The 72,089-nt window shown below is 39.0% G+C and overlaps 1 protein-coding gene and 4 non-coding genes across 5 annotated transcripts; 4 read left to right on the top strand and 1 right to left on the bottom strand.

The window, feature by feature from the left end:
* Positions 1–3,596: 3,596 nt before the first annotated feature.
* On the bottom strand, positions 3,597–5,247 carry LOC130972936 (uncharacterized). Its single transcript, XM_057897282.1, has 2 exons — positions 4,451–5,247; positions 3,597–3,924 (listed from the first exon to the last, which is right to left on the bottom strand). Exons 1-2 carry the CDS (start codon positions 5,157–5,159, stop codon positions 3,644–3,646), a joined length of 990 nt encoding a protein of 329 aa, XP_057753265.1. The 5' UTR covers positions 5,160–5,247; the 3' UTR covers positions 3,597–3,643.
* Positions 5,248–19,827: 14,580 nt separating this feature from the next.
* Positions 19,828–19,934, top strand: LOC130977717 (small nucleolar RNA R71). Its single transcript, XR_009085397.1, has one exon. It is a non-coding gene; the product is annotated as a small nucleolar RNA R71 (small nucleolar RNA).
* A 15,695-nt stretch (positions 19,935–35,629) lies between these two features.
* On the top strand, positions 35,630–35,737 carry LOC130977609 (small nucleolar RNA R71). Its single transcript, XR_009085295.1, has one exon. It is a non-coding gene; the product is annotated as a small nucleolar RNA R71 (small nucleolar RNA).
* A 20,462-nt stretch (positions 35,738–56,199) lies between these two features.
* Positions 56,200–56,303, top strand: LOC130978065 (small nucleolar RNA R71). Its single transcript, XR_009085729.1, has one exon. It is a non-coding gene; the product is annotated as a small nucleolar RNA R71 (small nucleolar RNA).
* Positions 56,304–66,161: 9,858 nt separating this feature from the next.
* LOC130978874 (small nucleolar RNA R71) lies at positions 66,162–66,269 on the top strand. The gene has a single exon (XR_009086482.1). It is a non-coding gene; the product is annotated as a small nucleolar RNA R71 (small nucleolar RNA).
* Positions 66,270–72,089: the final 5,820 nt, after the last annotated feature.

Consider the following 72,089-nt stretch of genomic DNA (forward strand, 5'->3'; position numbering starts at 1 on the left):
AACTGTGCCTCAACATTTATGGGCCAAGAAAGTGCCTCAACAACCCAATTGGCCTATTATAAAAACAGATTAACCCACCTCATTAAATTTAAAACAATGTCAATTAACTTGAATTGGTTGAATATTCAGCTCATTTGTTCAATTAAATAAGTTTGAATTTTATTGTGTATATAATAATTTAGAAAAGTGTTAGGGCCAACAACTTTTATAATTTGTAGTCATCAAATAGCTATCAATGATTTAATAGTGTAAGATTTTATTTAATGATGTGAAATTACTGATTTTTTTTTACTGATTATATATTGGCCAAAAAATATTTTTAATAATTTATTAATCAATAACAAACATTTAAATAAAAATCAGATCCATAATAAAATAATCTTTAATCTGTTGAACTGAGAAATATCACGGACAACTAAAAAAAATGAAAACAATATCGCTACTCAAAGGCAGGTTGCAATATTCGTTTTACATGCTCTTATGACTTCTGCGTGCTCTTTGGAATGTTAGTAAAAGGGTCTTTCCAACGTCACTAGAAGGATCGATAAGCGTGTTTAGTTACTTGTCATTTATAAAAATGTATATATAATTTACAATGTGGGGAAGATGGAACTAAAGTATCCACTAATAGCAAATGTAGTTTTCATTTGTTTTAAGTCAATCTCACAAGGGTGACACATAATGTGGATATAAAATCGAATGATGATTACATTCAGTTGCAAAATACTTGTGCAATACTCATATATATATATATATATTGGTGCAAGAGTTACAATTCAACGCACTAATGCAAAATTATATCTGGTTATCTAAGCTATAATATGAATGAAATGATATTTTTGCTGTTTTATTGTGTTGGATACTCTGCTGCTTGTTGGAGACCTTTTTCTTTGGGCATTATGAGATTATATTCCCATAAGTTTAAGGATTTTTTGATGAATATCTCGTTTTCGGTGGTATTTTAAACTAACTTATATGAGTTTTTTAGCTTCTTTTATTTTGGAAAGGTGAAGCCTATTTTCTTGTGTTTTTTTAGTTGGATTGATTGTTTGATTGGTTGGTTTTTTTTTTTTATAAAAGAGAATTTTCTTTTTTTTTAATAAAATTATTTTGAGATAATATAATCTCTCTGTTAAAAAATTTATTGAATAGTAATGAAAATTAATATTGTGAGATTTTATTTATAATTTGTAAGAGTTTTAAATTTTAAAAAATTCTTTTCAATAATAGAACCAATTTTCATTATTATTGCCACCATCTTCTTTATCATCATTGTTATAACTTTTACTTCTAATACTTCAATTTGCAATAATAGAACTCTTTGGGGTTTTAAACCCTACAAAATTATTTTTCTGTCATTATTTAGCAAAATTTTTAATAAAAGATCGTCTTGTCCCAAAATAATTTTGTTAGAGGCGAAATATCTCCTTTTTTTTTTTACAGAATTTCTTTAAAGAAATAGACAAGAATTGAATTAGGTATTTACTCTGCGTGGATCATAATCATCATCAATATATAAAGAAAAAAATCGATTTTTTGGACAAAAATATAAAAAGTTTTTGAAAGTTGATGTTGACAAAAATTAACTATTGAAATTACTGATGCCTAGGCATCTTTAGTTTTTTAAGTTTTTTTTTGAATAGTTTTCTTAAGTTTAAATCAAAATTCTTATATTTTTAGTAAAATTTTTATGACTAATCATATGTTTGGAGTTATTCTAGAATGATTATGTTTTCAGGACATGTTTAAATAAATCATGATATAATTTATAAGAAAACACAAGTGCACTTACAGAAAAGAAGCAAAAGGTTGGCGCCAAACTTCAAACTGCCAAGCCTAGCACCAGCATAGAGAAGTCTAGCGCCAGAAACGGGCGCCCAACTTCAGGCCTCCAAGCCTAGCGCCTTTGCCGACGCTCTAGATCCCAAGCCCAGCGCCCAAATGGGCACCCAACTCCTTGCCTTCCAAACCTAGCGCCTTTGTGTATGGGAGGACCCAAAATGGGTTGGCGCCCAACCATCAGGGGGTAGCACCCAGGACCACCCAACTCCAACATTCTGGGCGCCTAGCGCCCAAATTCGGAGTCCGACTTCAAAGTGAATTTCCAACTATCAGTGGCCTAAAATTCCTCAAAGCCCAGCGCCAGTGGACCAAGCCCAGCGCCAAGATCATAGTCCACTCTTAGGAAGTTCTAAATTCAACCGAAGATTTAAGATTTAAATGATTAATTAGCATTAACTTATTATATAAAGATAAGATTTGGTTGTTAGCATTTAGTTTAGATTGATTTGAATTATTATTTTGAATTTGAATAAGTTGTTATCTTATTCTTTGGAGATTAAAAAGATAGGATTAATTTTTGAATTTCAATATTTAGGAAGCTAGAATATTAATAAGTGAAAAAAGTTCATAGAGAGGAATCATCAACGGATCATCAAACAATAACTGAATCCATCCAACATCTCATTAGTCTTGGGTTACTTTCTTTTCTAGCATGAGTAACTAAATTTTCTCTTGTCAAAGGTTAGGAGCTCTATTTGATTTTATGGTTTAGTAATGTAAGTATTTTTTTATTTTGATTTATGTTTTTTTTTTTTTACTTTTTCAAGATTAGGTCTCGTTCTTCATCTTTAATAGTTAGAAGTATTAGAAAATATTCTAATTCTGTCTTGAACTCTGTTATTTTAAAAAATTTTATATTGGAATTAGCTTGAGACTCTTTCTTATAATTTTCAACTTGACTAGAAATAGTATTTTAAAAGTTGTGTGTCTTTAAATCGAAACCGTGATTAACCTATTCTCTTAATTAGTTGATCAAGAAATTGACGATTAATTAAGTTAAGAAAAATTAAATTGTCAAAGAATTGGAATTTGACTATAAATGATTTGCTGTAAAAAAAATTTTGCATAAGTCAAAATAGGAAAACATAAGCATTACTTTTTCTAAAAGTTAAACATTTCCGAATCCTTTAATATCTCACTCATTAATTACTTTTCCAAATCCATAAGCTTTCTCTCGTTTAATTTCAGCACACTTTTTCACTGTTCTTTGCTTCTACTTCAAGATTCACAATTCCCTTACCAAGATTTGATTGATTTAATTAGAAATTCAATTAGACATTGTTTGATTTAATTCGTTAATCTATGTGAAAACGATATTCACTTATTGTGATATTTCTTAGAGTGATTTGATGCACTTACCGATATACAAATGTATCAATTTTGGTTCATCAATTGCCATGAGACTATGAGAGTCTAATGAAGATTTTGAAAGTTGGTGGGATAGTTGTCTATTATAACACATTAACACTCTCCGGAGAATGCATGAAAACAAGGTTCCAGAATCTTATAGACCGGGCGGGCAGTAGACGAGTCGTGGCCGATTCTTGAGTCCAGATTTCGCCTGCTCCGTTATGGGACGGCATCACCATATGCAAGTGTATCATGTGAAAAAGTCTAGTGATGCCAAAATTTAAATGTGTGGTTTGGTTCAGTTTGTGGTAATAAAAATAAAATAAAGAAGGCAGACTGTTATTAGTAAAATTCTAAATCTTAAATTCTAAATTGTAGTCCTGTCTTTCATCATGTTAAAGTAATTAAATTTATCTTTTTTTGTTACACATTATCTGATTAGAATTCTCAACTAGAATGTTTCTACAAGTTCATTCACAATTTCATGCAGCAAAGAGTTAAAAATGTGATGCTCATACACCAAACAAATCTCCTCAAACCTTTTAGTCTCACATATACCCTTTTGTGTGAAATGTAACTCTTTCATATCATTTTCAATTAAGTTGCAAATCTTCATCTCTAATTCTGAGGAGTAGCCTTTGTTCTTCATTGCTCTATCTTCAATTTCATCAGCCAACACCTTTTTCTCTGAAGATTCCCACATTGTTGGTGACATTAAGGGGTTTGAATAATCTACAAAAATTATTATTTGTTTGAGTAACATGGAGTAATGTAAACAGCAATAAAATTTGAAGTATTGTTAAGGAAGTAAAGGGTTTTTTTTATTTCCCTTTTTTAATTTTTGAAAAATCCATAATTAATTTTTATCACAAACAATTTGACAAACTATAATTTTTTAGGTCAGAATAGCATTTTTTTTATTGAATAATGGTAAAATAAATGTTTAAAATAAGAGTTTTACTAAAATTTAAATATGATAAAAATGAGTTTTGACACGAAATACGATAATATAAGTATTCAAAATTTTTTATATTTATAAATAAATAAAACTTAAATTCGCTACAAATCTAGACAAAAATATAAAACTATTACTTAGATCTAGATCTAAATTTAAATTACCTAAACTAAATAACAAAGTTACCACTTACCACACAACATATAATAAACCCTGAATCCATACTAACACAAATCAATTACAAAAGCAGAGGAAATGTCAATCAAATCAGAACTACAAAAACAGATTTAATTTTAAACATACCTAGAAAATCAGGTCCATAGAGGTATTTATAGTCATTGATGTCTAGGATTGAAACTGGAATATAGTCACTCTCTATCTTCTTTTGTGACCATTGCTTTCTCATATTTTTCATTTGCTTTAATTCAAAGAGTTCTTCAATCTGCTTATTTTTCAATTTAGTGCTTGACCATGACCCACAATCACTCTTTCTGTAAATGCAATTAGCATCTTTGTAACTTCTTCTAACCTTTGAAGAACAACCATTTTTTACAATTCTAGGCTCATTTTTCAGCTTGCAAAATTTCCTGCTCTTCTTTTCATCATTACTATCTCCTCTTCCACTATCCCAACACAGCACAAGAACTTCGCGGCGGTTCTTGTGCCGAAATAATTCAGAAACCTCCCTGAATGACGCCGAGATTTTTGCTCGGCGATGGTTGGATTGGCTTGCATTATCAAACTCCAACATGTAATCCACAAATTCAGAATCTGGGATGGTTTTTTTAAATTCCAAGTTGGAATTACTTGGCATTGAATCTAACCCCATCAACCTTGCTATCACTCCTGGTGTAGAAGCTGCATTAGCCATTGCACTCTTATTTTTTGGATGCACTTTTTGTGTTTCATATGATTCTATGATTTGATCAGAAAAGTTTCCATTTCCATCACAAAGAAGGGTGTGTAACAAACCAGAGAAACAACAATGTTTTGCATTTGATGGTTGAGACATAATAATTAAATCTTATTGAAAGTGTAGTGGCAATGTGGAGTGTGGAGAAGACTCAATTGTCACTGAAAATGGTTGGGAAAAAAAAGTATAAATAGGAACATAGGTATGAAAAGGGTGGTTGAGTTCACATTAAATTTAAGCTTGAACTTGGTGTATGATACATAATCTATTTTAGAACTTAGAAGTGATTATTTTATTTTATTACTCTAAATTAATTGTGTTACCGAAAATGATAACGTTTCTAGATATGACATACAGTCATATATCGTGGAAGAATAAAATAGACATTGTAATGATTTATTCCTACGTATATGTATTTTACAAAGCAAGAAGAACAAGAATTGAACTTCATGTATTAAATTAAAATGTGCTACTAATTCTATGTACCAATACATGTATGTATATGAATGATGTTTAATTTCTGCTTTGGCATCTTGAGACAGTTGCCGAAGTTGCTGACTTTTCTAAACACAAAGATGAAAGCGTATGTTGTGTTCCTAAAAGAATATAAATGGTTCTATTCATCTCAAGAACTGCACCGACTTTGTTGACTCATCATGGAAATTTCTAAGCCTAACCTTGCATTATTATTATTTATTAATTAAGATGATGGGTCCTAGAAATTGGAAACTGGATAGTTGATTCATAAATCATGTATTGACTAAGAACTAATTACTTTATCAAAACATTATTCATAAATCTGCAGCAATTTTATACTTTTTTTGGAAAGAAAAATTACAATAGTTATTAGGAAAATTAAGAATTTAGTAATTCTAAGTTTAAAGTTTAAACAAAAATGAAATAGAGAAAGATTAAAGAAATGTTTGACCATTATCCTGATTCGGTTATACACGGTTCTATAATAAAAATCTTAACAATTCTAAGTTTGTTTAAAAAAATAATAATTTCCACAATCTAAAGTAAAAAAAGAAAATTCAAAGGAAAGAGACTATTATAACTTATAAGGACGACAATATGACATTACAATTTGCCTTTTCTCTTGATCATTTCAAAATCCTTGACATTTTTGTAGAAGAGACCCACTCAAATACTAAAAAGATGGTTTGTTAACAACTATTTATTCTTGTTTAGTAATAAGTCTTTGATCCAACAAGTGATATAATAATAAAGTAAAAATGAGATAGAGAAATTGTTGGTTTTACTTTCAATTTTCAACGACCATGTTTTGAATATTATATTATAATAGGATTGGGATAAGTATTTTAAAGGAGAAAAGTGATTGAAAATGGCTCCACCGGAAAATTGGTGATGATCATTGGTCAACCTATGTACCTTAACAAGTTAACATACCATACGACATGTACGGTTAGGTGAAAGAGGTTTGCGCGCACCAAAAAAGGAACAAAAGAAAACAAAAACAAAAGAAAAAAAAAACAGAGTATAATTCATAAATGGGCTTTGAGAGAGTGCTGTAGTTTTTGGACCTCGTGGTTTCTCAATTCTAGTTGGATGGTCTTGTGTTGGAGTGATGCTATACTTTTTCGGGCGCACATTTGGTGAGCCCAAACCTCTTTGGCTAACCGGTAAGCATAAAAAATCATTTGGCTCATCAGTGTTCTTCGTACTATAATCCAAAAACAAAGTTAGATCTAATAAGAATAAAAAGCCCATCCAATAATGGTGGCTTCTTCTCCATGTCCGACTTTTGAAGAGGCCAGATGTACAAAAAGATTCAACCTTATTTATTTGAATGAGTAATTACCTTCCTAAATTTCTTCTGATATCTTTATCTTATCTAAAAGATAGATCCAACAAACTCTCAAGATAAAGAGAACGATTGTCCACCAACAAAGGTGATGAAATAACTCTAAAAAGATAGTTATCTATTCTACTATAAATATATTAACACCCCTTAGATATATTCAAATCTCAATTTACTAAAAATTTTGCTTAAAACCCTTGCTAACTTAAACATAAGAGTCTCTTACAGATACCACTCCCCACTTCTTCACAAGGAACTCGGATGGTGGTACCTCGGCATTAGAATAAGTCTGACACTGCCTCATAAGGAGTCTAGACCTCACGTTCAGGCCCAAATCACCGTTTCAGATAACCTTCGGAACATTGGTGCCGTTGTTAGGGATCTGGAAGGTTACATCCGGATATGGTGGACAATCACTACGAAGACAGCCACACGGCGTTTGCGTTAGAACCAGAAAACCACCACGATGACTTAACACTAGCATTACCTCCTTCTCGAGAAAGAACAAATGCCCCATGGGGAAGGAACATCAAAAAACCCTCAACCACGACGGATCCATTCAGAGGTCCACCTACCCTAAGATGAAAATCCTCCCCATCTAACGGAAATACTGAAATTAGTTTACGGTCACTGTGGGCGACTAGAACAACTCGAACTGGAAGCTAAGCGACAACGAGAAATAGAATGGGAATTAGGAAGGGATGTACAACGACGAAAGGAGCTAGAGGAAAAGCTCTCGAGGTTGGAAGTCGACCTCCAAAGATGGAGCAATCGGGTAGAGCAGGAAGAAAGCCCTCTGAAAGGAGAAGATCCGTTTGTTGAAGAGATCATGCGGGTTAGGGTTCCTAGAAATTTAAAACCCCCGACATGGATATCTATGATGGAACAACTAATCTAAGGCACCACCTTAGCAATTTCAAGAGTTGGATGTACCTAGCTGGTGCCTCTGATGCAACTTGTTGCAACACATTCTTGGCAACTTTGACCAAAGCCGTAATGAAGTGGTTTGATAACTCACCTCCCAGATCAGTAATTTGCTTTGATGACCTGGCAAAGAAGTTCATTACCAGATTTTCAATTCTGAAAGATAAAGTAAACATGCTCCAAGCTTACTAGGGATCAAACAAGAAGTCGAAAAAACACTCCAAGACTATATGAAAAGATACAATAAAGCCTGCTTGAAAATACAAAAACTTGCCTACTGATGTAGTGATAATGGGATTAGTTAATGGCCATAAAGAAGGGCGTTCTCTTAATCCATATCTAAGCGACACCCGACTTCCTTGTACGAAGTACAAGAGCGGGCAGAGAAGTATATCAATATAGAGAAAAATTTCTGACTAAGAAAACCTCTCCCGAGGCCCAACCTGCCCTACTCACCTCAGGAAAAAGAGAAAGAAGCTAAGAAAAAGGAGGAATATAAGCCGAAAAAATCTTGAAGGTATCATAATTACAATCCACTTCAAGTCTCTCTTGTAGATGTCTACAGGGAGATATGCCATACTGAGAAGCTTTCACCTCTTCGCCCCATCAAACAAAAAAGGCAGGAAGTCTGACAGAATACTATAAGTACTACAAGCTTTACGTGTATTCTACCAACGATTGCTATGCTTTAAAGAATGTCATCGAAAAGCTGGCCAGAAAAGGTAGGCTAGATAGGTAATTGGATGAGAGGTTGGACGATCAAAGGAAAATGAAGAGAGACGAAGACGGAGGTCGGCAAGAACGTCCCCCACAAACTATTGAACGGCACATACACATGATTAACGTAGGGTTTGTGGGAGGACGAATCTCAAAATCCTCATAAAAAGGAATCTTAAAGAGGTATACCAAGTCAGAAAAGATAACCAAACTTTCAACTTACCAACCATCTCGCTCACCAAAGAAGATGCTCAAGGAGTAACACCTGGCCACGACGACCCAGTGGTAATAACAATAGTCCTCGCCAATACAAAAATTTTCACAGAACCCTAGTGGATCAAGGGAGTTCGGCGGACATACTATTTAAGCCCGCCTTTGACAAACTCAGGCTAGATGGAAAGGATCTGAAGGTGTACCCAGATAATCTCTTCGAGCTAGGGGACACGCCAATCTAACCTCTCGGATTTATCTCCCTGTACACCACCTTTGGGAAGGGCATAAGGTCAAGAACGTTAAGCGTCAATTATATTGTGGTCGATGGCATGTCGGCTTACAATGCCCTGATAGGTTAGACCACTTTAAATCAACTAGCAGCAGCCGTCTCTACACCTCACTTGTGTATGAAGTTTTCTACTGTAGAAAAAATTACCACCATAAAGGGAGATCAAAATTTGGCACGAAAGTGTTACAACGAAAGCCTCAAGCTAAAAGGCAGCCCCAGTGTAAAAGAAGTCAACACTATCGAACTCGGTAGTGTTCGAACTCAGGAAGAACAACGCCTTCAACCTGGAAGAAAGGTAGAAGTGCAAATTATAGATTATAGTGAAAAGACAACTAGTATAGGGGCCAACCTAGAAGAAGGTCTGAAAGTACAGCTCATTGACCTACTACGAAGAAATTTTGACCTCTTCGCCTGGAAATCCTTCGACATGCCTGGTATAGATCCTGACTTGATGTATCAAAAGTTCCCTGTTTACCCGGGTAATAGGCCTATTCAGCAAATACATCAAAAACTTGGGCCCGAAAGGACACAGGTTGTGGAAGAATAGAAGCAAGCGTTATTGGAAGCTTGATTCATAAGAGAGGTAAAGTATCCATTGTGGCTGGCTAACGTGGTTCTGGTAAAGAAGCATAATGAAAAGTGGAGGATGTGTGTCAACTACATTGACCTCAACAAGGCTTGCCCTAAAGATCCATATTCTCTCCCGAGCATCGATGCTCTGGTTGACTCGGTCTCAGGTTATCAGTATTTGTCTTTCATAGATGCATACTTGGGTTATAACCAAATTTCAATGTATAAGCCGGACCAAGAAAAGATCTCCTTTATCACTCCAAAGACTAACTATTGTTATGTAGTAATGCCTTTTGGATTAAAGAATGTCAGAGCCACATAACAGCGATTAATGAATAAGGTATTTTCCCCCAGCTTAGGAAAACTCATGGAAGTATATGTGGACGACATGCTTGTCAAAACTAAGGACGACTTAACCCTCTTGTCTGACCTCTCTAAGGTATTCTCCACAATAAGGAAGCATGAGATGAGATTAAACCTCTCAAAATGCACCTTCGTAGTAGAGGCCAAGAAGTTCTTAGCTTTTATGCTCACTCAAAGAGGCATAGAGGCTAACCTGGACAAGTGCGCAGCCATATTAGAGATGAAGAGCCCGACTTGTCTAAAAGAAGTCCAACAACTAAATAAAAGATTGGCAGCACTATCCAGGTTCTTGGCAGTATCAATGTTGAAATCTCTGCTATTATACTAAATACTCAAAAAGGAGAGTCAATTTAAATGGATCCAAGAATGCGAACAAGCCTTTCAATGTTTTGAAGCATTTCTGGGCCAACCCCTTATACTCACCCGACCTAGTGCAGAGGAAGAGGTAGTTCTCTATTTGGCAGTGGCAAGTCGAGCTATAGCTTCTGTCCTAATCTGAGAAGATGAGAACGGGTAACAACCTATCTACTTTGTCAGCAAAGCCTTACAAGGAGCAGAGTTGAACTATTAGAAAATAGAAAAGTTTGCGTATGCTCCTATCCTTACCTCCCAAGGGCTTAGACCTTACTTCCAAGCTTACACTATAAAGGTCCAAACTAATCAACCTATGAAGCACATTCTACAAAAGACGGACCTAGCAGGAAGGATGTTACAATAGGTTATGGAACTATCTAAGTTTGATTTACAATATGAAGATCGGGACAACAATCAAGTCATAGTGCATCACCAATTTCGTAGCTGAATACACTGAAAGTCAGGGAAGCTTGACAACTTGGAGCTTGTACGTAGATGGATCATCCAATAAAGTCGGCATGGGAGTAGGTGTCATCCTAAAAAGTGAAAAAAGAACTCGAATAGAACTCTCGCTAAGGTTTGAGTTTCCTGCTTCTAACAACCAAGCAGAATATAAAGCCTTACTTGCTGGCTTGAAGCTGACTAAAGAAATAGGGACAGAAAGGTTGATAGTGTTTAGTGACTCCCAAGTGGTAACTTCACAAGTTAACAGCACATATCAAGACAAAGATCCCAACATGAAGAAGTACCTATATAAAGCTCGGAAAGAACTGTCACAGTTCTCGGAAAGAGAGATTCAGCATATAACTCGGGAGTCAAATGCCCGAGCAGATGCCCTCTCCAAGCTAGCCAGCACCAAGCCAGAGGGCAACAATAGAAGCTTCATCCAAGAAAATCTGCACGCACCATCAGTATCAAAGAGAGATGACAACTCAGATGTAATGACCATATCCAACCAAAATTTAGGATGGATGACCCCCATAGTCAACTATCTTAAATTTTATATCCTTCTTGAAGATAAAAAAGAGGCTCGAAGACTCGTAAGGGAAGCACAAAATTACACATTGGTCCACAATATTTTATACAAAAGAGGGATATCAACACCCCTCTTAAAGTGCTTCCCGACCTCCAATACGAAGGAAGTCCTAGAGGAAGTACACAATAACATATGTGGAAACCATTTAGGAGCCCAGTTACTAGCCAAGAAGGTGATCCGAGCTAGCTGCTTTTGGCCGACCTAGCAAAGAGAAGTGGCCGAGTTTGTCAAAAGGTGCCCGCCTTGCCAGAAGCATGCCAACTTTCACGTTGCACCTCCCGAAGAGCTTATCAGTGTCACCTCACCATGGCCATTTACAAAATGGGGTCTCGATCTCCTCGGACCATTCCTATAGTAAAATACCTCATAGTAGGGATTGATTATTTTACTAAGTAGATTAAGGCAGAACCATTAGTAACCATCACGGCCTAGCAAAGTCGGAAGTTTCTCTACAAGAACATTGTCACAAGTTTTAGAGTTTCCCATTCCATCATCACTAACAATGAAACTCAATTTACCAACTCGACCTTTAGAAACTTTGTGGTCGGTCTCAAGATGAAGCACCAATTCAAATCGGTAAAGTACCCTCAGGCTAATGGTCAAGCTGAAGCTGCAAAAAAAAGTCATATTGGCCGAGTTGAAGCATCGACTACAAGACAAAAAGGGAGCATGGGCAAACGAGCTTCCTCAAGTCTCATGGGCATATCGGACAACTCCTAATTCCACAACAGAAGAGTCACCTTTCCAGCTTACTTATGGAGTGGAAGACATGATTTCTATAGAGATTGCTGAAGAATCTCCATGGGTTATCTTCTACAATGACGGGGTCAATACCCAAGTACAAAAGGAAGAGCTCAACCTCCTTCCTGAAGTCCAAGAATAAGCTCAAATCAAAGAGGAAGCACTAAAGGAAAGGATGGCTCTAAGATGCAATCAGAAGGTAATCAAAACACGATTTGTAACTAAACGACTGTTTAGGCTAAGATCTAACTCAACAAGAAGAAATTAATTAAATCCTATAATCATTATCAAAATGAAGAAATGTTTTTTGATAAAAAAGTAAAGTTGTCTAAAAATTACAACTAAAAAAGTGTTCAAAGCTATAAGCTATTACAAATAAATATTGTTCATAAAAGACCCACACATCGGGCCATTCAAACTGCTACAGGTGAAGGAAATTACAAAGAAGTGAGCTGCTCTTCTGTGACAGCATCCTCGGCTCGAATGGAAGGGGTCGGGTCATAATCAGAAATCGGCACAACTGGAATAGGACCAGTCGGAGAAGGAGGGAGCTCGCCACTAACGATCTCATTCTTAGAGGGAACCTAGGAATTCTGGGAAGTCTAACCAACTTCCGGCCCCTAAAGTTTCGGGTCAGGAAAAGGAACCTCCTTCTCATCCTCAGGGGCAGGGACGATCTTCCAATCTACCACAATATTGTCCTAGCTGATCAGGGAAAGGTCGCCTTGGGAGCAATAACTTGGAACTGGGCCTTTAAATTTACAAACATTTCATCCATTCCCTTAGACACAGATTGCACAAGTTCTGCATATTTGTCCTGAGCCTTAGTCAACTCATCCATGAGGTCGAGCCTCTCCCCGAAGACACGGTGTATCTCTCCTTTTCCTTCTTCCTCAAACCCTCCGACATAGCCAAGGCCACCTCTGCCTATTTTGTCTTGGCCTGAGCTTTTTCCAAGTCGGATAGCAATGCATCCTTTACCTCCTCAAGCTCCTTTTTCGTCACCTTCAGAGAAGCCACCAATGAACTGTCAGTGGCGCTAAGAGGAGTCTTCTACAATTCCCTGGCCAAAGCTGTACATACACCGGCCGTCTGAATTCCACCTTGTACCAGGAGCTGATGATAGATTTTGATGGACACGTCATCCATACTAATGTGGCTATGAGAAAAAGTATGCTTCTCACTCCAAGCAAGACCCTCAAAGCCCTTGTTGTATATGCTTTCAAACTCAGTAATCTTTCGTTTTTTAGGATTTGGCTTGGATGAAGGAGGACGGGCTGCGGTACTGTCCGAGGTGGAAAAGAGAGGAATTGGCCGAGATGGGGGATGGGTATAACCTTTTGAGAGGCTGACGTACCCAAGTCTGACTTTGAGGGTTAAGGCTGGGCACCAGTGTCACCGGCCTCCTTTAATTGTATACCCCGAGCCATGACGTTCTTTCTGGTGGCCTGAAGTGTCTTCATGGCAGCTGACTTAGGAGCCATTCTTACTGTAACATGAAAATAAAGGCACATTAGTCGTCAACTGGTGTGCGAAATTGTGATCACTACTTTTCACAACTCAAATAATCCCTAGTAATGGCCCCAAAAACTTGGTGCTCAATACCATGGCATAAACACAACTTTGCACAACTAACCAGCAAGTTCACAGGGTCGTCCAAGTAATAAACCTTACGCGAGTAAGGGTCGATCCCACGGAGATTGTTGGTATGAAGCAAGCTATGGTCACCTTGTAAATCTTAGTCAGGCAGACTCAAATGGGTATAGTGGTATACGAATAAAGTATAAAGATAAGGATAGAGGTACTTATGTAATTCATTGGTAGGAACTTCAGATAAGCGTATGAAGATGCCTTCCCTTCCGTCTCTTTGCTTTCCTACTGTCTTCATCCAATCCTTCTTACTCCTTTCCATGGCAAGCTTATGCAAGGGTTTCACCGTTGTCAGTGGCTACCTCCCATCCTCTCAGTGGAAATGTTCAACGCACCCTGTCACGGCACGGCTATCCATCTGTCGGTTCTCAATCAGGCCGGAATAGAATCCAGTGATTCTTTTGCGTCTGTCACTAACGCTCCGCCTTCAGGAGTTTGAAGCACGTCACAGTCATTCAATCATTGAATCCTACTCAGAATACCACAGACAAGGTTAGACCTTCTGGATTCTCTTGAATGCCGCCATCAGTTCTTGCCTATACCACGAAGACTCTGATCTCACGGAATGGCTGGCTCGTTTGTCAGGCGAGCACTCGGTTGTCAGGCGATCAACCATGCATCGTGTATCAGGAATCCAAGAGATATTCACCCAATCTAAGGTAGAACGGAGGTGGTTGTCAGTCACACGTTTATAGGTGAGAATGATGATGAGTGTCACGGATCATCACATTCATCAAGTTGAAGAACAAGTGATATCTTGGACAAAGAACAAGCGGAATTGAATAGAAGAACAATAGTAATTGCATTAATACTCGAGGTACAGCAGAGCTCCACACCTTAATCTATGGTGTGTAGAAACTCCACCGTTAAAAATACATAAGAACAAGGTCTAGGCATGGCCGAATGGCCAGCCTCCCCAAAGAGGGTTCAATCATCAAAGCATGATCAAAAGATATCAAATACAATAGTAAAAGGTCCTACTTATAGAAAACTAGTAGCCTAAGGTTTACAGAGATGAATAAATGACATAAAAATCCACTTCCGGGCCCACTTGGTGTGTGCTTGGGCTGAGCAATGAAGCAATTTCGTGTAGAGACTCTTCTTGGAGTTAAACGCCAGCTTTTATGCCAGTTTGGGCGTTTAACTCCCATTTAGGTGCCAGTTCCGGCGTTTAACGCTGGAATTCCTGAGGGTGACTTTGAACGCCGGTTTGGGCCATCAAATCTTGGGCAAAGTATGGACTATCATATATTGCTGGAAAGCCCAGGATGTCTACTTTCCAACGCCGTTGAGAGCGCGCCAATTGGGCTTCTGTAGCTCCAGAAAATCCACTTCGAGTGCAGGGAGGTTAGAATCCAACAGCATCTGCAGTCCTTTTCAGTCTCTGAATCAGATTTTTGCTCAGGTCCCTCAATTTCAGCCAGAAAATACCTGAAATCACAGAAAAACACACAAACTCATAGTAAAGTCCAGAAAAGTGAATTTTAACTAAAAACTAATAAAAATATACTAAAAACTAACTAGATCATACTAAAAACATACTAAAAACTATGCCAAAAAGCGTACAAATTATCCGCTCATCACAACACCAAACTTAAATTGTTGCTTGTCCCCAAGCAACTGAAAATCAAAATAGAATAAAAAGAAGAGAATATGCAATGAATTCCAAAAATATCTATGAAGATCAGTATTAATTAGATGAGCGGGGCTTTTAGCTTTTTGCCTCTGAACAGTTTTGGCATCTCACTCTATCCTTTGAAACTCAGAATGATTGGCTTCTTTAGGAACTCAGAATCCAGATAGTGTTATTGATTCTCCTAGCTAAGTATGATGATTCTTGAACACAGCTACTTTATGAGTCTTGGCCGTGGCCCAAAGCACTATGTCTTCCAGTATTACCACCGGATACATACATGCCACAGACACATAATTGGGTGAACCTTTTCAGATTGTGACTCAGCTTTGCTAGAGTCCCCAATTAGAGGTGTCCAGGGTTCTTAAGCACACTCTTTTTTGCCTTGGATCACAACTTTATTTCTTTCTTTTTCTTTCTTTTTCTCTTTCTTTTTCGTTTTTTTTCGCCTTTTTTTTTGTATTCACTGCTTTTTCTTGCTTCAAGAATCATTTTTATGATTTTTCAGATCCTCAGTAACATGTCTCCTTTTTCATCATTCTTTCAAGAGCCAACATTCATGAATCACAAATTCAAAAGACATATGCACTGTTTAAGCATACATTCAGAAAACAAAAATATTGCCACCACATCAAAATAATCAAACTGTTATAAAATTCAAAATTCATGCAATTCTTTTCTTTTTTCAATTTAAGAACATTTTTCATTTAAGAAAGGTGATGGATTCATAGGACATTCATAACTTTAAGGCATAGACACGAAGACACTAATGATCATAAGACACAAACATGGACAAACATAAGCATTAATTTTCGAAAAACAGGAAAATAAAGAACAAGGAGATTAAAGAACGGGTCCACCTCAGTGATGGCGGCTTGTTCTTCTTCTTGAAGATCCTATGGAGTGCTTGAGCTCCTCAATATCTCTTCCTTGTCTTTGTTGCTCCTCTCTCATGATTCTTTGATCTTCTCTAATTTTATGGAGAATGATGGAGTGTTCTTGATGCTCCACCCTTAGTTGTCCCATGTTGGAACTCAATTCTCCTAGGGAGGTGTTTAGTTGCTCCCAATAGTTTTGTGGAGGAAAGTGCATCCCTTGAGGCATCTCAGGGATCTCATGATGAGAGGGGTCTCTTGTGTGCTCCATCCTTTTCTTAGTGATGGGCTTATCCTCATCAATGGGAATGTCTCCCTCTGTGTCAACTCCAACTGAATAACAGAGGTGACAAATGAGATGAGGAAATGCTAACCTTGCTAAGGTAGAGGACTTGTCCGCCACCTTATAGAGTTCTTGGGCTATAACCTCATGAACTTCCACTTCTTCTTCAATCATGATGCTATGAATCATGATGGCCCGGTCTAGAGTAACTTCGGACCGGTTGCTAGTGGGAATGATTGAGCGTTGGATAAACTCCAACCATCCTCTAGCCGCGGGTTTGAGGTCATGCCTTCTCAATTGAACCGGCTTTCCTCTTGAATCTCTCTTCCATTGGGCGCCCTCTTCACATATGACTGTGAGGACTTGGTCCAACCTTTGATCAAAGTTGACCCTTCTAGTGTAAGGATGTTCATCTCCTTGCATCATGGGCAAATTGAAAGCCAACCTTACACTTTCCGGACTAAAATCCAAGTATTTCCCCCGAACCATAGTAAGATAATTCTTTGGATCCGGGTTCACACTTTGATCATGGTTCTTGGTGATCCATGCATTGGCATAGAACTCTTGAACCATTAAGATTCCGATTTGTTGAATGGGGTTGGTAAGAACTTCCCAACCTCTTCTTCGGATCTCATGTCAGATCTCCGGATATTCACCCTTTTTGAGTGAAAAAGGGACCTCAGGGATCACCTTCTTCAAGGCCACAACTTCATAGAAGTGGTCTTGATGCACCCTTGAGATGAATCTTTCCATCTCCCATGACTCGGAGGTGGAAGCTTTTGCCTTCCCTTTCCTCTTTCTAGAGGTTCTTCCGGCCTTGGATGCCATAAATGGTTATGGAAAAACGAAAAAGCAACGCTTTTACCACACCAAACTTAAAAGGTTTGCTCGTCCTCGAGCAAAAGAAGAAAGAAGAGAGTAGAAGAAGAAGAAATGAGGAAGAAGGGAATGGCTTTTGTGTTCGGCCAAAGAGGGTGGGTTTGGGAGGGAAAGTGGTTTGAATTTGAATGGTGAGGTAGGTGGGGTTTTATGAAGGATGGATGTGAGTGGTGAAGAGGAAGATGAGATTTGATAGGTGAAGGGTTTTTGGGAAAGAGGTGTTGAGGTGAATGAGAGAGAGAGAGAGTGGTGGGGTTGGTGGGGATCCTGTGGGGTCCACAGATCCTGTGGTGTCAAGGAAAAGTCATCCCTGCACCAAATGGCATGCAAAATCTCGTTTTGAGCCAATTCTGGCGTTAAACGCCGGGCTGGTGCCCATTTCTGGCGTTTAACGCCAGGTTCTTGCCCTTTTCTGGCGTTTAACGCCAGTCTGGTGCCCCTTTCTGGCGTTAAACGCCCAGAATGGTGCCAGACTGGGCGTTAAACGCCCACCTGCTAGCCTTACTGGCGTTTAAACGCCAGTAAGTTCTTCCTCCAGGGTGTGCTGTTTTTCTTCCTGTTTTTCATTTTGTTTTTGCTTTTTCAATTGATTTTGTGACTTCTCATGATCATCAACCTACAAAAAATATAAAATAACAAAAGAAAATAGATAAAATATAACATTGGGTTGCCTCCCAACAAGCGCTTCTTTAATGTCAGTAGCTTGACAGATGGCTCTCATGGAGCCTCACATTTTCTCAGAGCAATGTTGGAACCTCCCAACACCAAACTTAGAGTTTGAATGTAGGGGTTCAACACCAAACTTAGAGTTTGGTTGTGGCCTCCCAACACCAAACTTAGAGTTTGACTGTGGGGGCTCTGTTTGACTCTGATTTGAGAGAAGCTCTTCATGCTTCCTCTCCATGGTGACAGAAGAATATCCTTGAGCCTTAAACACAAAGGGTTCTTCATTCACTTGAATGATCAGTTCGCCTCTATCAACATCAATCACAACCTTTGCTGTGGCTAGGAAGGGTCTGTCAAGGATGATGGTTTAATCCATGCACTTCCCAGTCTCTAGGACTATGAAATCAGCAGGGATGTAATGGTCTTCAATCTTCACCAAAACATCCTCTACAAGTCCATGAGCTTATTTTCTTGAGTTGTCTGCCATCTCTAATGAGATTCTTGCAGCTTGCACCTCAAAGATCCCTAGCTTCTCCATTACAGAGAGAGGCATGAGGTTTACACTTGACCCTAAGTCACACAGAGTCTTCTTGAAGGTCATGGTGCCTATGGTACAAGGTATTGAAAACTTCCCAGGATCTTGTCTCTTTTGAGGTAATTTCTGCCTAGACAAGTCATCCAGTTCTTTGGTGAGCAAAGGAGGTTCATTCTCCCAAGTCTCATTTCCAAATAACTTGTCATTTAGCTTCATGATTGCTCCAAGGTATTTAGCAACTTGCTCTTCAGTGACATACTCATCCTCTTCAGAGGAAGAATACTCATCAGAGCTCATGAAAGGCAGAAGTAAGTCCAATGGAATCTCTATGGTCTCATTTTGAGCCTCAGATTCCCATGGTTCCTCATTGGGGAACTCAATGGGGGGTCAGTGCACGCTCACTGAGGTCTTCCTCAGTGGCGTTCACTTCCTCTCCTTCCTCTCCAAGTTCGGCCATGTTGATGGCCTTGCACTCTCCTTTTGGATTTTCTTCTGTATTGCTTGGAAGAGTACTAGGAGGGAGTTCAGTAATTTTCTTGCTTAGCTGTCCCACTTGTGCCTCCAAATTCCTTATGGAGGACCTTGTTTCAGTCATGAAACTTTGAGTGGTTTTGATTAGATCAGAGACCATAGTTGCTAAGTCAGAGGGGTTCTGCTTAGAATTCTCTGTCTGTTGCTGAGAAGATGATGGAAAAGGCTTGCCATTGCTAAACCTGTTTCTTCCACCATTATTGTTGTTGAAACCTTGTTGAGGTCTCTGTTGATCCTTCCATGAGAGATTTGGGTGATTTCTCCATGAAGAATTATAGGTGTTTCCATAGGGTTCTCCTAGGTAATTCACCTCTTCCATTGAAGGGTTCTCAGGATCATAGGCTTCTTCTTCAGATGAAGCATCCTTAGTACTGCTTGGTGCATTTTGCATTCCAGACAGACTTTGAGAGATCAAATTGACCTGTTGAGTCAATATCTTGTTCTGAGCCAGAATGGCATTCAGAGCATCAATCTCAAGAACTCCTTTCTTCTGATTAGTCCCATTGTTCACAGGATTCCTTTCAGAAGTGTACATGAATTGGTTATTTGCAACCATTTCAATCAGCTCTTGAGCTTCTGTAGGCGTCTTCTTCAAATGAAGAGATCCTCCAGCAGAGCTATCCAAAGACATCTTGGACAGTTCAGAGAGACCATCATAGAAAATACCTATGATGCTCCATTCAGAAAGCATGTCAGAAGGACATTTTCTGATCAATTGTTTGTATCTTTCCCAAGCTTCATAGAGGGATTCCCCATCCTTCTGTCTGAAGGTTTGGACTTCCACTCTAATCTTACTCAATTTTTGAGGTGGAAAGAACTTTGCCAAGAAGGCATTGACTAGCTTTTCCCATGATTCCAGGCTTTCTTTAGGTTGTGAGTCCAACCATGTCCTAGCTTTGTCTCTTACAGCAAAAGGGAATAGCATAAGTCTGTAGACCTCAGGGTCAACCCCATTAGTCTTGACAGTGTCACAGATTTGCAAGAATTCAGCTAAAAACTGATGAGGATCTTCCAATGGAAGTCCATGAAACTTGCAATTCTGTTGCATTAGAGAAACTAATTGAGGCTTAAGCTCAAAGTTGTTTGCTCCAATTGCAGGGATAGAGATGCTTCTCCCATAGAAGTCGGGAGTAGGTGCAGTAAAGTCACCCAGCACCTTCCTTGCATTGTTGGCATTGTTGTTATTTTCGGCTGCCATGTGTTCTTCTTCTTTGAAGATTTCTGTTAGGTCCTCTACAGAGAGTTGTGCCTTAGCTTCTCTTAGCTTTCGCTTCAAGGTCCTTTCAGGTTCAGGGTCAGCTTCAACAAGAATGCCTTTGTCTTTGCTCCTGCTCATATGAAAGAGAAGAGAACAAGAAAATATAGAATCCTCTATGTCACAGTATAGAGATTCCTTGAGGTGTCAGAAGAACAGAAAAATAGAAGAAAGAGGTAGAAGAATTCGAACTTAATCAGATAGAGTTCGAATTGTGCATTGAGGAGGAGTGGTACTCCATAAATAGATGGATGTGAGAAGAGGGGAAGAGAATTTTCGAAAATTAATTTAAAGAATTTGAAAACATTTTGAAAAACACTAATTAATTTTCGAAAATAAGAGTGGGAAAGAAATCAAGTGATTTTTGAAAAAGCTTTTGAAATTAGAAGTCAAAAAGATTTGATTGAAAACTATTTTGAAAAAGATGAGGTTAAGAAGATATGATTGGTTTTAAAAAATATGTGATTGAAAAGATATGATTTGAAAACAATTTTAAAAAGATTTGATTTTAAAAATTAATGACTTGGCTATCAAGAAAAGATATGATTCAAACATTAAACATTTCTCAACAGAAAAGGTAACATACTTGAAATGTTGAATCAAATCATTAATTGATAGCAAGTATCTTTGAAAAAGGAAAGAAATTGATTTTGAAAACATTTGATTGAGAAGATATGATATGAAAAAGATTTGATTTTGAAAAACTTTGAAAACTTGAAAAAATTGATTTGAAAACAAAATCCTCCCCCTTGTGCCATCCTGGCGTTAAACGCCCAGAATGGTGCACATTCTGGCGTTTAACGCCCAATGCACTACCTTTTTGGGCGTTAAACGCCCAACCAGGCACCCTGGCTGGCGTTTAAACGCCAGTCTGTCCTTCTTCACTGGGCGTTTTGAACGCCCAGCTTTTTCTATGTAATTCCTCTGCTGCATGTTCTGAATCTTCAGTTCCCTGTACTATTGACTTGAAAATAGAACCAAGATCAAATAAACAATGCATGCAAGACACCAAACTTAAAATTAGACACTAGACTCAAACAAGAAACATGAAATATTTTTGGTTTTTATGATTTTAAAAATTTTTTTGTGTTTTTTTTTTCGAAAATTATATAGAAAATAAAAGTTTCAGAATTCTTAATTTGGATTCCAGGAATCATTGCAATGCTAGTCTAAGACTCCGGTCCAAGAATTAGACATGGCTTCTCAGCCAGCCAAGCTTTCAAAGAAAGCTTCGGTCCAAAACACTAGACATGGCCAATGGCCAGCCAAGCCTTAGCAGATCATTGCTCCAATAGCAATATTGATAGAGATCAACAAGCTCTTGTGATGATCAGTTGAAACCTCGGTCCAATAAGATTAGACATGGCTTCTCAGCCAGCCAGATTTCAACAGATCATCATGAAACACCAGAATTCATTCTTAAGAACTCTGAAGAAAAATACCTAATCTCAGCAACAAGATGAACCGTCAGTTGTCCATACACGAAACAATCCCCGGCAACGGCGCCAAAAACTTGGTGTGCGAAATTGTGATCACTACTTTTCACAACTCAAATAATCCCTAGTAATGGCCCCAAAAACTTGGTGCTCAATACCATGGCATAAACACAACTTTGCACAACTAACCAGCAAGTGCACTGGGTCGTCCAAGTAATAAACCTTACGCGAGTAAGGGTCGATCCCACGGAGATTGTTGGTATGAAGCAAGCTATGGTCACCTTGTAAATCTTAGTCAGGCAGACTCAAATGGGTATAGTGGTATACGAATAAAGCATAAAGATAAGGATAGAGGTACTTATGTAATTCATTGGTAGGAACTTCAGATAAGCGTATGAAGATGCCTTCCCTTCCGTCTCTCTGCTTTCCTACTGTCTTCATCCAATCCTTCTTACTCCTTTCCATGGCAAGCTTATGCAAGGGTTTCACCGTTGTCAGTGGCTACCTCCCATCCTCTCAGTGGAAATGTTCAACGCACCCTGTCACGGCACGGCTATCCATCTGTCGGTTCTCAATCAGGCCGGAATAGAATCCAGTGATTCTTTTGCGTCTGTCACTAACGCCCCGCCTTCAGGAGTTTGAAGCACGTCACAGTCATTCAATCATTGAATCCTACTCAGAATACCACAGACAAGGTTAGACCTTCCGGATTCTCTTGAATGCCGCCATCAGTTCTTGCCTATACCACGAAGACTCTGATCTCACGGAATGGCTGGCTCGTTTGTCAGGCGATCAACCATGCATCGTGTATCAGGAATCCAAGAGATATTCACCCAATCTAAGGTAGAACGGAGGTGGTTGTCAGTCACACGTTCATAGGTGAGAATGATGATGAGTGTCACGGATCATCACATTCATCAAGTTGAAGAACAAGTGATATCTTGGACAAAGAACAAGCGGAATTGAATAGAAGAACAATAGTAATTGCATTAATACTCGAGGTACAGCAGAGCTCCACACCTTAATCTATGGTGTGTAGAAACTCCACCGTTGAAAATACATAAGAACAAGGTCTAGGCATGGCCGAATGGCCAGCCTCCCCAAAGAGGGTTCAATCATCAAAGCATGATCAAAAGATATCAAATACAATAGTAAAAGGTCCTACTTATAGAAAACTAGTAGCCTAAGGTTTACAGAGATGAATAAATGACATAAAAATCCACTTCCAGGCCCACTTGGTGTGTGCTTGGGTTGAGCAATGAAGCAATTTCGTGTAGAGACTCTTCTTGGAGTTAAACGCCAGCTTTTATGCCAGTTTGGGCGTTTAACTCCCATTTAGGTGCCAGTTCCGGCGTTTAACGCTGGAATTCCTGAGGGTGACTTTGAACGCCGGTTTGGGCCATCAAATCTTGAGCAAAGTATGGACTATCATATATTGCTGGAAAGCCCAGGATGTCTACTTTCCAACGCTGTTGAGAGCGCGCCAATTGGGCTTCTGTAGCTCTAGAAAATCTACTTCGAGTGCAGGGAGGTCAGAATCCAACAGCATCTGCAGTCCTTTTCAGTCTCTGAATCAGATTTTTGCTCAGGTCCCTCAATTTCAGCCAGAAAATACCTGAAATCACAGAAAAACACACAAACTCATAGTAAAGTCCAGAAAAGTGAATTTTAACTAAAAACTAATAAAAATATACTAAAAACTAACTAGATCATACTAAAAACATACTAAAAACAATGCCAAAAAGCGTACAAATTATCCCGTTTCAAAAGAGAAACTCCACGTGGCCACTCTCCATTCAACGTTCAAAAAATCTTTGTGCACCTAGGTCCTGAAACCAACCCCACTTCATTTCTTGTGGTTTTGGTATCGAAGCATTCTTCTAAACAATATCCTCCTCTCCTGTTTTGCACGCACCTTTACATGTCATTCTAAGTCTGCACAAGTCTCAAACGGAGTTTGTCGCGAATTTCAAGTTGATGACTATTTATTCATCATGCGGAAGGTAGATGGTGTCTGTCAAACTTTTCATTATCACTTTTCGGAAGATGAATGTTTGCAAAGGGGTATGAGTATACCGAAGTGCTTAATGAATGGACCAAGTATCGTTAATTTGCGATGATATCTTTATAGGCCTTTAGCACCATTTCGAATCATGTTCCATTGGGCCTGCACCATCACATCGTTTCTCCCTCTCATATCACTTCGTGAGTAAGTGTGTCTTTCTGTGTTCGACAACTACATTTATTATTAATTTTAGGATTAACTACCAAAAATACCCCCAAATTATTCAAACGCTGACAAAAATACACCCAAATTTTATTATCAACAAAAATGCCTTCAAATAATTTAAAAACACAACAACAATACCCAACAGTAAATATATATTTTTAAAAAATACCTTAGAGATTGAATTTTAATGCAATTTTTTGCAAGAATGATTATAAAAATAATATATTATTATACATAAAAATTGGTAATTTTTTGTTAAGTATATAATTTTTTTATAATTATTTTTGTTAACAACCAATAATACTTTTAAAAAATTACAAAATAATATATACTTAACAAAAAAATCCCCAAATTTTAAGAATAATATCTCATTTTTTTGATTATGCTTGCAAAAAATTGCATCAAAATTCAATGTCTAATGTATTTGTTGAGAAATACATATTTAATGTTATTTTTTTTTTGCAAGCATGATTAAAAAAAATGAGATATTAGTATCCTTAAAATTTGGTAATTTTTCGTTGAGTATATATTTTTCTTGTAATTTTTTTGTTAACAACTGATAATATTTTAAAAAATCACAAAAAAATATATACTTAGAAAAAAAATTATCAAATTTTAAGAATAATAATATCTCATCTTTTTAATTGTTCTTGTAAAAAATCACATCAAAATTCATTCTCTAAGATATTTTTTAAAAATATATATTTGCTATTGGATATTGTTGTTATGTCTTTAAATTATTTAAAAGTATTTTTGTCGATAATAAAATTCGAGTGCATTTCTGTCAGCGTTTGAATAAATTAGGAGCATTTTTAGTGGTTAACCTTTAATTTTATTATAATTGTTTATAAAATTACTATTATTATTATGTGTAAATGTGTAATGCTCTTGTTATCCTAGACATTACTATTAGAGCTATTATTTTTCTATTAAATGTTGATAATTCTAACCGTTATCATTATCATTATTATTATTATTAATGTTACTATTGTGGGTATTATTATTATTATTTTGTCATAAATAATAAGTAGTATTAATATCGCTATTCTTATTATTAATTAATGTCATTGCGACAAAATATTATTTGTTAAATATTTGGAGATATATACCAAATCAAATCTGTAACTTTAATATTTATCTTGTTATTATTAATTTATTATGATTAGTATATATAGAGAGTAGCAGGTATAGTTCCTATTAATAAGGTTGTGTACACAATTTTATTTAATGTATTCATATGGGACAAAATATTTTTAATTAAGATAAACATTGGTAATATTATTAAGAGTTTATCTATCTGTCAGTTCATACACTAGTCCGAGCTATAAGAATTAGGTTGGCTAAAGAGAAAAGGATCAACCTCTTTAAAGGTTAGCCCACTATCGACCTATTCACAAAGAGCTCGGAAGATCGCCACAAAGGCCCAAAGAGGCCTAAAACGAAGGACCACCGCCTACTAGGATGCGGATGACAAAAGATATGATCTCACACACGAAAAGATAAGATAAGACAGCAAACTTATTTTAAAGGAAGATCGTCAAACACCACTATAAATACACTGGAGCACCCAGGTATAACTCATACTCCAATTTTACAATAAACCTGCCAAAAGTTCGGTACTGACTTAAGCATCGGAGTCTGTCTCTTGCAGGTACCACCACCCCCCGGTAACTGAGGATCGGCAGTATCTCCAGCTCCAACAAGTCGGACACGACAGGCTTAGCTCAACCGGAAGATATCGTCAGAGATTGACCTCCACGTTTCAGGTAACCCTCGAAACATTGGCGCCATTGACGGGGACTTGGAAGTCATCCCAACAATCCTCCTAACAACGATCACACCTCCAGCTTGGAAGATGGTACACCAATAAAAAACGCGGATGTCACACTGCCATCACCAAAGGAGGCGAACCACTCTAGGGGTAACAAACAACCTCAAAACATGGAAATCCTAGATGCCATCCATGAGTAACAGGATTGCCTCAAACAACTCGAACAAGTGGCTGAACGACAACGGAAAGCCGAGCGAGACCTATAAAGAGAAACAAGACGGCGCAGAGAGCTAGAAGAAAAACTCTAGAAACTCGAAGTTGACCTTAAAACTAGGACTACTCGATCCAATCGTGAAGCTAGTCCTCACAGAGAACAAGACCCATTCACGAAAGAAATCATGAAGGCTAAAGTCCCAAAAGACTTCAAAGCCCCCGACATGACCCCATATGACGGAACATCCGATCCAAGCCATCATCTTAGCAATTTCAGGAGTCGGATGTACCTCATGGACGCCTCAGACACAACTCGCTGCAAGGCCTTCCTGACTACCCTCACCAAAACGGCTATAAAGTGGTTCGACAGCCTACCCCCGAGGTCAATTACCAGCTTTGACGACATCGCCAAAAAATTCCTAGCCGGGTTCTCCATACAGAAAGACAAAGCCAAACACGCTCCAAGCCTACTAGGGATCAAACAAGGAGTTCAAGAGAGTCTCCGAAACTACATGGAAAGATTCAACAAAGCATGCCTCGACATACAAAATCTCTCTACAGAAGCAACTATCATGGGACTTATCAACGGCCTGCGAGAAGGGCCCTTCAGCCAGTTTATATCCAAGAAACACCCTACATCCTTGAATGAGGTACAAGAACGGGCCGAGAAATACATTAACATGGAGGAAAACTCCTGACTAGGGAAACCTCCAAGACAGGATCTGATAAACCCATATTTTATGGTTTATCTTGTGCTTAATTGAGTGGTTTTTATCAACTCTTTACCCACTTATTCATACTATTTGCATGGTTTTACATTTACCTTCCTAATTATGTGCTTTGATTGAAAACATGCTTCTTTGGCCTTAAGTTCCCTATGTTTAATCCTCTCTTATTACCATTAGATGCCTTGATATGTGTGTTAAGTGATTTCAGAGATTACAAGGCAGGAATGACTCAGAGGATGGAAAGGAAGCATGCAAAAGTGGAAGGAATACAAGAAGTTGGAGAAACTGCTAAGCTGTCTAGCCTGACCTCTTCGCACTCAAACGGCTATAACTTTAGCTACAGAGGTCCAAATGATGCGGTTCTACTTGAGTTAAAAAGCTAACGTCCGGGGCTTCGATTTGATATATAATTTGTCATAGTGACCGTACAGATAGGCGACGCGAATGCGTCATCCACGCGGACGCGGCGCATCTGCGAAAATCCGCGTGGCAGATTTTGCAAACAGCGAATCCTGGGCTATTTCCGGCCCAGTTTCAAGCCCATAAAACACAGATTAAAGGCTGCAAAGTGGAGGAAAGAGGAGAGACTTCAGATGCACTCATAATTCACTTTTTCATAATTTAGATGTAGTTTTCAAAGAGAGAGGTTCTCTCCTCTCTCTTAGGATTATGATTAGGATTAGAAATTAGGATTTTTAGAAACTAGGATTTAGGACTTCTCTTGGTTTTTAAGAGTGACTCTCGATTCAGGTTCAATGTTCCTTTTTATTTATTTTTCCAATTAAATTTATGAACTGTTCCATGTTTAGATTGATCTCCTTAATTAATGTTATTTGAGATATTTCAGATTGATGATTGCTGTCTTTTATTTATATAAATAATTTGGATTTTCCTGTTTCCCTTTTGGCTTTGGTTGAATAATTGGTGACTCTAGAGTTATCAAATCATTGTTGATTGAAAATTGGATTTCTTCATTTCATTAATTCATATTCCAATAACTCTAGCCTTTCCCAAGGAAAGACTAGGACCTGAGGAATCAGAATTAATTCATCCACTTAACTTACCTTCATAGTTAGAGGATAACAAGATTGGAGAAAAATCCAATTCTCATTACAATTGATAAGGATAACCAGGATAGGACTTCTAGTTCCCATACCTTGTCAAGAGTTTATTTTATAGTTATTTATTTATTTTTCTTATTATTTTTTGTGCAACATACTGCCCCCTTACTTCCAAAACCCCAATTTTACCTTTTTCATAGCCAATAATAAGAACATACCTCCCTGCAATTACTTGAGAAGACGACCCGAGGTTTAAATACTTCGGTTATCAATTTATTTAGGGGTTTGTTACTTGTGACAACCAAAACGTTTGTACGAAGGGATTTCTGTTAGTTTAGAAACTATATCTACAACGCGACTATTTTTATAAATTCTTTACTAGCAAAAATCTCAACGTCAAAATGGCGCCGTTGCCAGGGAATTGCAAACGTGTGCCTTATTATTGGTTATTGTAAATATTTTTCTAAAAAAAATATTTTTCTTTTACTTGTTTATTTGTTTCTCCTTTTTCCCCCTTATTTCTGATAACTACTATGAATTCTCACCCCTCTTGCTTTGAGTTTGGTTCTAACTTTGTTGAAGGAAATAGAAACCACAGTAGGAATATGCATCAAGGTCAGACCAATCAAGGATGGATGGAGCCAAGAGGATCTAATCAACCCTTTAGGCAACAACACCATCCTAGATATCATGGACAAAGACCAGGCTACAATGCATCCCAAGCTGATAGATATGGTGGACCACCTTGTAGCTACCAACAAGCCCTACCCTATGCTCAGAGATCATCCTTTCAACACAACCTCAACCCGCCACACTCACGATCCCCTTTCCACCATTCACCTCCATATGACCCCATTCCTTATTCACCACACCAACCACCATATGAACCATACACAGAACCACCACCTCAATATACACCATCTCCTTATCATTATCAAGATGAACCACCTTTCTACCATGAACCCTTTCTCCCAACAAATGAACCCCCCTATCCACCCCAAACCTCCGTGGAGAAAGCATTGGCTGATCTAAACTCTACTATACAAGCTCTCGCCGCCCAAATCGGATTACCATATCCCTTCAACAATCGACCCTCAAGCTCTAGTGCACTTCCTTTTCAACCACAGAATGCTCTCTCCACCCCATCACTACCCTCAATGGAAGAGCACCAACATCCATCAATCCAAGAGCAACATGATCCCACTGATACTATTGACATAGAACAAGAGAGAAGGGATCATCTTCGCGAATCCATACTTCATAAGGAGCTAGAGGAGGCACTAAGGGTGAAGGTAGTAGACACCCTTGAGGTTGACAGCGCGGTTGAAGAACTAGTGAAAGAAGACAACAAGGAGGATTTTGTGCTTAAAGGTGAAGAAATAGTTGAAAGGAAAATCATCGAGGATGAATACGATCTCATACTTAAATACCTGGATCAAGAAAGAAATCAATTACCCTTCCGATGTTCGGACATTCAAAGACCCTCCATGGTTTCATGTGGGAAATCTACTGAAGAATGTAGCATGAACGAGGAATTGGGCACTCTAGTGGATAGTGAGTGGTGCGCAAAATTGTGAACAATACTTTTCACAACTCTCATAATCCCCGGTCATGAACTCCAAAAACTTGGTCGCTCAATTCCATGGCATTACACAACTTCGCACAACTAACCAGCAAGTGCACTGGGTCGTCCAAGTAATAAACCTTACGCGAGTAAGGGTCGATCCCACGGAGATTGTTAGTATGAAGCAAGCTATGGTCATCTTGTAAATCTTAGTCAGGCAAACTCAAATGTATAATGGTGATGAACGCATAAAACATAAAGATAAAGATAGAGATACTTATGTAATTCATTGGTAGGAACTTCAGATAAGCGCATGAAGATGCCTTCCCTTCCGTCTCTCTGCTTTCCTACTGTCTTCATCCAATCCTTCTTATTCCTTTCCATGGCAAGCTCGTGTAGGGTTTCACCGTTGTCAATGGCTACCTCCCATCCTCTCAGTGAAAACGTTTGCCTATGCTCTGTCACAGCATGGGGTAATCAGCTGTCGGTTCTCGGTCAGGCTAGAATAGAATCCATCGATCCTTTTGCGTCTGTCACTAACGCCCCGCCTGCTAGGAGTTTGAAGCACGTCACAGTCATTCAATCATTGAATCCTACTCAGAATACCACAGACAAGGTTAGACCTTCCGGATTCTCTTGAATGCTGCCATCAGTTCTTGCCTATATCACGAAGACTCTGATCTCACGGAATGGTTGGCTCGTTTGTCAGGCGATCAACCATGCATCGTGCAATCAGGAATCCAAGAGATATTCACTAGAGCCTTGGTTGCTTGTAGAACAAAAGTGGTTGTCAGTCACCTTGTTCATAAGTGAGAATGATGATGAGTGTCACGGATCATCACATTCATCAAGTTGAAGAACAAGTGATATCTTAGAACAAGAACAAGCGGAATTGAATGGAAGAACAATAGTAATTGCATTAATACTCGAGGTACAGCAGAGCTCCACACCTTAATCTATGGTGTGTAGAAACTCCACCGTTGAAAATACATAAGCATAAGGTCTAGGCATGGCCGAATGGCCAGCCTCCCAATGATCTAAGAACTAGATGTCCAAAGATGATCAAAGGATCAAAAACAATCCAAAGATATGAAAATACAATAGTAAAAGGTTCTATATATAGAAAACTAGTAGCCTAGGGTGTACAGAGATGAGTAAATGACATAAAAATCCACTTCCGGGCCCACTTGGTGTGTGCTTGGGCTGAGCAATGAAGCATTTTCGTGTAGAGACTCTTCTTGGAGTTAAACGCCAGCTTTTATGCCAGTTTGGGTGTTTAACTCCCATTTAGGTGCCAGTTCCGGCGTTTAACGCTGGAATTTCTGAGGGTGACTTTGAACGCCGGTTTGGGCTATCAAATCTTGGGCAAAGTATGGACTATCATATATTGCTGGAAAGCCCAGGATGTCTACTTTCCAACGCCGTTGAGAGCGCGCCAATGGGGCTTCTGTAGCTCCAGAAAATTCACTTCGAATGCAGGGAGGTCAGAATCCAACAGCATCTGCAGTCCTTTTTAGTCTCTGAATCAGATTTTTGCTCAGGTCCCTCAATTTCAGCCAAAAAATACCTGAAATCACAGAAAAAACACACAAACTCATAGTAAAGTCCAGAAAAGTGATTTTTAACTAAAAACTAATAAAAATATACTAAAAACTAACTAGATCATACCAAAAACATACTAAAAACAATGCCAAAAAGTATATAAATTATCCGCTCATCACAACACCAAACTTAAATTGTTGCTTGTCCTCAAGCAACTGAAAATCAAATAAGATAAAAAGAAGAGAATATGCAATGAATTCCAAAAACATCTATGAAGATCAGTATTAATTAGATGAGCGGGGCTTTTAGCTTTTTGCCTCTGAACAGTTTTGGCATCTCACTCTATCCTTTGAAATTCAGAATGGTTGGCTTCTTTAGGAACTCAGAATCCAGATAGTGTTATTGATTCTCCTAGTAGAGTATGATGATTCTTGAACATAGCTACTTATTGAGTCTTGGCTGTGGCCCAAAGCACTCTGTCTTCCAGTATTACCACCGGATACATACATGCCACAGACACATAATTGGGTGAACCTTTTCAGATTGTGACTCAGCTTTGCTAGAGTCCCCAATTAGAGGTGTCCAGGGTTCTTAAGCACACTCTTTTTGCTTTGGATCACAACTTTATTCTTTCTTTTTCTTTCTTTTTTTTTCGGTTTTTTTTTTCGCCTCTTTTTTTTTTGTATTCACTGCTTTTTCTTGCTTCAAGAATCATTTTTATGATTTCTCAGATCCTCAGTAACATGTCTCCTTTTTCATCATTCTTTCAAGAGCCAACATTCATGAACTACAAATTCAAGATACATATGCACTGTTTAAGCATACATTCAGAGAACAAGAGTATTGCCACCACATCAAAATAATTAAACTATTATAAAATTCAAAATTCATGCAATTCTTTCTTTTTTCAATTAAGCACATTTTTATTTAAGAAAGGTGATGGATTCATAGGACATTCATAACTTTAAGGCATAGACACTAGGACACTAATGATCACAAGACACAAACATGGATAAACATAAGCATAAAATTCGAAAAACAGAAGAATAAAGAACAAGGAGATCAAAGAACGGGTCCACCTTAGTGATGGCGGCTCTTTCTTCCTCTTGAAGATCCTATGGAGTGCTTGAGCTCCTCAATATCTCTTCCTTGTCTTTGTTGCTCCTCCCTCATGATTCTTTGGTCTTCTCTAATTTCATGAAGGATGATGGAGTGTTCTTGATGCTCCACCCTTAGTTGTCCCATGTTGGAACTCAACTCTCCTAGGGAGGTGTTTAGTTGCTCCCAATAATTTTGTGGAGGAAAGTGCATCCCTTGAGGCATCTCAGGGATCTCATGATGAGTGGGGTCTCTTGTGTGCTCCATCCTTTTCTTAGTGATGGGCTTGTCTTCATCAATGGGGATGTCTCCCTCTATGTCAACTCCTACTGAATAACAGAGGTGACAAATGAGATGAGGAAAGGCTAACCTCGCCAAGGTAGAGGACTTGTCCGCCACCTTATAGAGTTCTTGGGCTATAACCTCATGAACCTCTATTTCTTCTCCAATCATGATGCTATGGATCATGATAGCCCGGTCTATGGTAACTTCGGACCGGTTGCTAGTGGGAATGATTGAGCGTTGTATAAACTCTAACCATCCTCTAGCCATGGGCTTGAGGTCATGCCTTCTCAATTGAACCGGCTTTCCTCTTGAATCTCTCTTCCATTGGGCGCCCTCTTCACATATGACTGTGAGGACTTGGTCCAACCTTTGATCAAAGTTGACCCTTCTAGTGTAAGGATGTTCATCTCCTTGCATCATAGGCAAGTTGAACGCCAACCTCACATTTTCCGGACTAAAATCCAAGTATTTCCCCCGAACCATAGTAAGATAATTCTTTGGATTCGGGTTTACACTTTGGTCATGGTTCTTGGTGATCCATGCATTGGCATAGAACTCTTGAACCATCAAGATTCCGACTTGTTGAATGGGGTTGGTAAGGACTTCCCAACCTCTTCTTCGGATCTCATGTCGGATCTCCGGATATTCACCTTTTTTAAGTGAAAAAGGTACCTCGGGGATCACCTTCTTCAAGGCCACAACTTCGTAGAAATGGTCTTGATGCACCCTTGAGATGAATCTCTCCATCTCCCATGACTCGGAGGTGGAAGCTTTTGCCTTCCCTTTCCTCTTTCTAGAGGTTTCTCCGGCCTTGGATGCCATAAATGGTTATGGGAAAACAAAAAGCAATGCTTTTACCACACCAAACTTAAAATGTTTGCTCGTCCTCGAGCAAAAGAAGAAAGAAGAGAGTAGAAGAAGAAGAAATGAGGAGAAAGGGAATGGCTTTGTATTCGGCCAAAGGGGAGAGAGATGGTGTTTAAGGTGTGTGAAAATGAAGGAGTGAAGGAGGGTTTATATAGGAGAGAGGGAGAGGGATGTTCGGCCATTTGAGGGTGGGTTTGGGTGGGAAAGTGGTTTGAATTTGAATGGTGGGGTAGGTGGGGTTTTATGAAGGATGGATGTGAGTGGTGAAGAGAAAGAAGGGATTTGATAGGTGAGGGGTTTTTGGGGAAGAGGTGTTGAGGTGATTGGTGAAGAAGACAGAGAGTGGTAGGGTAGGTGGGGATCCTGTGGGGTCCACAGATCCTGAGGTGTCAAGGAAAAGTCATCCCTGCACCAAATGGCATGCAAAATCACGTTTTGTGCCATTTCTGGCGTTAAACGCCGGGCTGGTGCCCATTTCTGGCGTTTAACGCCAGCTTCTTACCCTTTTCTGGCGTTTAACGCCAGTCTGGTGCCCCTTTCTGGCGTTAAACGCCCAGAATGGTGCCAGACTGGGCGTTAAACGCCCAACAGCTAACCTTACTGGCGTTTAAACGCCAGTAGGTGCGTCCTCCAGGGTGTGCTGTTTTTCATTCTGTTTTTGCTTTTTTCATTGATTTTGTGACTTCTCATGATCATCAACCTACAAAAAAAAAGATAAAATAACAAAAGAAAATAGTTAATTATAAAACATTGGGTTGCCTCCCAACAAGCGCTTCTTTAATGTCATTAGCTTGACAGAGGACTCTCATGGAGCCTCACAGATACTTAGAGCCATGTTGGAACCTCCCAACACCAAACTTAGAGTTTGACTGTGGGGGCTCTGTTTGGCTCTGTTTTGAGAGAAGCTCTTCATGCTTCTTCTCCATGGTGATAGAGGGATATCCTTGGGCCTTAAACCCCAAGGATTCTTCATTCACTTGAATGATTAACTCTCCTCTATCAACATCAATCACAGCCTTTGCTGTGGCTAGGAAGGGTCTGCCAAGGATGATGGATTCATCCATGCACTTCCCAGTCTCTAGGACTATGAAATCAGTAGGGATGTAATGGTCTTCAACTTTTACCAGAACATCCTCTACAAGTCCATAAGCTTGTTTTCTTGAGTTGTCTGCCATCTCTAGTGAGATTTTTGCAGCTTGCACCTCAAAGATCCCTAGCTTCTCCATTACAGAGAGGGGCATGAGGTTTACACTTGACCCTAAGTCACACAAGGCCTTCTTGAAGGTCATGGTGCCTATGGTACAAGGTATTGAAAACTTTCCAGGATCCTGCCTCTTTTGAGGCAATTTCTGCCTAGACAAGTCATCCAGTTCTTTGGTGAGCAAAGGGGGTTCATCCTCCCAAGTCTCATTTCCAAATAACTTGTCATTTAGCTTCATGATTGCTCCAAGGTATTTAGCAACTTGCTCTTCAGTGACATACTCATCCTCTTCAGAGGAAGAATACTCATCAGAGCTCATGAATGGCAGAAGTAATTCCAATGGAATCTCTATGGTCTCATTTTGAGCCTCAGATTCCCATGGTTCCTCATTGGGGAACTCATTGGAGGCCAGTGGACGTCCAGTGAGGCCTTCCTCAGTGGCGTTCACTGCCTCTTCTTCCTCCCAGAATTCGGCCATGTTAATGGCCTTGCACTCTCCTTTTGGATTTTCTTCAGTATTGCTTGGGAGAGTACTAGGAGGGAGTTCAGTAATTTTCTTGCTCAGCTGACCCACTTGTCCTTCCAAATTTCTGATGGAGGACCTTGTTTCAGTCATGAAACTTTGGGTGGTTTTGATTAGATCAGAGACCATGGTTGCTAAGTCAGAGTTATTCTGCTTAGAATTCTCTGTCTGTTGCTGAGAAGATGATGGAAAAGGCTTGCCATTGCTAAACCTGTTTCTTCCACCATTATTGTTGTTGAAACCTTGTTGAGGTTTCTCTTGATTCTTCCATGAAAGATTAGGATGATTCCTCCATGAAGGATTGTAGGTGTTTCCATAGGGTTCTCCCATGTAATTCACCTCTTCTATTGAAGGGTTCTCAGGATCATAGGCTTCTTCCTCAGATGAAGCTTCCTTAGTACTGCTTGGTGCATTTTGCATTCCAGACAGGCTTTGAGAAATCAAATTGACTTGTTGAGTCAATATCTTGTTCTGAGCCAATATGGCGTTCAGAGTGTCAATCTCAAGAACTCATTTCTTCTGACTAGTCCCATTGTTCACAGGATTTCTTTCAGAAGTGTACATGAATTGGTTATTTGCAACCATTTCAATCAGTTCTTGAGCTTCTGCAGGCGTCTTCTTCAGATGAAGAGATCCTCCAGCAGAGCTATCCAAAGACATCTTGGATAGTTCAGAGAGACCATCATAGAAAATACCTATGATGCTCCATTCAGAAAGCATGTCAGAAGGACACTTTCTGATCAATTGTTTGTATCTTTCCCAAGCTTCATAGAGGGATTCTCCATCCTTCTGTCTGAAGGTTTGGACTTCCACTCTAAGCTTACTCAATTTTTGAGGTGGAAAGAACTTTGCCAAGAAGGCATTGACTAGCTTTTCCCAAGAGTCCAGGCTTTCTTTAGGTTGTGAGTCCAACCATGTTCTAGCTCTGTCTCTTACAGCAAAAGGGAATAGCATAAGTCTGTAGACCTCAGGGTCAACCCCATTAGTCTTGACAGTGTCACAGATTTGCAAGAACTCAGCTAAAAACTGATGAGGATCTTCCAATGGAAGTCCATGGAACTTGCAATTCTGTTGCATTAGAAAAACTAATTGAGGCTTAAGCTCAAAGTTGTTTGCTCCAATGGCAGGGATAGAGATGCTTCTCCCATAAAAGTCGGGAGTGGGTGCAGTAAAGTCACCCAGCACCTTCCTTGCATTGTTGGCATTGTTGTTGTTTTCGGCTGCCATGTGTTCTTCTTCTTTGAAGAATTTGGTCAGGTCCTCTAAAGAGAGTTGTGCTTTGGCTTCTCTTAGCTTTCTCTTCAAGGTCCTTTCAGGTTCAGGATCAGGCTCAACAAGAATGCTTTTGTCTTTGCTCCTGCTCATAAGAAAGAGAAGGGAACAAGAAAATGTAGAATCCTCTATGTCACAGTATAGAGATTCCTTGAAGTGTCAGAGGAAAAGAAGAGTAGAAGACAGAAGTAGAAAATTCGAACTTATCAGAGGGAATGGAGTTCGAATTTTGCATTAAGGGATAGTGTTAGTCCATAAATAGAAGGATGTGAGGAGAAGGGAAGTAATTTTTTGAAAATTAAGTGAAAGATTTTGAAAACATTTTTGAAAAACATTACTTAATTTTCGAAAATGAAAGTGGGAAAGAAATAAAATGATTTTTGAAAAAGATTTTGAAATTAGAAATCAAAAAGATTTGATTGAAAACTATTTTGAAAAAGATGTGGTTAAGAAGATATGATTGGTTTTTAAAAAAAATGGGATTGAGAAAATATGATTTGAAAAACATTTTAAAAAGATTTGATTTTGAAAATTAAAAACTTGACTAACAAGAAAAGATATGATTCAAACATTAAACCTTTCTCAACAGAAAAGGTAACATACTTGAAATGTTAAATCAAATCATTAATTGATAGTAAGTATTTTTTTTAAAAAAAAAAAAAGAAATTGATTTTAAAAAGATTTGATTGAAAAATTGATTTGAAAAAGATTTGATTTTGAAAAGATTTTGAAAACTAAAAAAAAAATTGATTTGAAAACGAAATCTTCCCCCTTGTGCCATCCTGGCGTTAAACGCCCAGAATGGTGCACATTCTGGCGTTTAACGCCCAAAACTATACCCTTTTGGGCGTTAAACGCCCAACCAGGTACCCTGGCTGGCGTTTAAACGCCAGTCTGTCCTTCTTCACTGGGCGTTTTGAACGCCCAGCTTTTTCTGTGCAATTTCTTTGCTGTATGTTCTGAATCTTCAATTCTCTGTATTATTGACTTGAAAAGACACAAATTAAAAATATTTTTGGATTTTTAATAATAAAGAATAATCAAAATGCAACTAAAATCAAATAACAATGCATGCAAGACACCAAACTTAGCATTTTGTATACTACTGACACTAACAATATGAGAATGCATATTAGACACACAAAACACTCAAGTCAATAGAATTCAAAGATCAGAGTACGGAAATCATCAAGAACATCTTGAAGATTACTAAGACACATGAATGAATGCATGCAATTGACACCAAACTTAAGATGAGACACTAGACTCAAACAGGAAATTTTTTGGATTTTATGATTTTTTTGAATTTTTTTTTGTGTTTTTCGAAAATTAAGTGGAAAAAGATATCAAAACTTCTTAATGAGAATTCCAGGAATCAGTGCAATGCTAGTCTAAGACTCCGGTCCAGGAATTAGACATGGCTTCACAGCTAGCCAAGCTTTCAAAGAAAGCTTCGGTCCAAAACACTAGACATGGCCAAAGGCCAGCCAAGCCTTAGCAGATCACTACTCCAAAAGCAAGATTGATAAAAATCAACAAGCTCTTGTGATGATAAGTTGAAACCTCGGTCCAATGAGATTAGACATGGCTTCTCAGCCAGCCAGACTTCAACGAATCATCATGAAACTCTAGAATTCATCTTCAAGAATTTCGAAAAAAAATACCTAATCTAAGCAACAAGATGAACCGTCAGTTGTCCAAACTGAACAATCCCCGGCAACGGCGCCAAAAACTTGGTGCGCGAAATTGTGAACAATACTTTTCACAACTCTCATAATCCCCGGTCATGAACTCCAAAAACTTGGTCGCTCAATTCCATGGCATTACACAACTTCGCACAACTAACCAGCAAGTGCACTGGGTCGTCCAAGTAATAAACCTTACGCGAGTAAGGGTCGATCCCACGGAGATTGTTAGTATGAAGCAAGCTATGGTCATCTTGTAAATCTTAGTCAGGCAAACTCAAATGTATAATGGTGATGAACGCATAAAACATAAAGATAAAGATAGAGATACTTATGTAATTCATTGTTAGGAACTTCAGATAAGCGCATGAAGATGCCTTCCCTTCCGTCTCTCTGCTTTCCTACTGTCTTCATCCAATCCTTCTTATTCCTTTCCATGGCAAGCTCGTGTAGGGTTTCACCGTTGTCAATGGCTACCTCCCATCCTCTCAGTGAAAACGTTTGCCTATGCTCTGTCACAGCATGGGGTAATCAGCTGTCGGTTCTCGGTCAGGCCGGAATAGAATCCATCGATCCTTTTGCGTCTGTCACTAACGCCCTGCCTGCTAGGAGTTTGAAGCACGTCACAGTCATTCAATCATTGAATCCTACTCAGAATACCACAGACAAAGTTAGACCTTCCGGATTCTCTTGAATGCTGCCATCAGTTCTTGCCTATATCACGAAGACTCTGATCTCACGGAATGGTTGGCTCGTTTGTCAGGTGATCAACCATGCATCGTGCAATCAGGAATCCAAGAGATATTCACTAGAGCCTTGGTTGCTTGTAGAACAAAAGTGGTTGTCAGTCACCTTGTTCATAAGTGAGAATGATGATGAGTGTCACGGATCATCACATTCATCAAGTTGAAGAACAAGTGATATCTTAGAACAAGAACAAGCGGAATTGAATGGAAGAACAATAGTAATTGCATTAATACTCGAGGTACAGCAGAGCTCCACACCTTAATCTATGGTGTGTAGAAACTCCACCGTTGAAAATACATAAGCATAAGGTCTAGGCATGGCCGAATGGCCAGCCTCCCAATGATCTAAGAACTAGATGTCCAAAGATGATCAAAGGATCAAAAACAATCCAAAGATATGAAAATACAATAGTAAAAGGTTCTATATATAGAAAACTAGTAGCCTAGGGTGTACAGAGATGAGTAAATGACATAAAAATCCACTTCCGGGCCCACTTGGTGTGTGCTTGGGCTGAGCAATGAAGCATTTTCGTGTAGAGACTCTTCTTGGAGTTAAACGCCAGCTTTTATGCCAGTTTGGGCGTTTAACTCCCATTTAGGTGCCAGTTCCGGCGTTTAACGCTGGAATTTCTGAGGGTGACTTTGAACGCCGGTTTGGGCTATCAAATCTTGGGCAAAGTATGGACTATCATATATTGCTGGAAAGCCCAGGATGTCTACTTTCCAACGCCGTTGTGAGCGCACCAATGGGGCTTCTGTAGCTCCAGAAAATTCACTTCGAATGCAGGGAGGTCAGAATCCAACAGCATCTGCAGTCCTTTTTAGTCTCTGAATCAGATTTTTGCTCAGGTCCCTCAATTTCAGCCAGAAAATACCTGAAATCACAGAAAAAACACACAAACTCATAGTAAAGTCCAGAAAAGTGATTTTTAACTAAAAACTAATAAAAATATACTAAAAACTAACTAGATCATACCAAAAACATACTAAAAACAATGCCAAAAAGTGTATAAATTATCCGCTCATCAGTGAGCAGCACGATTTAGTATGGGAACAAGTGGAGGAAGCCGGGATTATTGAAGAGGAAGAGGAGGCAGTGGTTGAAGACTTAGGAGATGCTGAACCTCCATGGAAAAGTCAAGACGTAGAACCTCTTTTCAAGACGGTTGCGTTTGATGTTGAGGAGGGTGTACAACCTCCAAGGCATATCACAGTTGAAGACTTGGAAGAGGTTGATCAAGAGATGGAGATTCAAGAAGAAGAAGCACAACCTCCCATGCCCTTGGTGAGCAATGAAGAAAAGACTGAATTGGAAGAAAGCTACCAAGAGGAAGAGGTTGAAATTGAAGAAGCTTGCAAAGAGGTGGTAATTATCAGAGAAGAGCACATGGGAGTGGAGCTTGCAATTTCATTAAAAATACCTCCCCCTAAGTTGCCATCATCTTTCACAACATTCAAGTGGGTAAAATTCATATCCCTTAGCTTTCTAATTCCACTTGAATATGGGCTACTGGAGACGGATGGTCAACTTAGAGCTCTCTGTGGCATTAAGAGTAAGAAGAAGATGGTCGGAGATAAGATTTATCCTGCAAGGTTCAACATGGTTGTGTGTTCAACATTTAAACGCAAAGGTTGGTGTAGAGCTCAACTGAATGGGTCTAGGAAGTTGTCTGGCTGCTTCAGTGAGAATTCAGACTGTTTGCCACCCAGCTGGAACAGTATTGCTCAACAAGAAGACGGGTGCAAAAGCAAGATTTGGGACCCCGGAATTCACTCTAGAAATCAACACTCTTGGGGCATTGTCACTTGCTTTAACTTGCTTGAAGGCTTTCTGCGCCTTGTTTGGGACCCCGGAAGCTACTGGAACTCCAAATATTGGTGGTGATTTTTGGATGAGTTCAAGCACAAGCCGCCATAACAGGAAGCTCCTCAAATGTCCAACTTAAGGACTTTAACTAAAAGTGTTAGGTGGGAGACAATCCACCATGGTATGATCATTCTATTTCAATTTATTCTATTTCCTTTTGTTTGTTTGAGTTTTATTTTATTTTATTGAACCTGGAATCATGCATAGCATTCACATTAAGCATTGCATTCTGCATACTGCACTCTGCATTTTTCAAAAAAAAAGGGAAAAACACGCACGCGACACGGCAGCGTCGCTGACGCGTCCGCGTCACTAGTGCGTGAGGAAGAAAAGCATTGAACAGAGAGTCACGCGAGAGCGTGGCTGGAGCCGCGCCTTTAGCATCATTTGACCCCACGCGACCGCGTCGCTCACGCGACCGCGTCATGTGGAACTTTGGACTCCCACGCGACCGCGTCACCCACGCGGCCTCGTGCCCTGAAAATCGACGTCAAAAAGGTGCATGGCCGAAAGTTGTACTGGAATTGGGCTGGACTCGTGCTAGAAGCCCAAGCCCTCCCACGCGAACGCATGCCCCACACGGCCGCGTCATTTTTCAAAAATGGCCATCCACGCGATCGCGTCACCCACGCGATCGCGTCACTCAAAATTTGGCAAAATAAGATTTTGAACAGAGAGTTGTGCGAGCGCGAGGCTGCCCTCGCGCCAGTAGCATAAATTGAGTCACGCGACCGCGTGACCGACGCGACCGTGTCGATTAACTTACAGCGCATGTCGCGCGATCGCGTGCCCCACGCGTCCACGTCGCTTGCGCCCCACAGCTTATCCTAATTTGCCAAATATCTTATCTTTTCTTCCCCAATCCTAATTTCTTCTATCTTTTCTTCTTTCTTCTTTCTTTCTTACTTTACTTCTTTTCCTTCTCATTCTTCTTATCTTTTATTTTATTTTACTTAATTTATTTGCATATCTCATTCATCGCATCTTAATTTTGTGCATATTGTTTTTATTTTCTTCTCTGAATTTTTTATTTTTCTATTGGTGTTAAAAAAAAATTTCTTATTCTACTATTGCATCTTTTCTTGAATTTATTTTGGTAACTTGTTTTACACTGTGGGATGATATTAATTATCTGCCCATGCCAATCTTTTATGATACTTGCACTCCATTTGCATTGGCATGAACTTGTATTGATACTTCCATTACCCACTCTCCTCCCCTATGTTACAAATTTTATACCACTGGTATGCCATGGCTTCTATTATTTTCTCACGTACATGTTGAAGCTTCCATGTAAATGAGACCCTTATCATTTGGCATTAACCCACCCATACTTTATTTATTTTCTTATCTTTATTTCTGGGTTACTTTTCTTCCCTTTTTCTTTCAGGATGGCCACCCGGAGGGGAACCGGAAGACGTTTACATGGGGAGACAAACAAGTCCATCTGCACAATCCTTGAAGAAAGGCATCAGTTGGAACAACCTGTCCACCTGCACATCTCAGCATGCACCGAGGACGGTGCAATCTTTAAGTGTGGGGAGGTCGATACCGATCTCCATGGGTTAGTACTTTCTTGTCTCAACACCAATGTTTAAATTTTCTTTGTAGATTAGTTGTTGCATTTGCATGTTTATTTGATTTTTGCATATTTTACCACTTGGTTGAAGTAATATTTTCTTTTTTAAGAAACTTTTTATAGTATTTCACTAATTTAAATTAAAAACTTTTTGAATAACTTGTATGAAGAAATTTTATTTTGGAACATGGTTTAAAGCTTGAACACACAAAACCAGTGAGATTTTGAGCCTATTTGATTGGTTGCATTTTATCAACCAATATTTTAATTTTGGTGTGTGTTTTTCTCTCTAAAATTGTGATCTTTGTCTTGCTTGATTCTATATTTCCATTGTTTAATGTATGCATACACTTATATGATTGAGGCCTTGTTTCACTGAGCTTACATACCCATATAGACTTAACCTTTTCATTATCTATTGCAAACCAATTTTGAGCCTATTTTACCCCTTTGTTCTTTATTTTAGCACATCATTAACTCTAAGAAAAAAACAATAATGTCCTTAATTTGAATCCTTGGTTAGCTTAGACTAGTGAGAATGCTTATGAATTAAGTGTGGGGAAGAGTGGGTTTGGAAACATCTGGTTTGATTGAGTATGTTAGAATTTTCTGAAAATGTGAAAGAAATGTTTAGGACATGTTCATGCATTCAATAAATTAATCATATGCATTGAGAAAAACAAAAGAAAAAAATATATAAAAAAAAGAGCAAAATAAGTGAAAGGGGACAAAATGCCCTAGAGTAAGTGGTGAAAGCAATGCATATGAGTTGTACTTGAAATTAGAATGCATGAATATGTGAAAAACATAGTTAATGGGAAGTCAGATTTTATATTATGATTACATGGATTGTCCTAAGTTAGGTGGAATAGTTTATGTTAATTAAGGATTCAAATTTTAGTCCACTTGGCCAAATACAATCCTACCTTGACCCTAACCCCATTACAACCCTTAAAAGACCTCTTGATTTGTGTATTAGTGCATTAAATTTTTGTTGATTGTTAGATGAAGAGCAAGCTATAGAAAGCAAGATTAGTAGAGAATTGAGAGAATTGACCCTAGACACTTGAGAGTTAGAATGATATACACTACCAGTAAGGGTTCAGTGCTCAATTCTATGTTCCCTGCTTTCATGAGATATCTTCTTCTTGCAAGTTATTTGTATTGTATTTTGTGATTTGAATTAGTGAAATCCAGTTCATATTTGTCTTGAAGAACTTATTTATTTTTAACCAAGTAGGTTGAAACATTTTGCATTTAGTTGCATTCATAGGTTGCATCTCATACATTCTATCATTCCTCTTCATTCCTTTATAGCTTCTCTTGAGCTTAGCATGAGGACATGCTAATGTTTAAGTGTGGGGAGGTTGATAAACCCATATTTCATGGTTTATCTTGTGCTCAATTGAGTGGTTTTTATCAACTCTTTACCCACTTATTCATACTATTTGCATGGTTTTACATTTACCTTCCTAATTATGTGCTTTGATTGAAAACATGCTTCTTTGGCCTTAAGTTCCCTATGTTTAATCCTCTCTTATTACCATTAGATGCCTTGATATGTGTGTTAAGTGATTTCAGAGATTACAAGGCAGGAATGACTCAGAGGATGGAAAGGAAGCATGCAAAAGTGGAAGGAATACAAGAAGTTGGAGAAACTGCTAAGCTATCTAGCCTGACCTCTTCGCACTCAAACGGCTATAACTTTAGCTACAGAGATCCAAATGATGTGGTTTTACTTGCATTGGAAAGCTAACATCCTGCGCTTCGATTTGATATATAATTTGCCATAGTGACCGTACAGATAGGCGATGCGAACGCGTCATCCACGTGGACACGTCGCATCTGCGAAAATCAGCGTGGCAGATTTCGCAAACAGCGAATCCTGGGCTTTTTCCGGCCCAGTTTCAAGCCTAGAAACACAGATTAAAGGCTGCAAAGTGGAGGAAAGAGGGGAGACTTCAGATGCACTCATAATTCACTTTTTCATAATTTAGTTGTAGTTTTCAAAGAGAGAGGTTCTCTCCTCTCTCTTAGGATTAGGATTAGGATTAGAAATTAGGATTTTTAGAAACTAGGATTTAGGACTTCTCTTGGTTTTTAAGAGTGACTCTCGATTCAGGTTCAATGTTCCTTTTTATTTATTTTTCCAATTAAATTTATGAACTGTTCCATGTTTAGATTGATCTCCTTAATTAATGTTATTTGAGATATTTCAGATTGATGATTGCTGTCTTTTATTTATATAAATAATTTGGATTTTCCTGTTTCCCTTTTGGCTTTGGTTGAATAATTGGTGACTCTAGAGTTATCAAACTCATTGTTGATTGAAAATTGGATTTCTTCATTTCATTAATTCATATTCCAATAACTCTAGCCTTTCCCAAGGAAAGACTAGGACCTGAGGAATCAAAATTAATTCATCCACTTAACTTACCTTCATAGTTAGAGGTTAACAAGGTGGGAGAAAAATCCAATTCTCATTACAATTGATAAGGATAACCAGGATAGGACTTCCAGTTCCCATACCTTGCCAAGAGTTTATTTTATAGTTATTTATTTATTTTTCTTATTATTTTTTGTGCAACATACTGCCCCCTTACTTCCAAAACCCCAATTTTACCTTTTTCATAGCCAATAATAAGAACATACCTCCCTGCAATTCCTTGAGAAGACGACCCGAGGTTTAAATACTTCGGTTATCAATTTATTTAGGGGTTTGTTACTTGTGACAACCAAAACATTTGTACGAAAGGATTTCTGTTAGTTTAGAAACTATATCTACAACGCGACTATTTTTATAAATTCTTTACTAGCAAAAATCTCAACGTCAGGATCCTCATACCCCTCCCGGGACAAAGACAAAGAGTCAAGGGAAAAGGAAGACCAACCTGTAGAGAAGCTCAGAAAATACCACAACTATACCCCTCTTCGGGTATCTCTAGTGGACGTCTACAGGGAAATATGCAATACCAAAAAGATCCCGCCACCCCGTCCAATCAAGCACAAAAGGGGAGGGAGTCGAACTGAGTACTGCGAGTACCACAAAATCTACGGGCACCCCACTAACGAATGTTATAACTTGAAGAACGTCATCGAAAAGTTGGCCCGAGAAAGAAGGCTGGATCGATTCCTAGCTAGCAGATCAGACGAGCCTAAAAAGAGAAGAATGAGGGACGAAGAGGGAGGACGAGCCGAACGCCCCCTCACACTTTGGAAAGGCACGTCCATATGATCAACGGAGGATTCACAGGAGGAGGGATCTCAAAGTCATCCAACAAAAGACACCTTAAAGAAGTATACCACGTCAGAGAAGGGAGTAGGTCGCCCGACCTCCCCACCATTTCTTTCACCAAGGAAGACGCCACTAGCATTATCCCCAGGCATGACGATCCTGTGGTCATTACCATCATACTAGCCAACGCCAACCTCCACTGAACACTGGTCGACCAGGGAAGCTCGGCAGACATCCTATTCAAATCTGCCTTTGACAAGCTCGGACTAAAAGACAAAGAGCTAAGAGCATATCCCAACAGCCTATTCGGGCTAGGAGACACTCCGATACAGCCCCTTGGGTACATCCCACTACACACCACCTTCGGGAAGGGGGCCCGGTCTAGGACGCTAAGCATAGACTACATCGTAGTCGATTTGAACTCCGCATACAACGCCTTTATAGGCCGGACAATCCTGAACCAGCTCGCTGCATTAGTCTCCACAGCACACTTGTGTATGAAATTTTCAACCAAAGAAGGAATAGACACCATTAAAGGAGACCAGAAACTCGTGCGACAATGCTATAATGAAAGCCTGAACCTAAAGGGCGATCCCAGAGGAAAAGAAGCCAACGCCATCGAACTCGGAGGAGCCCGGGTTCGTGAAAAACTTCGTCCTCAACCAGAAGGCAAGACCGAAGAGGTTTAAATCGGAGACACCCAAGATAAAACAACAAGTATAGCTGCAAACCTAAAAGAAGACCTAAAGGAGCTGCTAATAAAGCTCTTAAGGGAGAATTTTGACCTCTTTGCATGGAAGGCTGCGGATATGCCCGGCATAGATCCTAGCTTAATGTGCCACAAACTGGCAGCGTACCCCGGATCTCGACCAATACAACAAAAGCATAGAAAGCTCGGTCTAGAGAGATCACAAGTCATGGAGGAACAGGTGCAAGCCTTGCTAGAAGTCAGAAGTTGCTATACAAAAACATCGTCACTAGGTTTGTGGTTCCCCACTCCATCACCATGGACAATGGGACTCAGTTCACTAACACAGGCTTCAAGAACCTGGTAGCCGATCTAAAAATCAAGCACCAGTTCACTTCAGTGGAACACCCACAAGCCAATGGACAGGCGAAGGCCACCAACAAAATCATATTGGCCGGATTAAAACGCCGATTATAGGACGCGAAAGGAGCCTGGGCTGAAGAGCTCCCCCAAGTCTTATGGGTGTACCGGACAAAACCACACTCCACCACGAGAGAATCACCCTTCCGACTCACTTAGGGAATGGAGGCAATGATCCCCGTAGAAGTAGATGAAAGATCCCCTAGGGTGATCTTCTACAACGAGGACACCAACTCCCAAGCACAAAAAGAAGAACTCGACCTACTTCCAGAAGTTCGAGAAAGAACTTGGGTTAGAAAGGAAGCCCTGAAGTGTCAAATGGCCTCAAGGTACAACCGGAAGGTAATCCAACGAAGCTTTGCTACCAACGATCTCATCCTAATCCGAGATGACGTCGGAATAGGTCGGTCAGGAGAAGGAAAGCTAGCAGCTAACTGGAAAGGACCATACCGGATTACAGAAGTACTAGGAAAAGGTTACTATAAGGTGGCCGACCTTCAAGGGCGGGAGCTTCCGAGGTCATGGCACGCCTGTAACCTAAGAAGGTACTATAGCTAAAGAAAGATCTCGAGCCAAGGTGTACTCTTTTTCCCAACGAAGGGTTTTTTAATGAGACACCAGGCCAAGACCCGAAGACAGCCCGACTTGCAGGGTAACCACCAATATGTATATAATCTTATTTGCACTTTTACCTTGATTCATTGCATTTGACTCTAATAAAAAGAGAGATTCCCTAAAAGGTTTCCTACCAAGGCGCATTAATTTATGCTCGAAAAAACGCAAAAATCATCACCCAATCAGGAAAGGTCGGCAAGGTGAAGTGACGAGGTCCAAATTAACATGAGAAGTTATAAAAGCAACTCGTATAAAGCGACCTGACAAGGTCGGATAAAAAACGGGGTTGCAAGAAATAACTTGAAAAGGCTCGACAGAGAAGTCGGACCAGCTAAAGGATCACTAAAAAAGGGAACAAAGCCTTCCTAACCAGGCGAAGGTCGAAAAAGGTTGAAAAACCTAACGTCAAAATTGCTAAGCTATAAGGTAGAAGTCCAAAAGCGATACTATTTAAAAAGCAAAGGCAATCACAAACAAGAACTCAAAAGTCATCCAAAGAACAACTAAAAGGTACAAAGTTGAGAATAGAATACTACCTAAAAAGTGTATTGGAACTCAACTAAGGGCTCAAAAGCGTCCACCGCAAGGACGAATCCACCCAAAGCAGAGTAGCTCGGAAAAATCGACAACACAACTAAAATAAGCACAGACCAATAAGCAAAGGTAGAAGTCCATGAAAGAACACCACCTCAAGGTCGTTAGGAAGAATGTTGGTCAAAAAAGGCCAATACTTAATCCTAAAAAAGTGACTAGGCTAAAAAGGCAGAAAATCCACAAAGGGACGCCACCCCAGGATAAAAACCAGGAAAGGTTAAAACAACAACCAAAGGGTAAAGGAATTCCTCAGAAATCATACTTACACCACCAGAACATCCAAAATAAGGAAGTTTCAAAAAAGTTAAAACATTAAAAACTCAAAGGTTACCTAAACAGCAACCCAAGAGTGAAAGTGTTTTGATTAAAAACTAAAAAGTTGCTAGAAAGCAACCGCAAGTGTCAAAGAGTCATCCAAAAAATTATAATATAAAGAGTTTAAAGGTCCACAGACCAGACCATACCAACACATAATCAAAAGATCAATAAAAAAGAGAAGTCACAAGGGATCCAACTTCGCCCCCGTCGTCGAATCCTGAGGAGTTGGAGGAATGACTGAAATCGGGACAGCTCCATCAACACCATCTGAGTCGTTTAAGATCTCCACGTCGAGGTCTGCCTCCGGTCGGGATGCCTCAACAGAAGGAGTCATAGAAGCCTTGGCCGGAGGATCAGGGGCAGGAGTCTCATCATCATCAGGGGCCGGCATGATCTTACCATCCTCAACAATATTATCCATACTAAACAAGGTAAGGTCGGCATCTGGAGCAAGCACCCGAGCTTGAGCCTTCAAGTTCTCGTATAGGGCGATCATACCATTCACTATATGCCCCTGTAACTCGGCATAGTCGTCATAAGAGGATTGGAGCTTTTCCTTCACCTCAAGAAGCTCCCTATAAGTCTGAGTATAGCTCTGCTTGGCCTTATTCGCCACCTCCTCTGCCAAGTTAGCAGACGCTTCCGCCGCAGTAGCCCGGGCCTTCTCCTTCTCCAAAGACAGCTCCAACCCAACACTTTTTGCCTCCAGCTCAAGCCTCAGCCTCTCTACCCTCTCATAATCAGCTTTATCACTCCCAAGAAAGGCGCTGGTAGCATTTATAAGAGACTTCTTGAATTCCCTCGACAACGCAACACTGAGGTTGGCCATTTGAATACTGTTGCTAGATATAAAATCAAGATGCTTAAGGATGGACATGTCATCAGTCGGAACAAAGCCATACGGAGCAATATGCTCTGCAGCAAAGGCCGCGCCGTCAAAATCCTTATCGTTAAGATCATTAGCCCCAGCAATTCTTGGCCTCTTGGGAGAAAGCTCAGATGAAGAAGGGGAAGAGGCAACACCAGAGGTAGCAAGATGTGGATCAATAGAGGCCACCCGAACTTGAGGAGTCGGAATAATCTTCCTCGGACCTTGAGGTCCCGAGTCCGAATTCTTTGGCGGGACCTGGGAAGAACCCTCCCCCAATGTCTTTCTCTGTAAGTTCTGGGCGGCCACCATCTTTTTGGTCTTGCGAAGTACCTTCATCGAGTCAAAGCCAAAAGCCATTTCTAAAAGAGAATATCACAAAAAACTGTTACGCAACAAATGACAACAAAACAAAGACAGTAAAAATTTTTAGGAGGTCGGGCACTATCTAGCTCGAAACAAAGAAGAGCAGGATCCCCTAAAAACTTCTTTGTATCAAAATGAGGAAGCTCCCCCCAGTGCTCCTCCAAAACACCCACAAAGGCCCTCTCAACCTCATCAAGACTCTCTAAAGAATACTTAAGAACTACAGGGTTTTCTTGACACCAAAGGGGAAAGAAGGGTTCCTCGTTCTCATCAAGAAAAAAAGGGATGAACACCATCTACATCCCGAACTTTGAAGTAGAAGTTTTTAAAATCATGAAAGTAGTCATCAAAAATGGAAAAGACTTTTCTACCCTGTGTAGCTGGTGGACGAAATTGTGATTCATACTTAAATTGTTGTTCGAAATTGATTCCCCGGTAATGGTCCCAAAAACTTGGTGCTCAATACCATGGTCTAAACATAATTTCACAAATTTGCTCAACTAACCAGCAAGTGTACTGGGTCGTCCAAGTAATAAACCTTACGTGAGTAAGGGTCGATCCCACAGAGATTGTTGGTTTGAAGCAAGCTATGGTCATCTTGTAAATCTCAGTCAGGCGGATAATAAATGGTGATAGAGTTTTGGAATAATAATAAATAAACAGAAAATAAAGATAGAAATACTTATGTAGATCATTGGTGAGAATTTCAGATAGGCGTATGAAGATGTTGTGCTCCTTCTGAATCTCTGCTTTCCTACTGCCTTCATCCAATCCTTCTTACTCCTTTCCATGGCAAGCTGTATGTAGGGCATCACCGTTGTCAATGGCTACATCCCATCCTCTCAGTGAAAATGGTCCAAATGCTCTGTCACAGCACGGTTAATCATATGTCGGTTCTCGATCATGTCGGAATAGAATCCCTTGATTCTTTTGTGTTTGTCATCATGCCCAACAATCGCGAGTTTGAAGCTCGTCATAGTCATTCAATCTCTGAATCCTACTCGGAATACTACAGACAAGGTTTAGACTTTCTGAATTCTCACGAATGCTGCCATCAATTCTAGCTTATACCACGAAGATTCTGATTAAGGAATCAAAGAGATATGCGCCCGGTCTAAGGTAGAACGGAAGTAGTTGTCAGTCACGCATTCATAGGTGAGAATGATGATGAGTGTCACAGATCATCACATTCATCATGTTTAAGTGCAACGAATATCTTAGAACAGGAATAAACTAAATTGAATAGAAAATAGTAGTAATTGCATTAAAACTTGAGGTACAGCAGAGCTCCACACCCTTAATCTATGGTGTGTAGAAACTCCACCATTGAAAATACATAAGTGAAGGTCTAGGCATGGCCGAATGGCCAGCCCCCAAAATGTGATATATAGTCTCCTAAGATGAATAATGGAATAAAACTGAGACCAAAGATGTAACGTGGTCAAAAGACACTCATACAATAGTAAAATGTCCTATTTATACTGGACTGGCTACTAGAGTTTACAGAAATAAGTAATTGATGCAAAAATCCACTTCCGGGGCCCACTTGGTGTGTGCTTGGGCTGAGCTTGAACTTTACATGTGCAGAGGCTTCTCTTGGAGTTGAACACCAAGTTTTAACGTGTTTTTGGCGTTCAACTCTGGTTCGTGACGTGTTTCTGGCGTTTGACTTCAGAATACAGCATGAAACTGGCGTTGAGCGCTAGTTTACGTCATTTAATCACGAATAAAGTATAGACTATTATATATTTCTGGAAAGCTCTGGATGTTTACTTTCCAACGATGTTGAGAGCACGCCATTTAGAGTTCTGTAGCTCCAGAAAATTTGATTTCGAGTGTAGGGAGGTCAGAATCCAACAACATCAGCAGTTCTTTGTCAGCCTCCTTATCAGAGTAACCAGAATCCAACAACATCAGGAGTTCTTTGTCCCTCAATTTCAACCAGAAATAACCTGAAATCACAGAAAAATACACAAACTTATAGTAAAGTCCAGAAATGTGAATTTAGCATAAAAACTAATGAAAACATCCCTAAAAGTAGCTAGATTATACTAAAAATTATCTAAAAACAATGCCAAAAAGCGTATAAATTATCTGCTCATCACAACACCAAACTTAAATTGTTACTTGTCCCCAAGCAACTAAAAATCAATTAGGATAAAAAGAAGAGAATATACTATAAATTCCAGAATATCAATGAACATTAGTCCTAATTAGATGAGCGGGACTTGTAACTTTTTGCCTCTGAACAGTTTTGGCATCTCACTTTTTCTTTTGAAGTTTAGAATGATTGGCATCTATAGGAACTTAGAATTTCAGATAGTGTTATTGATTCTCCTAGTTAAGTATGTTGATTCTTGAACACAGCTACTTTTATGAGTCTTGGCCGTGGCCCTAAGCACTTTGTTTTCCAGTATTACCACCGGATACATAAATGCCACATACACATAGCTGGGTGAACCTTTTCAGATTGTGACTCAGCTTAGCTAAAGTCCCTAATTAGAGGTGTCCAGAGTTCTTAAGCACACTCTTTTTGCTTTGGATCACGACTTTAACCACTCAGTCTCAAGCTTTTCACTTGGACCTGCATGCCACAAGCACATGGTTAGGGACAGCTTGATTTAGCCGCTTAGGCCTGGATTTTATTTCCTTGGGCCCTCCTATCCATTGATGCTCAAAGCCTTGGATCCTTTTTACCCTTGCCTTTTGGTTTTAAGGGCTATTGGCTTTTTCTGCTTGCTTTTTCTTTTTCTTTCTAATTTTTTTCGCCTTTTTTTTCGCATGCTTTTGCTTTTTCATTGCTTTTTCTTGCTTCAAGAATCAATTTTCATGAATTTTCAGATTGTCAATAACATTCTCTTTGTTCATCATTCTTTCAAGAGCCAACAATTTTAACATTCATAAACAACAAGATCAAAATTATGCACTGTTCAAGTATTCATTCAGAAAACAAAAAGTATTATCACCACATCAATATAATTAAACTAAATTCAAGGATGATTTCGAAATTCATGTACTTCTTGTTCTTTTGAATTAGAAACATTTTTCATTTAAGAGAGGTGAAGGATTTATGGAATTTATTCATAGCCTTAAGACATAGTTACTCAATACTAATGATCATGAGGTAGAGACACAAAACATAAACACACATATAGTATAAAAACCGAAAAAAAATAGAAAAAATAAGAACAAGGAATGAGTCCACCTTAGTGATGGTGGCGCTTTCTTCTTGAAGAACCAATGATGTCCTTGAGTTCTTCTATGTCTCTTCCTTGCCTTTGTTGCTCATCCCTCATTGCTTTTTGATCTTCTCTAATTTCATGGAGAATGATGGAGTGCTCTTGATGTTCCACCCTTAATTGATCCATATTGTAACTCAAATCTTCTAGAGAGGTGTTGAGTTGTTCCCAATAGTTGTTGGGAGGAAAGTGCATCCCTTGAGGCATCTCCGGGATTTCTTGGTGATGAGCTTCCTCATGCGTCTCTTAGGTTCCATGAGTGGGCTTTCTTATTTGCTCCATCTTTTTCTTAGTGATGGGCTTATCCTCCTCAATGGGGATGTCTCCTTCTATGATAACTCCAGTTGAGTAACATAGATGGCAAATAAGATGAGGAAAAGCTAGCCTTGCCAAGGTAGAGGGCTTTTCGGCTATTTTGTAGAATTCAAGGGAGATGACTTTATGAACTTCTACTTCCTCTCCAATCATGATGCTATGAATCATGATGGCCCAATCCACAGTAACTTCAGATCGGTTGCTAGTGGGGATGATGGAGCGTTGGATGAACTCTAACCATCCTCTAGCCACAGGCTTGAGGTCCAGTCTTCTTAATTGAACCGGCTTGCTTTTGGAGTCTCTTTTCCATTGAGCTCCTTCAACACATATGTCCATAAGGACTTGGTCCAACCTCTGATTAAAGTTGATCCTTCTAGTGTAGGGGCGTGCATTTTCTTGCATTATAGGCAAGTTGAACGCCAACCTCACATTTTCTGGACTAAAATCTAAGTATTTTCCCCGAACCATTGTAAGATAGTTCTTTGGATTCGGGTTCATACTTTGATCATGGTTCCTAGTGATCCATGCATTGGCATAGAACTCTTGAACCATTAAGATTTCGACTTGTTGAATAGGGTTGGTCAGAATTTCCCAACCTTTTCTTTGGATCTCATGTCGGATCTCCGGATACTCATTTTTCTTGAGCTTGAAAGGGACCTCAGGGATCACTTTCTTCTTGGCCACAACATCATAGAAGTGGTCTTGATGGGCTTTGGAGATGAATCTCTCCATCTCCCATGACTCAGAGGTGGAAGCTTTTGTCTTCCCTTTTCCTTTTCTAGAGGTTTCTCCGGCCTTAGGTGCCATTAATGGTTATGGAAAAATAAAAAGCTATGCTTTTACAACACCAAACTTAAAATATTGCTCACCCTCGAGCAAGAGAAGAAAGAATAGATGAAGAAAAAGAAAATATGGAGGAGAGGGAGAGAAGGTTGTGTTTCGGCCAAGGAGGAGAAGAGATGGTTGTGTTGTGTGAAAATGAAGAAGAATGGAGGGGTATTTATAGTGGAGGGAGAGGGGTTAAGGTTCGGCCATATTGTGTGGGTTGGGTGGGAAAGTGATTTTTAATTTTGAAGGTAGGTAGGGTTTATCGGGAAGAGTGGAAGGATGTAAGTGGTGAAGGGGGGTAATTGGAAAGAGAGATTGAGGTGATTGGTGAAGGGTTTTTTGGGAAAGAGTGTTTATGAGGAAGAGAGGATGAATGAGAAGAAGAAGAGAGAAGGTGAGTTGAGGTAGGTAGGGATCCTGTGGGGTCCACAGATCGTGAGGTGTCAAGGATTTACATCCCTGCACCAATTAGGCATGTAAAATGCCTTTGCATACAATTCTGGCATTTAAACGCCGAAGTGATGCTTATTTTGGACGTTCAACGCCCAATTGCAGCATGTTTCTGGCGTTGAACGCCAGTTCCATGCTTGTTTCTGGAGTTCAGCGCCAGCTTTCCTCAGGGTATATTCCTGGCGTTCAAACGCCAAGATGATGCTTGTTTCTGGCGTTCAACGCCAGATCCATGCTCTGTTCTAGCGTTGAACGCCAGCCAGATGGTCCTTACTGGCGTTTGAACGCCAGTAAGTCCTTCCTCCAGGGTGTAATTTTTCTTCTACTATTTTTTATTTTGTTTTTAATTTTAGTATTTTTTTTGTGACTTCACATGATCATGAACCTAATAAAACATTAAGGAACAATGAAAATAAAATAAAATTAGATAAATAAAAATTGGGTTGCCTCCCAATAAGTGCTTCTTTAATGTCACTAGCTTGACAGTGGGCTCTCATGGAGCCTCACAGGTGATCAGGTCAATATTGTAGACTCCCAACACCAAACTTAGAGTTTGGATGTGGGGATTCAACACCAAACTTAGAGTTTGGCTGTGGCCTCTCAACACCAAACTTAGAGTTTGATTGTGAGGGCTTTGTTTGACTCTGTATTGAGAGAAGCTTTTCATGCTTCCTCTCTATTGTTAAATAAAAAGACCCTTGAGCCTTAAACACAAGGTAATCCCCATTCAATTGAAGGACTAATTCTCCTCTGTTAACATCTATCACAGCTCCTGGTGTGGCTAGGAAAGGTCTTCCAAGGATGATGCATTCATCCTTCTCCTTCCTAGTGTCTAAGATTATGAAATCAGCAGGGATGTAAAGGCCTTCAACCTTTACCAACACATCCTCTACCAATCTATAAGCTTGTCTTACTGACTTGTCTGCCAATTGCAATGAAAATATGGCAGGCTGTACCTCAATGATCCCCAGTTTCTCTATTACAGAGAGTGGCATAAGATTTATGCTTGACCCCAGGTCACACAGAGCCTTTTCAAAGGTCATGGTGCCTATGGTACAGGGTATTAAAAATTTGCCAGGATCTTGTCTCTTTTGAGGTAAGGTTTGCTGAACCCATGTATTTAGTTCACTGATGAGCAAGGGAGGTTCACCTTCCCAAGTCTCATTACCAAATAACTTGGCATTCAGCTTCATGATAGCTCCTAGATATTGAGCAACTTGCTCTCCAGTTACCTTTTCATCCTCTTCAGAGGAAGAATAGTCTTCAGAGCTCATGAATGGTAGAAGGAGGTTTAATGGAATCTCTATGGTCTCTATATGAGCCTCAGATTCCTTTGGGTCCTCAATAGGGGAATCCTTCTTGCTTGAGAGACGTCCCATGAGGTATTCCTCATTGGGATTCACGTCCTCTCCTTCCTCTCTAGGTTCGGCCATATTGATTATATCAATGGCCTTGCACTCTCTTTTTGGATTTTCTTCAGTATTGCTTGGGAGAGTACTAGGAGGAGTTTTAGTGACTTTCTTATTCAGCTGGCCCACTTGTGCCTCCAGATTTCTGATGGAGGACCTTGTTTCACTCATGAAACTTAAAGTGGCATTGGACAGATCAGAGACTAAATTTGCTAAGTTAGAGGTACTCTGCTCAGAATTCTCTGTCTGTTGCTGAGAAGATGATGGATAAGGCTTGATATTGCTGAGCCTATTTCTTCCACCATTATTAAATCCTTGTTGAGGCTTTTGTTGATCCTTCCATGAGAAATTTGGATGATCTCTCCATGATGAGTTATAGGTGTTTCCATAAGGTTCACCCATATAATTTACCTTTGCTATTGCAAGGTTCTCAGGATCATAAGCTTCTTCTTCAGAAGATGCCTCTTTAGTACTGTTGGATGCATTTTGCCATCCATTCAGACTTTGAGAAATCATTTTGACTTGCTGAGTCAACATTTTGTTCTGAGCCAATATGGCATTCAGAGCATCAATTTCAAGAACTCCCTTCCTCTGAGGCATCCCATTATTCACGGAATTCCTCTCAGAAGTGTACATGAACTGGTTATTTGCAACCATGTCAATAAGTTCTTGAGCCTCTGTAGGCGTTTTCTTTAGGTGAATGGATCCACCTGCAGAATGGTCCAGTGACATCTTAGAGAACTCAGACAGACCATAATAGAATATATCTATCATGGTCCATTCTGAAAACATGTCAGAAGGACATCTTTTGGTCATCTGCTTGTATCTTTCCCAAGCTTCATAGAGAGATTCATCATTTTTTTGTTTGAAGGTCTGAACATCCACTCTAAGCTTGCTCAACTTTTGAGGAGGAAAGAACTTAGCCAAGAAGGCCATGACCAGCTTATCCCAGGAGTCCAGGCTATCTTTAGGTTGAGAGTCCAACAATGCTCTAGCTCTGTCTCTTACAGCAAAAGGGAAAAGCATGAGCATGTAGACTTCAGGATCTACTCCATTAGTCTTAACAGTCTCACAGATCTGCAAGAACTCAGTTAAGAACTGGTAGGGATCTTCTTATGGAAGTCCATGAAACTTGCAGTTCTGTTGTATTAGAGCAACTAACTGAGGTTTCAGCTCAAAATTGTTTGCTCCAATGGCAGGAATTGAGATGCTTCTTCCATCAAACTTGGAAGTAGGTGTAGTATAATCACCAAGCATCCTCCTTGCATTATTGTTGTTGGGTTCGGCTGCCATCTCCTTTTCTTGTTCGAAAATTTCAGCAAAGTTGTCTCTGGATTGTTGTAATTTAGCTTCTCTTAGTTTCCTCTTCAGAGTCCTTTCAGGTTCTGGATCAGCTTTCAACAAGAATGCCTTTTTCCTTGTTCCTGCTCATATGAAAGAGAAGAGAGCAGAAAAAGAAGAGGAATCCTCTATGTCACAGTAAAGAGGTTCCTTATTGTTAGTAGAAGAAGAAAGGGAATAAAAGTGAAGAAGAATGAATAATTCAAATACAAGGGTGAGGATAGGGACAGTGATTTGAAATGAAGAGAAGTGTTAGTAAATGAATAAATAGAATAAGATGAGAGAGAAGTTTTCGAAAATAATTTTGAAAAGGAGTTAAAGATTTTCGAAAATTAAGATAAGAAATAAAATTAAAATTAAAATCTAAAACAATTAATTAATTAAAAAGAATTTTTGAAAAAGAGGAATGTATTTTCGAAAATTAGAGAGAGAAAAGTTGTTAGGTGGTTTTGAAAAAGATAAGAAACAAACAAAAAGTCAAATAGTTAGTTGAAAAAGATTTGAAAATTAATTTTGAAAAGATAAGAAGATAAGAAGTTAGAAAATATATTTTAAAATCAAAATTTTTTTGAAAAAGATAAAATTTTGAAAAAGATATAATATAAAAGATAAGATAAAAAGATATGATTAAAAGGATATGGTTAGAAAAGATTTAATTCTTTTAAAATTAAAATTAATTACTTGACTAAAAAGAAACTAAAAGATAAGATTCTAGAATTTAAAGATTGAACCTTTCTTAACAAGAAAGTAACAAACTTTAAATTTTTGAATCAATCACATTAATTGTTAGCATAATTTTCGAAAATAAAGATAAAACTAAGAAAAAGATTTTTGAAAAAATAATTTAAAAGATTTTCGTAAATTAATAAGAAAAATGAAAAAGATTTAATTTTTTGAAAAAGTTTTAAAAAGATAAGATTTTTAAAATTTGAAAATTTGACTTGACTTACAAGAAACAACTAATTTTAAAAAAAATTTTTGACTAAGTCAATCAAATTTTCGAAATTTTGAGAGAATTAAGGAAAAGATTTTTTTTATTTTTGAATTTTTAATGATGAGAGAGAAAAACACAAATATGACCAAAAACATGAAAATTTTGGATCAAAACCAATGATGCATGCAAGAACACTATGAATGTCAAGATGAACACCAAGAACACTTTGAAGATCATGATGAACATCAAGAACATATTTTTGAAAAAATTTTTATGCAAAGAAAATATGCAAGACACCAAACTTAGAAATCTTTAATGCTTAGACAATATGAATGCAAAGATGAACATGAAAAACAATAAAAGACACAAAACAAGAAAACATCAAGATCAAACAAGAAGACTTACCAAGAACAACTTGAAGATCATGAAGAACACTATGAATGCATGAATTTTCGAAAATTGCAAGAACAAGATGAATATGCAATTGACACCAAACTTAAAACATGACATAAGATTCAAACAAGAAACACAAAAATATTTTTTATTTTTTATAATTTTATTATTTTTTTGGATTTTATTTTATCTTTTTTCGAAAAACATATAGGAAAAAGGAAGTAATGAATTCAAAGTCCTCAATCAAAATCCCAGGAATCATACCAGGTTAGTCTAAAGCTTGATGGCCAGCCAAGCTTCAGCATACCATTTTGAAACTCTAGAATTCATTCTTAAAAACTCTGAAGGATTTTTCGAAAACAAAGGGAAATTTTGAAAAATATTTTTGAAAAGAAAATAAAAAAGAAAATTACCTAATCTGAGCAACAAGATGAACCGTCAGTTGTCCATACTCGAACAATCCCCGGCAACGACACCAAAAACTTGGTGTTGTTGTCGGATCAGAAAAACTTGGCGTTGTTGTTGCACGTAATAGTGATTCAAACAATCCCGGACAACGGCGCCAAAAACTTGGTGGACGAAATTGTGATTCATACTTAAATTGTTGTTCGAAATTGATTCCCCGGTAATGGTCCCAAAAACTTGGTGCTCAATACCATGGTCTAAACATAATTTCACAACTTCGCTCAACTAACCAGCAAGTGTACTGGGTCGTCCAAGTAATAAACCTTACCTGAGTAAGGGTCGATCCCACAGAGATTGTTGGTATGAAGCAAGCTATAGTCATCTTGTAAATCTTAGTCAGGCAGATAATAAATGGTGATAGAGTTTTCGAATAATAATAAATAAACAGAAAATAATGATAGAAATACTTATGTAGATCATTGGTGAGAATTTCAGATAGGCATATGAAGATGTTGTGCTCCTTCTGAATCTCTGCTTTCCTACTGCCTTCATCCAATCCTTCTTACTCCTTTCCATGGCAAGCTGTATGTAGGGCATCACCGTTGTCAATGGCTACATCCCATCCTCTCAGTGAAAATGGTCCAAATGCTCTGTCACAGCACGGCTAATCATCTGTCGGTTCTCGATCATGTCGGAATAGAATCCCTTGATTCTTTTGCGTTTGTCATCACACCCAACAATCGCGAGTTTGAAGCTCGTCACAGTCATTCAATCCTTGAATCCTACTCGGAATACCACAGATAAGGTTTAGACTTTCCGGATTCTCACGAATGCCGCCATCAATTCTAGCTTATACCACGAAGATTCTGATTAAGGAATCCAAGAGATATGCGCCCGATCTAAGGTAGAACGGAAGTTGTTGTCAGTCACGCATTCATAGGTGAGAATGATGATGAGTGTCACGGATCATCACATTCATCATGTTTAAGTGCAACGAATATCTTAGAACAGGAATAAACTGAATTGAATAGAAAATATAGTAATTGCATTAAAACTTGAGGTACAGCAGAACTCCACACCCTTAATCTATGGTGTGTAGAAACTCCACCGTTGAAAATACATAAGTGAAGGTCCAGGCATGGCCGAATGGCCAGCCCCCAAAATGTGATATATAGTCTCCTAAGATGAATAATGGAATAAAACCGAGACCAAAGATGTAACGTGGTCAAAAGACACTCATACAATAGTAAAATATCCTATTTATACTGGACTGGCTACTAGGGTTTACAGAAATAAGTAATTGATGCAGAAATCCACTTTCAGGGCCCACTTGGTGTGTGCTTGGGATGAACTTGAACTTTACACGTGCAGAGGCTTCTCTTGGAGTTGAACGCCAAGTTGTAACGTGTTTTTGGCGTTCAACTCTAGTTCGTGACGTGTTTCTGGCGTTTGACTCCAGAATGCAGCATGGAACTGGCGTTGAGCGCCAGTTTACGTCATCTAATCACGAATAAAGTATGGACTATTATATATTGTTGGAAAGCTCTGGATGTCTACTTTTCAACGCCATTAAGAGCGCTCCATTTGAAGTTCTGTAGCTCCAGAAAATCTATTTCGAGTGCAAGGAGGTCAGAATCCACAGCATCAGCAGTCCTTTGTCAGACTCCTTATCAAAGTTTTGCTCAGGTCTCTCAATTTCAGCTAGAAATTACTTGAAATCACAGAAAAATACACAAACTCATAGTAAAGTCCAGAAATGTAAATTTAGCATAAAAACTAATGAAAACATCCCTAAAAGTAGCTAGATTATACTAAAAATTATCTAAAAATAATGCCAAAAAGCGTATAAATTATCCGCTCATCAGTAGCCTAGAAGGAGATTCAGAAAGCCTTCTTCTTGGCAGCCCCAGACTTGGTCAGCACAAACAAGTAAAGGAATAGACAAAGGGAAGGACGGACACCTAACTCCTGACACAGTAACTAAAAAATCTTCATGAAGGCCCAAGAGTTGGGATGAAGCTGAGAAGGGGCAAGATTACAGTTCCAAAGGATGTCGGTCTCAAACTCAGTAAAAGGAAGGGTAACATCTAACTTGGTAAAAAAGCAGTCGTAGCATAAAAGGACGGGCACTCTGCCCGATCTAAAGAAGGAAAACTGACCCTCTCATCGAGGTCGGGCGACACCAGTTCATTGTCCTTCTCATCTTCCCTATTCCCACAAATCCTACGATACCTCCTGGTGTGCGAAATTGTGATCACTACAACTTCGCACAACTAACCAGCAAGTGCACTGGGTCGTCCAAGTAATAAACCTTACGCGAGTAAGGGTCGATCCCACGGAGATTGTTGGTATGAAGCAAGCTATGGTCACCTTGTAAATCTTAGTCAGGCAGACTCAAATGGGTATAGTGATATACGAATAAAGCATAAAGATAAAGATAGAGGTACTTATGTAATTCATTAGTAGGAACTTCAGATAAGCGTATGAATATGCCTTCCCTTCCGTCTCTCTGCTTTCCTACTGTCTTCATCCAATCCTTCTTACTCCTTTCCATGGCAAGCTTATGCAAGGGTTTCACCGTTGTCAGTGGCTACCTCCCATCCTCTCAGTGGAAATGTTCAACGCACCCTGTCACGGCACGGCTATCCATCTGTCGGTTCTCGATCAGGCCGGAATAGAATCCATTGATTCTTTTGCGTCTGTCACTAACGCCCCGCCTTCAGGAGTTTGAAGCACGTCACAGTCATTCAATCATTGAATCCTACTCAGAATACCACAGACAAGGTTAGACCTTCCGGATTCTCTTGAATGCCGCCATCAGTTCTTGCCTATACCACGAAGATTCCGGTTAAAGAACCCAAGAGATAAACATTAGAGCCTTGTTTGCTTGTAGAACAGAGTGGTTGTCAGTCACTTGTTCATAGGTGAGAATGATGATGAGTGTCACATAATCATCACATTCATCATGTTCTTGGGTGCAAATGAATATCTTGGACAAAGAACAAGCGGAATTGAATAGAAGAACAATAGTAATTGCATTAATACTCGAGGTACAGCAGAGCTCCACACCTTAATCTATGGTGTGTAGAAACTCCACCGTTGAAAATACATAAGAACAAGGTCTAGGCATGGCCGAATGGCCAGCCTCCCAAAGAGGGTTCAATCATAAAAACATGATCAAAAGATCCTCAGATTGAAAGATGTAAATACAATAGTAAAAGGTCCTACTTATAGAAAACTAGTAGCCTAAGGATGAGTAAATGACATAAAAATCCACTTTCGGGCCCACTTGGTGTGTGCTTGGGCTGAGCAATGAAGCATTTTCGTGTAGAGACTCTTCTTGGAGTTAAACGCCAGCTTTTATGCCAGTTTGGGCGTTTAACTCCCATTTTGGTGCCAGTTCCGGCGTTTAACGCTGGAAATTCTGAGGGTGACTTTGAACGCCGGTTTGGGCCATCAAATCTTGGGCAAAGTATGGACTATCATATATTGCTGGAAAGCCCAGGAGGTCTACTTTCCAACGCCATTAAGAGCCCGCCAATTGGGCTTCTGTAGCTCTAGAAAATCCACTTCGAGTGCAGGGAGGTCAGAATCCAACAGCATCTGCAGTCCTTTTCAGTCTCTGAATCAGATTTTTGCTCAGGTCCCTCAATTTTAGCCAGAAAATACCTGAAATCACAGAAAAATACACAAACTCATAGTAAAGTCCAGAAAAGTGAATTTTAACTAAAAACTAATAAAAAGTATACTAAAAACTAACTAAAACTACTAAAAACATACTAAAAACAATGCCAAAAAGCGTATAAATTATCCGCTCATCACAACACCAAACTTAAATTGTTGCTTGTCCCCAAGCAACTGAAAATCAAATAAGATAAAAAGAAGAGAATATACTATAGACTCCAAATTATCAATGAAACTTAGCTCCAAATTAGATGAGCGGGACTAGTAGCTTTTTGCCTCCGAACAGTTTTGGCATCTCACTTTATCCTTTGAAATTCAGAATGATTGGCTTCTTTAGGAACTCAAAATCCAGATAGTGTTATTGATTCTCCTAGTTAAGTATGATGATTCTTGAACACAGCTACTTATTGAGTCTTGGCTGTGGCCCAAAGCACTCTGTCTTCCAGTATTACCACCGGATACATACATGCCACAGACACATAATTGGGTGAACCTTTTCAGATTGTGACTCAGCTTTGCTAGAGTCCCCAATTAGAGGTGTCCAGGGTTCTTAAGCACACTCTTTTTGCCTTGGATCACAACTTTATTTCTTTCTTTTTCTTTTTCTCCCCTTTTTTTTCGCTTTTTCCTTTTTTTTGTATTCACTGCTTTTTCTTGCTTCAAGAATCATTTTTATGATTTTTCAGATCCTCAGTAACATGTCTCCTTTTTCATCATTCTCTCAAGAGCCAACAATTTTAACATTCATGAACAACAAATTCAAAAGACATATGCACTGTTCAAGCATACATTCAGAAAACAAAAAGTATTGTCACCACATCAAACTAATTAAGCTAGTTTTAAAGATGAATTCGAAATCCTGTACTTCTTGTTCTTTTGTGATAAAAACAGTTTTCATTTAAGAAAGGTGATGGATTCATAGGACATTCATAACTTTAAGGCATAGACACTAAGACACTAATGATCATAAGACACAAACATAGACAAACATAAGCATGAAAATTTCGAAAAACAGGAAAATAAAGAACAAGGAGATTAAAGAACGGGTCCACCGTAGTGATGGCGGCTTGTTCTTCCTCTTGAAGGTCTTATGGAGTGCTTGAGCTCCTCAATGTCTCTTCCTTGTCTTTGTTGCTCCTCTCTCATGATTCTTTAATCTTCTCTAATTTCATGGAGGAGGATGCAATGTTCTTGGTGCTCCACCCTTAGTTGTCCCATGTTGGAACTCAATTCTCCTAGGGAGGTGTTAATTTGCTCCCAATAGTCTTGTGGAGGAAAGTGCATCCCTTGAGGCATCTCAGGGATCTCATGATGAGAGGGGTCTCTTGTTTGCTCCATCCTTTTCTTAGTGATGGGCTTGAGGTCATGCCTTCTCAGTTGAACTGGCTTCCCTCTTGAATCTCTCTTTCATTGAGCGCCCTCTTCATAAATGTCTATGAGGACTTGGTCCAACCTTTGATCAAAGTTGACCCTTCTTCATGGCCACAACTTCATAGAAGTGGTCTTGATGCATCCTTGAGATGAATCTCTCCATCTCCCATGACTCGGAGGAGGAGGCTTTTGCCTTCCCTTTCCTCTTTCTAGAGGTTTCTCCGGCCTTGGATGCCATAAATGGTTATGGAAAAACAAAAAGCAACACTTTTACCACACCAAACTTAAAAGGTTTGCTCGTCCTCGAGCAAAAGAAGAAAGAAGAGAGTAGAAGAAGAAGAAAATGGATGGGTTTGGGTGGGAAAGTGGTTTGAATTTTGAATGGTGAGGTAGATGGGGTTTTATGAGGGATGGATGTGAGTGGTGAAGAGAAAGTGGGATTTGATAGGTGAGGGGTTTTTGGTGAATGGGTGAAGAAGAATGAGGGTGGTGGGGTTGGTGGGGATCCTGTGGGGTCCACAGATCCTGTGGTGTCAAGGAAAAGTCATCCCTGCACCAAATGGCATGCAAAATCACGTTTTGAGCCAATTCTGGCGTTAAACGTCGGGCTGGTGCCCATTTCTGGCGTCTAACGCCAGTCTGGTGCCCCTTTCTGGCGTTAAACACCCAGAATGGTGCCAGACTGGGCATTAAACGCCCACCTGCTAGCCTTACTGGCGTTTAAACGCCAGTAAGTTCTTCCTCCAGGGTGTGCTGTTTTTCTTCCTGTTTTTCATTCTGTTTTTGCTTTTTCAATTGATTTTGTGACTTCTCATGATCATCAACCTAAAAAAAACATAAAATAACAAAATAAAATAGATAAAATATAACATTGGGTTGCCTCCCAACAAGCGCTTCTTTAATGTCAGTAGCTTGACAGAGGGCTCTCATGGAGCCTCACAGATACTCAGAGCAATGTTGGAACCTCCCAACACCAAACTTAGAGTTTGAATGTGGGGGTTCAATACCAAACTTAGAGTTTGGTTGTGGCCTCCCAACACCAAACTTAGAGTTTGACTGTGGGGGCTCTGTTTGACTCTGATTTGAGAGAAGCTCTTCATGCTTCCTCTCCATGGTGACAGAGGGATATCCTTGATCCTTAAACACAAAGGATTCTTCATTCATTTGAATGATCAGTTCACCTCTATCAACATCAATCACAGCCTTTGCTATGGCTAGGAAGGGTCTGCCAAGGATGATGGTTTCATCCATGCACTTCCCAGTCTCTAGGATTATGAAATCCGCAGGGATGTAATGGTCTTCAATCTTCACCAAAACATCCTCTACAAGTCCATGAGCTTGTTTTCTTGAGTTGTCTGCCATCTCTAATGAGATTCTTGCAGCTTGACCTCAAAGATCCCTAGCTTCTCCATTACAGAGAGAGGCATGAGGTTTACACTTGACCCTAAGTCACACAGAGCCTTCTTGAAGGTCATGGTGCCTATGGTACAAGGTATTGAAAACTTCCCAGGATCTTGTCTCTTTTGAGGTAATTTCTGCCTAGACAAGTCATCCAGTTCTTTGGTGAGCAAAGGAGGTTCATTCTCCTAAGTCTCATTTCCAAATAACTTGTCATTTAGCTTCATGATTGCTCCAAGGTATTTAGCAACTTGCTCTTCAGTGAGATACTCATCCTCTTCAGAGGAAGAATACTCATCAGAGCTCATGAAAGGCAGAAGTAAGTCCAATGGAATCTCTATGGTCTCATTTTGAGCCTCAGATTCCCATGGTTCCTCATTAGGGAACTCATTGGAGGCTAGTGCACGCCCATTGAGGTCTTCCTCAGTGGCGTTCACTTCCTCTTCCTCCCCTCCACATTCGGCCATGTTGATGGCCTTGCACTCTCCTTTTGGATTTTCTTCTGTATTGCTTGGAAGAGTACTAGGAGGGAGTTCAGTAACTTTCTTGCTCAGCTGTCCCACTTGTGCCTCCAAATTCCTAATGGAGGACCGTGTTTCAGTCATGAAACTTTGAGTGGTTTTGATTAGATCAGAGACCATGGTTGCTAAGTCAGAGGGGTTCTGCTTAGAATTCTCTGTCTGTTGCTGAGAAGATGATGGAAAAGACTTGCCATTGCTAAACCTGTTTCTTCCACCATTATTGTTGTTGAAACCTTGTTGAGGTCTCTGTTGATCCTTCAATGAGAAATTTGGATGATTTCTCCATGAAGAATTATAGGTGTTTCCATAGGGTTCTCCTAGGTAATTCACCTCTTCCATTGAAGGGTTCTCAGGATCATAAGCTTCTTCTTCAGATGAAGCATCCTTAGTATTGCTTGGTGCTTTTTGCATTCCAGACAGACTTTGAGAAATCAAATTGACTTGTTGAGTCAATATCTTGTTCTGAGCCAGACTGGCATTCAGAGTATCAATCTCAAGAACTCCTTTCTTCTTATTAGTCCCATTGTTCACAGGATTCCTTTCAGAAGTGTACATGAATTGGTTATTTGCAACCATTTCAATTAGCTCTTGAGCTTCTGCAGGCGTCTTCTTCAAATGAAGAGATCCTCCAGCAGAGCTATCCAAAGACATCTTGGATAGTTCAGAGAGACCATCATAGAAAATACCTATGATGCTCCATTCAGAAAGCATGTCAGTAGGACATTTTCTGATTAATTGTTTGTATCTTTCCCAAGCTTCATAGAGGGATTCTCCATCTTTCTGTCTGAAGGTTTGGACTTCCACTCTAAGCTTACTCAATTTTTGAGGTGGAAAGAACTTTGCAAAGAAGGCATTGACTAGCTTTTCCCATGAGTCCAGGCTTTCTTTAGGTTGTGAGTCCAACCATGTCCTAGCTCTGTCTCTTACAGCAAAAGGGAATAGCATAAGTCTGTAGACCTCAGGGTCTACCCCATTAGTCTTGACAGTGTCACAGATTTGCAAGAATTCAGCTAAAAACTGATGAGGATCTTCCAATGGAAATCCATGGAACTTGCAATTCTGTTGCATTAGAGAAACTAACTGAGGCTTAAGCTCAAAGTTGTTTGCTCCAATGGCAGGGATAGAGATGCTTCTCCCATAGAAGTCGGGAGTAGGTGCAGTAAAGTCACCCAGCACCTTCCTTGCATTGTTTGCATTGTTGTTGTTTTCGGCTGCCATGTCTTCTCCTTTGAAGATTTCTGTTAGGTCCTCTACAGAGAGTTGTGCCTCAGCTTCTCTTAGCTTTCGCTTCAAGGTCCTTTCAGGTTTAGGGTCAGCTTCAACAAGAATGCCTTTGTCTCTGCTCCTGCTCATATGAAAGAGAAGAGAACAAGAAAATATGGAATCCTCTATGTCACAGTATAGAGATTCCTTGAGGTGTCAGAAGAACAGAAAAATAGAAGAAAGAGGTAGAAGAATTCGAACTTAATCAGATAGAGTTCGAATTGTGCATTGAGAAGGAGTGGTACTCCATAAATAGAAGGATGTAGGAAGAGGGGAAGAGAATTTTCGAAAATTAATTAAAAAGTTTTAAAATCATTTTGAAAAATTGATTGATAATTTTCGAAAACTCAAAGTGGAAAAAGAATCAAGTGATTTTTGAAAAAGATTTTGAAATTAGAAGTCAAAAAGATTTGATTGAAAACTATTTTGAAAAAGATGAGGTTAAGAAGATATGATTGGTTTTTAAAAAATATGTGATTGAGAAGATATGATTTGAAAACAATTTTAAAAAGATTTGATTTTAAAAATTAATGACTTGCCTAACAAGAAAAGATATGATTCAAACATTAAACCTTTCTCAACAGAAAAGGCAACATACTTGAAATGTTGAATCAAATCATTAATTGATAGCAAGTATCTTTGAAAAAGGAAAGAAATTAATTTTGAAAACATTTGATTGAAAAGATATGATTTGAAAAAGATTTGATTTTGAAAAACTTTGAAAACTTGAAAAAAAATTGATTTGAAAACAAAATCCTCCTCCTTGTGCCATCCTGGCGTTAAACGCCCAGAATGGTGCACATTCTGGCGTTTAACGCCCAATGCACTACCTTTTTGGGCGTTAAACGCCCAACCAGGCACCCTGGCTGGCGTTTAAACGCCAGTCTGTCCTTCTTCACTGGGCGTTTTGAACGCCCAGCTTTTTCTGTGTAATTCCTCTGCTGTATGTTCTGAATCTTCAATTCTCTGTATTATTGACTTGAAAAGACATAAATAAAAAAAATATTTTTGGATTTTTAATAATGAGGAATAATCAAAATGCAACTAAATTCAAATAACAATGCATGCAGGACACCAGACTTAGCAGTTTGTATACTACTGACACTGACAAAATGAGAATGCATATGGAAAACAACAAAACACTCAAGTCAAGAGAATTCAAAGATCAGAGTAAGAAATAATCAAGAATTACTTGAAGATCCTTAAGACACATGAATGAATGCATGCAATTGACACCAAACTTAAAATGAGACACTAGACTCAAACAAGAAACATAAAATATTTTTGGTTTTTATGATTTTAAAAAAAAAAATTTTTTTTTGGATTTTTCAAAAATTATATGGAAAAGAAAAACAAAGGTATCAAAATTCTTAATGAGAATTCCAGGAATCATGCAATGTTAGTCTAAAGCTTTAGTCTAAAGGAATTAGACATGGCTAGCCAAGCTTCAGCAGAACATTGCATTCAAGAGCTAAATTAATGAAGATCAATCAGCTTGGTGATGATAAGAACATCACTTTGAAACACTAGAATTCATTCTTAAGAACTCTGAAGAAAAATACCTAATCTAAGCAACAAGATGAACCGTCAGTTGTCCATACACAAAACAATCCCCGGCAACGGCGCCAAAAACTTGGTGCACGAAATTGTGATCACTACAACTTCGCACAACTAACCAGCAAGTGCACTGGGTCGTCCAAGTAATAAACCTTATGCGAGTAAGGGTCGATCCCACGGAGATTGTTGGTATGAAGCAAGCTATGGTCACCTTGTAAATCTTAGTCAGGCAGACTCAAATGGGTATAGTGATATACGAATAAAGCATAAAGATAAAGATAGAGGTACTTATGTAATTCATTGGTAGGAACTTCAGATAAGCGTATGAAGATGCCTTCCCTTCCGTCTCTCTGCTTTCCTACTGTCTTCATCCAATCCTTCTTACTCCTTTCCATGGCAAGCTTATGCAAGGGTTTCACCGTTGTCAGTGGCTACCTCCCATCCTCTCAGTGGAAATGTTCAACGCACCCTGTCACGGCACGGCTATCCATCTGTCAGTTCTCGATCAGGCCGGAATAGAATCCATTGATTCTTTTGCGTCTGTCACTAACGCCCCGCCTTCAGGAGTTTGAAGCACGTCACAGTCATTCAATCATTGAATCCTACTCAGAATACCACAGACAAGGTTAGACCTTCCGGATTCTCTTGAATGCCGCCATCAGTTCTTGCCTATACCACGAAGATTCCGGTTAAAGAACCCAAGAGATAAACATTAGAGCCTTGTTTGCTTGTAGAACAGAGTGGTTGTCAGTCACTTGTTCATAGGTGAGAATGATGATGAGTGTCACATAATCATCACATTCATCATGTTCTTGGGTGCAAATGAATATCTTGGACAAAGAACAAGCGGAATTGAATAGAAGAACAATAGTAATTGCATTAATACTCGAGGTACAGCAGAGCTCCACACCTTAATCTATGGTGTGTAGAAACTCCACCGTTGAAAATACATAAGAACAAGGTCTAGGCATAGCCGAATGGCTAGCCTCCCAAAGAGGGTTCAATCATAAAAACATGATCAAAAGATCCTCAGATTGAAAGATGTAAATACAATAGTAAAAGGTCCTACTTATAGAAAACTAGTAGCCTAAGGATGAGTAAATGACATAAAAATCCACTTCCGGGCCCACTTGGTGTGTGCTTGGGCTGAGCAATGAAGCATTTTCGTGTAGAGACTCTTCTTGGAGTTAAACGCCAGCTTTTATGCCAGTTTGGGCGTTTAACTCCCATTTTGGTGCCAGTTCCGGCGTTTAACGCTGGAAATTCTGAGGGTGACTTTGAACGCCGGTTTGGGCCATCAAATCTTGGGCAAAGTATGGACTATCATATATTGCTGGAAAGCCCAGGATGTCTACTTTTCAACGCCGTTGAGAGCGCACCAATTGGGCTTCTATAGCTCCAGAAAATCCACTTCGAGTGCAGGGAGGTCAGAATCCAACAGCATCTGCAGTCCTTTTCAGTCTCTGAATCAGATTTTTGCTCAGGTCCCTCAATTTCAGCCAGAAAATACCTGAAATCACAGAAAAACACACAAACTCATAGTAAAGTCCAGAAAAGTGAATTTGAACTAAAAACTAATAAAAAAGTATACTAAAAACTAACTAAAACTACTAAAAACATACTAAAAACAATGCCAAAAAGCGTATAAATTATCCGCTCATCACCTCCTAAATTTTTCACAATATTCCCGGTCCGCTATAGTGACGCATCCTAAAACTACAGAATCTAACCAGTCAGCCATACCAGGAGAAACCTTTGTGGACATTTCGACAATATTTCTACAAGAAGACATAGAAACTACACTTACAGCAAGAAAATGAAAGGGGCGTCACTACCAAACTACTCAGCCAAAAATAAGAGGATGAAAAAACAAACAGAAACACGGAAGCAAAAGGGCACCCCAAGGTTCACAAAAAACAAAATCTCCACCGCAAACCCAAAGACGCCCTTTGGAGGCAATTCAAACACAGAAAAGAAAAGCGCAAAAGATCAAAGAAAACCAAAAAGCCCCAGCCTTTTCAACAATAGTAAAAAGAAAGATCAAAACTTTAAACAAAAAATAGAATCATGCAGTAGAAATAAAACATCAAGCAAAATGATCGCAACCATGAAAAAGAATGCAAAATGCACAAAGCAAAGTACCAACCTAAAATGATAAGAAGCAGTAGCAACGAACGCATGGCAAAAACACAGACGATCCACACCAACAAGCGCCTCGAAGCTTCAAGGAAAGGAAAAACTTAGGGCAAATTAATGAAATAAAGTGAATGAAGGATTTTCTTCTCAGAAAGCAAAAGAAAGCTGATGGAAGCAAGAAACTGAAGAAAGCAAATCCCCTTTGATTTCAAACAAAATACGAGGGAAACGAAATGGCAAAAGAATAAAGGCCCAATTAAAAAGATTTAAAAGCGCTTGCATGAACCCAAGAAACAAACGCACTCGAGAATGATGCAGCATTGAAAGAGCTAAAGAAAAAACGCTTCACGTTTTGAAACAGCATTAAAGGCGCAAAAGCTCACCCGAATAGAACAACAGCACCTCGGGCACGGTCAACAAAGAAGATGCTTGAACACAACTTCTCCAAAGAGGTCGAAGCTCAGAAATGAGCACAACCTCATGGAGAGGTCGAAGCTCAAGTAGGAGAACTGTTCATACACGGGTCCGAGCTATAAGGACCGGGTTGGCCGAAGACAAAGGGACTGACCTCTTTAAAGCTTGGTCCACTACCGACCTCTTCACAAAGAGCTCAGAAGATCGCCACAAAATCCCAAAGAGGCCCAAGGCGAAGGACCACCGCCTACTAGGACGCGGATGACAAAAGATATGATCTCACCCATGAAAAGATAAGATAAGATAACTTATCTCAAAGGAAGATCGTCAAACACCACTATAAATACACTTGAGCACCCTGGTATAACTCATACTCTAATTCTATAATAAACTTGCCTAAAGCCCGGTACTGACTTAAGTATCGAAGTCTCTTGTAGGTACCACCACCCCCGGTGACCGAGGATCAGCAGTATTTCCAGCTCCAACAAGTCGGACACGACAGGATTAGCTCAACCGGAAAATCTCATTCGAGATCGACCTCCACGTTTCAGGTAACCCTTGGAACACTTTCTTAAGGACATATGTTAAGATGATATATTAAAAAAAATTTGAAAATACAAAAATTTTAGTTTTTAATGCATTTATTTTTTATTTATTAAATAAAAATATTTAAAATATTCTATCAATAATATTCTTATCATATGTCTTTATGGCATAAGATAGATAAATTCTATTATTAAAAGAATTTATCTATCTTGTGCCCTTAGAGCACATGTTAAGATTATAAAATTAAAAAGTTTTTATTAAAAATATAAAAAATTTAAATTTTAATGTATTTATTTTATATTATTAAATAAAGTCTTAAAAGCACATGTTACTCTTATTAAAAAGGCATATGCAAATGACAACAGAATTATAATTTTTAATAACATGATTTTAATATTAGAGTAAAAAATAATATTTTATTTTTCATTCAAAGCAACGTTATATGTTTTGACAAAACTATCATAATGCCCATCAAAATAGGTGAGTTTTATTCCTAACCCCATATTACATAAATTCGTTAGATACTATAGACATCATCAACTATTTTAATAAAGTTAAGATTGTATATTTGAAAAATGGCAAATTTTATGTATAATTACCCCTCACTTAAAGGTTTGCCAATTATGTGGTGTTTTGAGTTGGTAATTAAAGTTTACCTAATTTATCTTTTATAGTTAATTCTTAATGTTTAAAAAATATTTTTTTATATCTTTTAAA

The sequence above is a fragment of the Arachis stenosperma genome, chromosome 4, assembly GCF_014773155.1.
Source record: "Arachis stenosperma cultivar V10309 chromosome 4, arast.V10309.gnm1.PFL2, whole genome shotgun sequence".
In the NCBI taxonomy this organism is placed as follows: domain Eukaryota; kingdom Viridiplantae; phylum Streptophyta; class Magnoliopsida; order Fabales; family Fabaceae; genus Arachis; species Arachis stenosperma.

Coding starts and splice junctions, on each gene's coding strand:
- LOC130972936 (XM_057897282.1), bottom strand. CDS start 5,159: ATGTCTCAACCATCAAATGCAAAACATTGTTGTTTCTCTGGTTTGTTA. Junction 3,925..4,450: donor CTATGGACCTGATTTTCTAG/GTATGTTTAAAA, acceptor TAATTTTTGTAG/ATTATTCAAACCCCTTAATG.